This window comes from Podarcis raffonei, chromosome 8 (assembly GCF_027172205.1).
Source record: "Podarcis raffonei isolate rPodRaf1 chromosome 8, rPodRaf1.pri, whole genome shotgun sequence".
NCBI classification, from domain to species: Eukaryota; Metazoa; Chordata; class Lepidosauria; order Squamata; family Lacertidae; genus Podarcis; species Podarcis raffonei.
Window position 1 is genome coordinate 12,445,525 of NC_070609.1, and position 70,588 is coordinate 12,516,112.

A 70,588-nucleotide genomic window follows, 5' to 3' on the forward strand; every position below is an offset into this window, starting at 1 on the left:
CCATTTTACCTCTAGTGGCGAAATGGGATAGACCACTCTTGACAGCAAGGCAGCCCAAATTCTGCCATTCTTCTCTTGTAGGGACTTTATCTTCCTTCCATTTCTTTTTTCTCCCCATTTTACCTTAAGTGGAGAAATGGGATGCACCACCCAAAGTCGACTAATTATTGATTCAAATTGGACCTGAAAGTCATCCCTGCCCGCTGCCAAAGCTATCTGCCATCTCCAAGCACTATTATTTTCCCCAACAAATGTTCCTTTTGGTAAAATGATACAACATACATGATTTGCCATATATATTTATTTTGGGCATGATTCAATGACCTCATTTGTGCATGAAAGTCAAATACAGCCTGTCTTTGAGGAGGAGCTTCTAGAAAGAAAGCCTGGGAGTCCTCAGGCTGAGACCACCCCTTCTTCAACCCCTAGGCGAAACGGTGGTGTCTTCTGTGGCATCATTACCCATTGCGTCAGTGCACTCTAATTGAGTGATCTCAAGTCCTAATGATTCAAGATCAGTGTCCATCAACCCCTGAGTGTAGTCACACAAACTAGCTGTTCCACAGCCTCGGATAGCACCCGGGATGCTGGCTCCCCCTGTTGGGAAAAACATACACATATATTTTTGGAATCCAAAATCCACTCCCTCAAACAGAAGGGTGGGCAACTTTTCTCAGACCAAGAGCCTTTTTCCAGTCTGGGTGACCTTCTGGGAGGTCCACAGGCCAATGGAAACATATGTAAAATTAACCTTTACACGGCAGGCTATTTTCTAGATACATTCAACCCCCCCTCTATGTTCTCCCTCCAGGTAACCAAGAGTTCAGGGGCAACAATCCAGCCAGGCCAAAGCATACAGGTAGGGTATGAAGTGGGGCTTGTGAGGGGTGTGGCCTAGGGAAAGGAGGTGTGGCTAAGGTGGATCCCAAAGGCCAGAGAGAGAGAGTCTTAGAGGAATGCCTTTGGCCCCTGGGTCTGTGGGTCTCCATCCTCCCCCTCCCCCTCCAATTTAAAGTGCAAATTTAAAGATGTATTTTTATTTAACAAAATCTATGCTTTAAATGTTTAGTACAGATGGGGCACTAGCTGCACTCCATCATGCAAGACTCACCGAAGTTCATGCTAGCCCCAATGTGGAAGCATTGGTCCTCCTCATTTCTGCAGCTGACGTTCTTCCTGCCCTCACACTTGTCTGAAAAGATGGCGATACAACTCGGGCACTCCAGCCCATTGGGCTCCCTTGTGTCAGTCTCAGGCACTGGAAAACAATCACCACACCACACCAACATTGCAATTAGTCAATGTATTTCTTTTGCAGATGCAAACCACAACTTGCTGTACATGAGGGGTGGGAATTGTGCTTCCCCTTCCAAGATGGATGCGTACCACCTTCTAGCACTTCTGCAAGTGGAGTGCTTCAGCCATGCTCCATTCATCCACGGCTACATCAAGGCATGGTGCAAGAGATTTCTGACAGGGGCCACATTCACAGCACACATTTCAAGCACAGGGATATCACTTTAAGCAATTGGGCTTAGCACTGAGCAGCATTGGGGGGCATTCTGAGAGACAAAATGGTAGCCACAGATGCACACAAACGATGATAAAAATCTACAAAATGGCCCTCTTCCTTAGAGCGGTAAAGAGAAAGAAAGCTCTTAGTAGTTTTATCCTTAAAAATCACTTCTGGGAAAACATGTGCTTAGTTTTGGTAAAATAATGATTTCACCTAAGAAAAAATGCCAGCTAATAAGAGCTATTGTGTGGGGTTTGTTTGCTAATCCATAGCTCTGTGAGGGAAATAGGGGTTTTCCAATTAACCCTCAGCACCCTTAAGAAACTACCACTCCCAGAATTCTTTGTCCTAGTGTTGTTATAGCGTTTACAATAAAAAACTTACACTAGAGTGTTGGGAATGCTAAGGTGAACCACAAAATGGTGCCTCCTCCCACCAAGGAAGGAGGGGTGAGTGAAGATCTACATCAGGAACAAGGGAATGTGAACATCTACATCAGGAACAAGGGTGGGAGGAGACTAGAGGTCAAATCTGCACTTGAGCCACAACACTTGCTGGGTGACCTGGGGCCAGACACTGCCCCTTAGCCTGACTTATTTTACATGGGTGTTTGAGGCTAAAATGGAGAGCATGAGGGGTCTTTGAAGGAAAGAGTAGGGTTGTAAATATCAGAAGCTGCTGGAGAGGGACTGTGAGTAACATCATGTGAGGAATGTTTCTAGGACTAAGGTAGAACTGTGAAGCTTCCTTGTAATATTTGTTCATGAATGCTGCATGCTGTTCAAGTAATCTTGTTACTGATGCATGGTTTTTGGTTTTGTTCTATCTGCAGTTTGTCTTTTACTATTCTATGTTGTTAAATAATGCAGATATCCTCTTAGAAAGCCCTGTTCTGTTGGCGAAGGCAGGAGCCCATGTTGCGAATGTTTGTAGAAGGCCTGGCCAATCCAGAGGTAACATACTGCCTTCTCACTCACTGCATCATCACCTTGTCGTGGTGAGTGGGTTTGCACGCTATCAAAAACAATCTTGTGAAGCTCCTGTCAGAAGTCTCTAACAGTAATAATGAGTGACTCTCAACCCCCCAAATAAAGCTCACCAAAAACCAATAGGCTGCTATTATAAGTGCTTATGCACCAACACTGGATGCCAATGAAGGCATTAAAGAAAAATTTTACTCTCAGCTGGATACAGTCCTATCAGAAATGCCTAAGGAAAATAAACTCATCCTCCTGGGTGATTTTAAATTTGACAATATGTGCAGCGCACAATCTTATTATTACCAACACACTATTTTGACAGAAAAATAAATTTAAAACTTCATGGTGGCATCCTTGATCAAGCCACTGGCACCTCTTAGACTATGTCATTGTCTGTGGTAAAGATCGCCATGATGTGCTCCTTACCAGAGCAATGACGAGTGCCAACAACTGCTGGACAGATCACCGACTAATACGCTCCACGATGGCTATCAAATTTTACCTCAACGCCGGCTTCAGGGAAGGAAACCAAGGCGCAAAATGAGCACTCAAGCCCTTCATGATCCCATTAAGTGGGATTGCTTCCAAACGACCAAGCAAAGAGCAGGACTGGTGTGCTGTTATTCCTATCTTCCTCTGCACCTGAGGGTCTCAGTTTGCAATTCATGGTAGCTCACTAAGCCAGGCTCCAGCTCAGCGCAACTTCCAGCTTTGGGGTTCTTGGTTCAAATCCCAACTCTAGCTTCTGTCTCTAGTTTGAAAAAGATGGTGATACAGGCCTGCGTCAGCAGCTGGTGTATGCCAGGTGCCTAGCCGGGGCTTACAGACTGAACCTTCATATTAACTGTTTTCATTGAGGGCCACATTTCCTTCTAGGCAAGCTTCTCAAGGCCACATGCCAGTGGCAGGGCCTGTTGTGAAAGTGAGTGGAGCAACAAATGTAATTTTTTAAACTTTTTATTCTTTGCACCACCTGGTTCTCCCCTTTGTGTAGATAGTGTTCCTCTATAGCTTAGTAATTAGGTGGCACTGGAGCCCATTGCATCTAATACATCTTTCTTAGCATTTGCTTTAACCTGAACATATCAATTCCCTGAATGCAAACCTAAAAGAAATCAGTTCCTTCCCATACAAGAAGGACAGGGGCCTGTCCCACTAAAAATATCTCTACAAATGCAAATGCATCAAAGAAAATGGGTCGCTCTATGTTTGGGGGCTAGAACTGCGGGAAACCAATCTAGGAGACCAGGGTTCAAATTCCACTGTAGCCATGACACTTGCTGAGTGGCCTGGGGCCAGGAACCATCTCTTAGCTTGACCTATTTCACTGGATATTTTGAGGCTAAAAAGGTGAGCAGGAGCTCAAGCTTTTTGGAGGAAAGCATAGGATGTAAACACCAGAAGCTGCTGCAGGAGAGGAACTGTGAGTAACATTATGGGAGGGGTGTTTCTAGCACTAAGGTAAAACTGTTATGCTCCCTTGTAATTTTTGCTAATAGATGCTGTATGTTGTTCAGGTAATCTTTTTATTGGGATTTTGGGTTTTGTTCTATTAGTTCCCGCCACCCCCATACTATGGCTCCAATGCTTCCCTTCTGGTTCCCTCTGTCAGTGGCTCCTCCCTGTCCCACCAGTCTGAATCAGGTTTGAAATCTTCTTTCCTAGTGTCACCCTCAGGCACCTCCTGGAGCGACTGGCTGTCACCACTCCTCCTTGTCTAGCCAGTCCCTGACATCAGGATACTGCCAAAAACTTGTTTGTCTTTCTTTGACCTCTCTCATTACTTGAGTTTTGTGAGACCAGCTTTCCTGATGATGATACTTACTTTCGGGAGGTCCGCTGTTGCACATATCTGTCTTGCAGCAGGAGACCTTGATCAGGGTGTACAGTGATGAGGTTATGGAGACACTGGCATAGTCTGCATCACACAACTCTGTATCGATGCAGGACTTGATAACCACTCTTGACCCCAAAAGTGCTATAAAAGAAAGAATTGGAATAGGAAACAACTAGACCTAGAGATAGGGCTGGTCCACCCATGAGGCAAGGATTGATGATCACCTTATGTGGCAGGATCCAGAGGGGCAGGGGATCTGACCACCAAGAAAAGCATTGCCTGATGCTGCTGCCTTTGAAGCTGTGGTGTGATCCTTGGAGGCAAGATCTGCCACCTCCTCGTCAGTTCCTCTCCCCCATTTGAGCCACCCCATGTCCCTGTTGTTCGTGACAGGGACCTTGGAGCTCCTTCCTTTTTCTTTTTTAATATAATGTTTATTAAAATTTCTTTTTCCCTTTATAACAGCCAAAAAAATTTTCTTCATCACATATATGTTTGCTCAAATTGAGCATTGACTTCCTCCCATCCCCCTCCCTGACTTCCATATGCAATCACTTTTATTTCGCATTTCTAAATCACCCTATTTACTTTATCTCCATACTTAAAAGACTTACTTCTAATATTTATAAACAGGTAACAAATCATAACCTAACAAAATATTTTAAATTAATCCTGCAAATGTTTTAAAATGTTTGCAATGTCTATTCATATATTGTACAAATTTACTCCAGTCCTTTTCAAACAGTTCATCTCGCTGGTTTCAGATTTCCCCCATCGTAAGTTTAAAAGGTAAAGGGACACCTGACCATTAGGTCCAGTCGTGACCGACTCTGGGGTTGCGGTGCTAATCTCGCTTTATTGGCTGCTTTATTGGCCGAGGGTGCTGGCGTACAGCTTCCGGGTCATGTGCCACCATGACTAAGCCACTTCTGGTGAACTAGAGTAGTGCACGGAAACACCGTTTACCTTAACGCCGGAGCGGTACCTATTTATCTACTTGCACTTTGATGTGCTTTCGAACTGCCAGGTTGGCAGGAGAAGGGACCGAGCAACGGGAGCTCACCCTGTCGCGGGGATTCGAACCACTGACATTCTGATCAGCAAGTCCTAGGCTCTGTGGTTTAACCCACAGTGCCACCTACATCAAATACCACCTCGGAGCTTCTTTCTGAGGCTCCCTCCGCCTCGCTGGTGCCCGTGCAGGCACACTGCCTCTTTCCTTGTGGGGTGGTCATTAGCAAAGCGAAGGCTGCAAAGCCACCCTACCTGTGCCTTGCAGGGCTGCCTGCACTGCCTGGCTGCCTTCGACTGGCAGAGTGGCTTCCGTCTTTCCTCCTGTGCTGAAAAAGCAGGCAGGTGGCAGCCAAGGCTGTCTCTGGCCGGAGCCTGCACTCCACCCAGGCTCTGGCAGCTGGGGAGGAGGAGCACTTTAACTGAGCCCCTGCCCCACTACTGGCTCATTTGGGGTTTCCGCAAAATTGCTTGGCTGAGGCGAGGGCAGCGGTGTGCTCTTAACCCAAGCAGTTTAAGGAGGGAGGGAGGGAGGAATAACCTTTATAAGCCTCGTCATGCAGCTTGTTTCTCCCACTGCCGGTTTGAAGGACAGAACACGATGGTGATTTCACTCAGCGATATATCTTTCATGAAACTGCCACCCCTCCTGAGTCCCTCTGCCTCCAGCTCCAGGTTGCTGCTTGTTTAGTTTTCCCTCAGTGTGCTGGGTGCTGGAGGCAGAGGGACTCAGGATAGGCGAGGTTTCCCCACCGATTTACTGCTGAGTGAAGCTGTCATCACGGTCTGCCCCTCATACCGGTCCTGGGGTGATATATCAATAAATCGCCCAGGCCTAATCTTCAGTCACCCTTTCTTCTGGGTCTGCGGGGTGGGGAACATTTCATGGTTTGCCTCAGGTATCCAGTTGTGTTGAGCAGGCCCTGCTTGGAGCAGAAAGAGATTTCTCCAGTTTTATCTATTTGTTGAATGTGAGTCAGGAATGGAGAACCTTTGGCTGTTTGGAGAACCTATTTAAGTTACATTATAGTCCAAAGGCTATCCTCATCAGGAAATAAGGATTTGTTTTAAGTTTTTCTTGTTTGCTATAACTCCCTCCAAGGTAATTCTTAAAAAATCATTTAACCACATCAGTTAAGAAACATGGATACATATGCTATAATGTTATTGTTTTAGTTAAATAAATTGTTTAAATTGTTTTTAATGAAATGATTATTTTTTCCTTCCAATAAAGTACAGCAGAAAAGTTGTCCAAATATAAACAGTTAATTTATTAAACCTCACTAAAATTTCATAATTATCTGTCAATGTATTTCTAATAGTATAACCAAATTTTTGATATAACTGTAAAAACTACTCTGAAACTTTATTATTCCAAAAACAAAACCTTCATCTCGTAAATATTAAGATTATACCAGTAAGAATGAGTCTTTCTTTAAAATAAATAAATAAATCAAGTCTTACTGACTTGTGATTTAAATCGTGATTGAAACCAAATCCACCCTGTAACTGGACCAATGAGAATCGATTCTGGAGCTCATAAAGGGAGCATGTACTACAGGCAATTAGGAAGGGGCAACATGTCAGTGTCAGTTTCTCTTGGTTTCTTATTTTAAGTTCATTTCTCCACATTTTCATATCAGTTTCCAACTCCCCCCACCCCCCATCAACATTTAGTGTGAATGTAATTTTTACTCTTAGGCCCTATCTGCAGGGTCATACTGATTTAAGTAGTCATGGTTTCCCCCTTGGGGGGGGGGCAGGATGTTTGTTGGCTATATTGGCTGTGAATCCTGGCAGACACTTGCAGGTCATTTTTCACTTGGCCTGGGAGATGGGAACCTGACAAACTGTCTCCAACTACAAAAGCTGTTGTAGGTTATTGTATGCACACTTTACCCTAGTGTGTGCATTTGTCTATTGATTACATGGCTGGACAAGTGAATTGCAAAAATGGGAGAAGGGCAGATTCTGAAGGATGGCTTTGTTTTGCTCTGCCAATTGAGTAAACGCACCTTTAAGTATGAACTGACTTGAATTTCTTCCCTGCTCCTACAGGCAATGCAGAACCTAGAACACCACTTTATGAAAAGTCATGTTCCGTGGCTTGTGGCTAAGATATGGCCTTAGACAGTGAGTCAGGGGGTTTACGTTTTGGTGATCAAAGAGGTTGAAAGTTCTTCTCACTTACACAGTTTGCCTTCTCCACTGGCAGACAAGCAGGACTGGTCACTGGAATCGTCACACTCCTCAGTGGTGGCATTTCTGCAATCTTTTCCTTGACCGAAACAAGACTCACATATCAGAGATGCCACTGCAGACAGGGGAAAAATGGGTTCAGAAAACTTTAGTAACTGTGTAGGAAGAATAGGTCTGTGTCAAGGTACATGAACACTTTCTGCTACAAACTTCATCTTACGAGAGGCAGCCAAAGCCACTGACTTGGATAGCTTCAACAGCAGACTAGATACATACATGGTTACCATCCTCAATTGATATTTTTTCCCCTGCAATATTGTAGGCACTATTTGTCTGAATATTAGTTACTGGAAACCACAGAAAGTGAGCTGTTGCACTCAGATCTTTCTTAGGGGCTTCCCATAGGACCCATGGCAAGAACAAGAGGGTAGACTAGATGGATCATTGTTCAGCTACATAATGCTTTCTATATATGTTCCTTCTGTAGTTCTTAAACTCTGAATGGGGGTGGGCCTTGCATAGACCAGAGAATGATTGTCCAAGATGGCTCATGCAGTCTGAGGGAGAGGACCAGTAGAGAAGGTGTGGGGAAACCTTTAACCCTCCCGAAGTTGTTGTACTACAACTCCCATCAGCACCAGCAAACATGACAGACTCTTGTAAGCACATCTGGTACCCCTGGAACCTGACTCCACTGAGAGATTGGGGTGGTGTGTAACACCAGCAAACTAAAAGATTTCATGGGGGGGCAGGATAATTCCCCTCCAAAATATGAGAAGAATAGTGCCTATACATTGTCTCCTATCATAAATTTCTACAAATGCAAGAAACTTACTCTTTGCTTTAAATATGAGCTAGGATTCTGGTTCATCGAAGAGAGAATTACTGCCTTTCTCGCTCCCTCAATGTACTTGGGGATGCCACAGCTCTCTGTACGCATTTGGTTAAATAAAAATTGAATATTGGGAACAAAACAATATATCATTGAGGATCCTTTGTAATCTGGCCTTGTGCTTTATTCCTCTCCCTTTCAAAGGAACCACAAGTCCTGGTTCCTTCCTCATCCTGCTTTAATGGCTGACCGCCCCCCCCCGCTTCGTTCCTTCCTGGAAACATGACGAACAGCACAGCGGATGTGGTTCTGCTCACCTGGAGGAAGCAGGGCCAAGAGGAGGCAGGAGATCAGGAGTGTCTTCATCATTCTAGAGAGCAGAAAAGGCAGGAAAGAGTTCGAGAACAGCACTGGGCCAAGCAAGGAACTGATGCATGAAGAGGCTTAGTTGGAGGAATTTATAGAGGATTGCAAGGAGCACTTTGCCAGCACCAGGAACAATGGATTCAGGACAGTGTCATAAATTGCTAGAATTCTAATTATGCTATACCATAATGTAAAGCACAGTGTTGAAAAGCAATTAAATCTCTTCCCCCTTCCAATAACTCCAAGGACACGTCCCTCCTAATCTGTGCCAGCCTCAATTTCTCAACCCTGGATGTGGGGAAACGGGTCCCATCAGGTTACAGCACTGAAATTGGATTAGGCTTCTGGAAGCCAAGGCAGTTTCCCTGACAGCATAAACTTTTTTGAAAAGGGGACAAATGTCTGTCCACAGTTTCCCTTGTGGTACAGTAATAAAATGCACAGTGACCTGGATCCCCTCCATCCCATTAAATGCACTTGTTTGGGGTAAAGAATTGGTCCACTTGCTCTTTAAAATAAGTTGATTAGAGTTAAGAGAGTCCCATGGACTGCAAAAAGATCAAACCTATCCATTCTGAAGAAATCAGCCCTGAGTGCTCACTGGAAGGACAGATCCTGAAGTTGAGGCTCCGATACTTTTGCCACCTTATGAGAAGAGAAGACTCCCTGGAACAGACCCTGATGCTGGGAAAGATTGAGGGCAGGAGAAGGGTACGACAGAAGACAAGATTGTTGGACAGTGTTCTCAAAGCCATTAACATGAATTTGACCAAACTGTGGGAGGCAGTGGGTGACAGGAGTGCCTGGGGTGCTCTGGTCCAGGGGGTCATGAAGAGTCGGACATGACTAAACAACTAAACAACAACAAAGTTAACAGCAGGTGGGGGGGTTGCAGGTCTGTGTCCAGAGGAGATTGCAGATTTAAGGGACTATCTTTTACTGGATATACACAAGCACAGCTCCACGTCCTTTGCTTTGGTTTCTCTTGTGATGCTGATGAAACTCAAAGACATCGTGAATGATGTGGATTTGGCATTTGGACAATGAGAGATGGAGAGTGGCAGCACCACAGATGTCCTGGGAGAGTTTTCTTGGTGCAATGTTAGTACAGTGGTATCTCGGGTTACAGATGCTTCAGGTTACAGGCTCTGTTAACTCAGAAATAGTACCTCGGGTTAAGAACTTTGCTTCAGGATGAGAACAGAAATCAGGCGGCGGCAGCCCAGTGGCAGCGGGAGGCCCCATTAGCTAACGTGGTACCTCAGGTTAAGAACAGTTTCAGGTTAAAAACAGACCTCCGGAACGAATTAAGTTCTTAACCAGAGGTACTACTGTATACTATATCCAATTGCTGACACAGCTTAATTAACACAACTTAACAGCATCTGCTATACTGTTTCACTGCTGTAAAACTAGGTCATGATATTTGCTCTGGCCTTTAAAGAGATACACATCTTGTAAAACAATAAGGAACCTTAATATTTAAATAAACCATTCAACACAAAGAGGTTAGCTCAAATGTATAAGAATGCACCTAATAAGTGTTGGAAATGTAAATATTGCAAGGGGTCATTCTGTCACATGGGGTGGACCTGCAAGGAGGGTAAGGTCTTTTTGGACATGTTATATAATGATTTTTAAAAAATAAAAAATCAGACTGATTTTTCCAAGAGTTGAGAACCCTTCTGGCTGGGGATATTGATCAGCAAAATTCCAAATCAAGGGATCTTTATGCTCATAGCTGGAAAATTGTGAGAATACCCTGAAGTAAGTTCTTAACCTGAGGTACCACTGTATTATGCATATATTTGTGTAATATATAATGCTGCTACATAATTTACTGTCAGCTTAGATTCTTCACATTGTTTCTTCTAAGAAGAATGCGACTCCCAGATGTTGGTAATCACAATGGAGGGGGTGGGGAGAGTGACATTGGGCTCCAAAAAAATGTTGGAAATGTAAGAATTGCATGGGGCCATTCTGTCTCATGTGGTAGACCTGTAGGAAGGCTAAGCTTTTGGGAGGTATGATATATAATATAGGGACGGGGGGGGGGGGAATCAAACTGACTTTTCCAAGAGTCCCGAACCCTTCTGGCAGGCGATATTGGTCAGCAAATTTCCAAACTCTGTTTATGTATGCAGCTAGAGTGGCAAGGGATCTTTATGCTCAGAGGTGTAAAGTTGTGAGAATACCCTGAAGGGAAGAATGGATGGTGAAAGCCTTAGAATATGCAGAGATGGCAAAGGTAAAGCAGGAGAGGCTGCTAAAACTGAGGCTCTTCCCCACATAATGCATTGCATCTGAGGGGCAAGCAGAGGGCAAGGCCTCCCTGGGCGGCATGGAGGGGGGGTGCAAAGAGTCTAGATTTCCCTTCTACCCCAAAGATCTTTTATGTTTGTGTCCAATGTTGCCACTTTCTAAAATTTATTTATTGGTGCATGCTTTTCTTTCGTAAATGTATCAAACATGAAATAAAATAAAACTGGGATAATGGGGTATTCTCAGGTCAGTGGAGGATGTACGTGCTGTGTCCTGTTCGTGATGTGGTTGTGGAACTTGCCATTCTTCTGATAGAAAATGCTGTGTGGGGGCATGGGGTGGGGGACAAAAATGGGAGGAGTGTCAGTTGTGGGGAGTGAGAAATGTCCATTTTTCATCTGAGGAATGTTGGAGGGTATGCAGTGGCTCTTGAACATCAATATGAAGCTGTTGGGAAGAGTCAATTGGAGTTTTGGAGTGAAACTCTGGATTGGTGCTTGGATGCCATGGTGCATGACAGCCAACAAACTGAGCTTGAACCGTGAAAAACTGGAGGCCTTATGAATGAGTGATTTCTGGGTCAATTGCTTGGCAGCCTGGACACAGTGGTTCATGCACTGGTAACTTCAAGACTTGATTATGCCAGCATGCCTTGGCACTGTCTTTGTATCAGGTCCAGAAGCTGCAGCTATTGCAGAACACAGCAGCCAGAGTGCTCATGGCAGCAGGCTACTGCCTACGTGTCACTCTGTTGCTGAGACAGTGGCACTGGTTGCCAATTTGCTGCCACGTCACATTCAAGGTGCTTATGTTTATTTCCACTGATTCCTGAGCAATGTGAGCCAAAAGTGCCTTGAGGAATGCACAAACCCTTATGCTACACCTCAAGCACTGAGATCCTTTGACTGGGGCAGTTCTTGTAGCTCCCTATACACCTGAGGTTTAGTCAGTTTTCAATTCACAGGAAGGCTTTAGTGCAACAGGAGAGAAAAAACCTTTTATTCCTTTCTCACAGTACTAGAATTTGTGGGCAGCCAACGACAGTGAATGTTGGAGGATTTGAGAAAGATGGAAGAAAGAACAGTGGTACCTCTAGTTACGAATGGGATCTGTTCCGGAGGCCTGGCCGTATCCCAAAATCTTCGTAACCTGAGGCGCCTGTTCTCCTCATGTGTACAGCGCCGTGGAGCACTTCTGGGCATTCGTGAGGTGCGCAGAGCGCTTCCGTGTATGCTCGAGTGGCAAACTCACTTCCTGGTCTGCTACGTCCTCAACCCGAAAGTTATGTTACCCAAAGGTAACGTAACCCGAGGGTCCACTGTAGTGTTTGAAATAGCATATGGTTAAACTCTGGAATTTGCTCTCAGGAAGTAAAGATGGGCAGCAACGTGGATGTGTTTGATTGAGGATTAGAAGAAAATAATGGAGGATAAGGCTAACAATGGCTACTAACAAAGTTGGCCATGTTCTTCCTCAATTGTTGGAGACAGTATTCCTGTGAATGTCAGTTGGTGGGAATCACAAGCGGGGGGACGGGATGGGGACACCTGGTGTTGCTGTCCAGTCCTGCTTTGAGGCTTCGCACAGGCATCTTGCTGGCCATTGCGACAACAGGGTTCTGGAACAGCTGGACTGGTTCAGCAGGCTGATGGAAGCTGTGCCAGTTGAAGCTTGTGGGAAATCTAATATTAGCCCAAATTTTGATTGCCTCAAAGTGGTGCTCACCCAATGTACATGCTGAAGACGAGGGGATTCACATTGTACCTGCTGAAGGAACATGGTTTCACAATTTCTTTCTAAAATCACCAAGCTGTTCATTTGGCTGCGTAAGGGAAGCCAAAGGAGAATGAAAATTGGGAAACTATGGAGGCCTTGAGTAATCTATACCAGGAGTGGGGAACCGCTGACCTGGGGGCCAAATGCAGCCACTGCATGCCCCTCCACAGGGCCTATGTGGGGGGGGGGGAGGTAGTACAGTGGTACCTCGGGTTAAGAACTTAATTCGTTCTGGAGGTCTGTTCTTAACCTGAAACTGTTCTTAACCTGAAGCACCACTTTAACTAATGGGGCCTCCAGCTGCTGCTGCGCCACGCTGCACGATTTCTGTTCTCATCCTGAAGCAAAGTTCTTAAACCAAGGTACTATTTCTGGGTTAGGTTAAAATTGGACATGGAAGTCTGACCTTGGATTTAATCCCTGCAAAACATATCTCCCATCCCCAAGCACTATTATTTTCCCCAGTAATTGTTGCATTTGGTAAAATAATGCAAAACACATTATTTGCCATATATATTTATTTTGAACATGAAAGTCAAATACAGCCTGTCCTTGAGGAGAAGCTTCTAGACTTCTGGAAAGAAAGCCTGGGAGTCCTCAGGCTGAGACCACCCCTGCTTCAACCACTAGGCCGCCAATTTCCATAAATGGTGGGTTTTTCAGGGTGGTGGTGGTTTGCCTTCCCTCAGCTACAGCTCATTGGCATTGTCGTCCATTGCTTTGGTGCACTCTGCTTCAGTGATCATAATCCCTACATAATCTAAACCAGCCTCCCTTAACCCCTTAATGTAGTCACACGTATTACTTGTTGCACAGGCTCGGATAGCCGCCATCAGGTGGGTTTCCCCCGTTGGAAAACAACATGTTTTTTTAATCCAAAACCTCTCCCTCAGACAGAAGGGTGGGCAACCTTTTTCTGAAAAAGAGCCGTTTTCTTGCTGGCCATTGGGACAACAGGGTTCTGGAACAGCTGGACTGGTTCAGCAGGCTGATGCAAGCTGTGCCAGTTGAAGCTTGTGGGAAATCTAACATTAGCCCAAATTTTGATTGCCTCAAAGTGGTGCTCACCCAATGTACCTGCTGAAGACGAGGGGATTCACAGTGAACCTGCTGAAGAAACACGGTTTTACAATTTCTTTCTAAAATCACCAAGCTGTTCATTTGGCTGCGTAAGGGAAGCCAAAGGAGAATGAAAATTGGGAAACTATGGAGGCCTTTAGTAATCTATACCAGGAGTGGGGAACCGCTGACCTGGGGGACAAATGCAGCCACTGCGTGCCCCTCCACAGGGCCTATGGGGGGGGTGAAGGTAGTACATCATTCTTCTGTTTGGGATCACAAGGGGGACATCAGAAAATGTTTGCCTATATTGTGTGAAGACTAGCATTTACATTTTTGTAAGACTACATAGAATGCCACGAGGCCTCTTCCTCCGTCTGCTTCCTCATCTGCCAACATGCCCCTGCCTACTACTCCCCATGGATCTAGAGACGTGGCGCTGAAGTCCTGGTGAAAAATAGTGTGAGTTCTCAGGGTCCTCAGGGTGAGAGGTGAATGAGAAGGCGGACTTTCCTTGCCTCTCCTGTGGACGATGTGCTCTGCTCTGTGAGGGGACTGCCACCCGCCTGTGAAGTGTGGGATATTTACCATGCAACCAAATCAACAATGCATGTTTGCTAGATAGGCAAATGACAGGAGCTGAAGCCCTCTGAGTTTCTTCCTGTAAGTTTTCAAAAATGAACTCTCACTGTTATGTACTGAGTTGAGTATGATCCAAAATAAAGCAGTCTAATTGATTCTAGAACAATAGGAACCAGAATTCAGCAGTCTGTTTGGTCCACAGGAGCCACCCAATCCAGCTCCAGGTGGAAGTGAATCCGCAACCTGATTGCCCTACAGGAGAATCCCGGATTCACCCAATCACGTGGGGCCCATTTTGTAAATAATGTATATAAAGCAGACAGTTGGGGGGAACTTCCAGTCCTCGCTACTATGCGCTCAGGATGAGGTAGTGGTGGGGGAAGGCAGGAACTCCCGGACCTTCGTGGCCCAGGACCCAGTGTATGCAAAGAATTTGCGGGGATGCCCGGCATGGGTACCCGCCACAGTCACCAGGGTCATTGGCCCCGTGTCGTACGAGGTGCTAACAGAGGGGGGGGGCAATGCTAGCACTGCCACTGCGACCAGCTATGGCGACGATTCCCAGGAGAAACGATTCCCAGGACGAGGACAGGTCAGAGGGGTCCCAAGGGAACAGTGGGACAGTGAGGCCCATAGAGCAGGAGGGGCTGCAGGGGAGGCAGAATCAGTAAATACAGAGAGAACCCGCAAGGTTGAAAGGACACCGGAATCAGAGCCATGACTGAATGAGCCGGTTGCGCCAGACCAAACGGCCCCATCACAGCCAGCATCCTTGGAACACGAGCCAGAACCCAAATCCCTGACCAGGGAACACCCTAGGCTGCAACGCATACATAGGTGGCTAGCATACATTGAGGACTATGAATGCAACCTCCCGGGCAGGACTGGAACTTAGAGGGGAGGGGTGTTATGTACTGAGTTGAATAGGACCCAAAGCAGTCTGATTGGTCCTAGAACAATAGGATTCAGAATGCAGCAGTCTGATTGGTCCACAGGAGCCACCCAATCCAGCTCCAGGTGGTAGTGAATCCACAACCTGATAGGCCTACAGGTGAATCCCTGAATTAGCCAATCATGTAGGGCCCATTGTGTAAATAAAGCTGAATAAAGAGCATGAAATCCACATTCCGAGTATATTTCACCCACTGTGCCCCATTTTGTTGAGGGTTTGGGCACTTTGCTCTCTCATCATCATTCTTCCAGCAATGTAGAAATATGTGCTTGTCTGAGGTCCAAAGCTCAGACTCCACCATCATCTTGACTTTGTAACTGGATCACTGTTTTAAGCCCCTCTGGACAAAGCTGCTGTATCTGTTACTCTTCAACAAGTATTCTGAATGAGTATATGTAATCTTTACCTTTTGCAAGCAAGAATCTGTGTGATTATTGTTTTAAGGGGGGGGGGGAGGAAAGACTTTTTAAGCAGCAAGGGGATATACTCTGCTGAACTTACAAACATGAGGAAGGGAGGATAATATCTAATAAATACAACTTTTCCGAGCATCAATACACATCTCTACTTGAAGGGCAGCAGGTGATGGCCTGACGTGATGTCATACCATCATGTTGTGCTTGTGTGTGGTGGGCACCCACATTCTGGGGCTCAGGTTGGTGCCTCTGGTCACAGGTGTCTCCTCCTCCTCCTGCAAGAGGCTACTCCCCTTCTCCCCCCTCCCCCCCAAAAAAAAATCCCAGGAGGGGCATGAAAAGGGCAGAGGAGAGATCAGCTGCACACAGTCTCAGTCATGGAAAAAGCCCTGGAGAGGAGACTTAGGCAGATGTGAGGTGTTTGGGGATCTTTCGTCTTGGCAACTGATTTCATGGAGTAAGACCCACAGGAAATGAGCTGTTGTGCTCATGAGGCCTGACACTCTGTGAAAATTGTGTTTTTACTAAGAAAGAGTTAACTCAATCTTTCGTGGAACCAGAAGAAACCCCCGAGTCCCCCTAAAAAATGGACGCAAAGCTTCCTGGCTCTCTTTAACTGTGAGGCCAAACTGTCTGCCTCAACATTCAGTCTGAGCTGTTACATGACTGAAATGTGTCCCAGTATAGGACTGTGATTGATTAATCTCCCCCAGGAATTTCAAAACGACACTTTAAGAAGTATCTGAATTTGTACAAGAGGGCAGGCCACAACAAACTTTAAAGTAAATACCTTAGATTATTTACATGGTTTTGCAGAAGAAAATATGCTGTACTCATTGATTGATTCTTAAAGAAATTCCTGAAGTATTAGCTTTGTTGGGGGCTGCGCAGCACATCTGCTGTGGCACTCCCCATTTTACCTCTAGTGGCGAAATGGGATAGACCACTCTTGACAGCAAGGCAGCCCAAAGTCTGCCATTCTTCTCAGGTAGGGACTTTATCTTCCTTCCATTTCTTTTTTCTCCCCATTTTACCTTAAGTGGAGAAATGGGATGCACCACCCAAAGTCAGCTAATTATTGATTCAAATTGGACCTGAAAGTCATCCCTGCCCGCTGCCAAAGCTATCTGCCATCTCCAAGCACTATTATTTTCCCCAACAAATGTTCCTTTTGGTAAAATGATAAAACACACATGATTTGCCATATATATTTATTTTGGACATGATTCAATGACCTCATTTGCGCATGGAAGTCAAATACAGCCTGTCTTTGAGGAGGAGCTTCTAGACTTCTAGAAAGAAAGCCTGGGAGCCCTCAGGCTGAGACCACCCCTTCTTCAACCCCTAGGCGAAACGGTGGTGTCTTCTGTGGCATCATCACCCATTGCGTCAGTGCACTCTAATTGAGTGATCTCAAGTCCTAATGATTCAAAATCAGTCTCCATCAACCCCTGAGTGTAGTCACACAAACTAGCTGTTCCACAGCCTCGGAGAGCGCCCGGGAACGTGCTTCCCCCTGTTGGGAAAAACACACACATATATTTTTGGAATGCAAAACCCACTCCCTCAAACAGAAGGGTGGGCAACTTTTCTCAGACCAAGAGCCTTTTTCCAGTCTGGGTGACCTTCTGGGAGGTCCACATGCCAATGGAAACATATGTAAAATTAACCTTTACACGGCAGGCTATTTTCTAGATACATTCAAACCCCCCTCTCTGTCCTCCTCCAGGTAACCAAGATTCAGGGGCAACAATCAAGCCAGGCCAAAGCATACAGGTAGGCTATGAAGTGGGGCTTGTGAGGGGTGTGGCCTAGGGAGAGGAGGTGTGGCTAAGGTGGATCCCAAAGGCCAGATAGAGAGAGAGAGTCCTAGAGGAATGCCTTTGGCCCCTGGGCCTGTGGGTCTCCATCCTACCCCTCCCCCTCCAATTTAAAGTGCAAATTTAAAGATGTTTTGAAGAAGAAGAAGAAGAAGAAGAAGAAGAAGAAGAAGAAGAAGAAGAAGAAGAAGAAAAAGAAGAGTTGTTGTTTGGATTTGATATCCCGCCTTTCACTCCCTTTAAGGAGTCTCAAAGCGGCTAACATTCTCCTTTCCCTTCCTCCCCCACAACAAACACTCTGTGAGGTGAGTGGGGCTGAGAGACTTCAGAGAAGTGTGACTAGCCCAAGGTCACCCAGCAGCTGCATGTGGAGGAGCGGAGACGCGAACCCGGTTCCCCAGATTACGAGACTACCGCTCTTAACCACTACACCACACTGTAGTGTATTTTTATTTAACAAAATCTATGCTTTAAATGTGTAGTACAGATGGGACACTAGCTACACTCCATCATGCAAGACTCACCAAAGTTCACGCGAGCCCCAATGTGGAAACATTGGTCCTCCTCATTTATGCAGCTGACGTTCTTCTTGGCCTGACACTTGTCTGAAAAGATGGCGATGCAACTCGGGCACTGCAGCCCATTGGGCTCCCTTGTCTCAGTCTCAGGCACTGGAAAACAATCACCACACCACACCAACATTGCAATTAGTCAATGTATTTGTTTTGCAGATGCAAACCACAACTTGCTGTACGTGATGGGTGGGAATTGTGCTTCCCCTTCCAAGATGGATGCGTACCACCTTCTAGCACTTCTGCAAGTGGAGTGCTTCAGCCATGCTCCATTCATCCGTGGGTACATTAAGGCATGGTGCAAGAGATTTCTGACAGGGGCCACTTTCACAGCACACATTTCAAGCACAGGGATACCACTTTAAGCAATTGGGCTTAGCACTGAGCAGCATTGGGGGGCATTCTGAGAGACAAAATGGTAGCCACAGATGCACACAAACGATGATAAAATTCTACAAAATGGCCCTCTTCCTTAGAGCGGGAAAGAGAAAGAAAGCTGTTAGTAGTTTTATCCTTAAAAAACACTTCTGGGAAAACAGGTGCTTAGTTTTGGTAAAATCATGATTTCACCTAAGAAAAAATGCCAGCTAATAAGAGCTATTGTGTAGGGTTTGTTTGCTAATCCATAGCTCTGTGAGGGGAATAGGGGTTTTCCAATTAACCCTCAGCACCCTTAAGAAACTACCACTCCCAGAATTCTTTGTCCTAGTGTTGTTATAGAGTTTACAATAAAAGCTTACACTAGGGTGTTGGGAATGCTAAGGCGAACCATAAAATGGTGCCTCCTCCCACCAAGGAAGGAGGGTGAGTGAAGATCTACATCAGGAACAAGGGAATGTGAACATCTACATCAGGAACAAGGGTGGGAGGACACCAGAGGTCAAATCTGTACTTGAGCCACAACACTTGCTGGGTGACCTGGGGCCAGATACTGCCCCTTAGCCTGACTTATTTTACATGGGTGTTTGAGGCTAAAATGGAGAGCATGAGGGCTCTTTGAAGGAAAGAGTAGGGTTGTAAATATCAGAAGCTGCTGCTGGAGAGGGACTGTGAGTAACATCATGTGAGGAATGTTTCCAGGACTAAGGTAGAACTGTGAAGCTTCCTTGTAATATTTGCTCATGAATGCTGCATGCTATTCAAGTAATCTTGTTATTGATACATGGTTTTTGGTTTTGTTCTATCTGCAGTTTCTCTTTTACTATTCTATGTTGTTAAATAATGCAAATATCCTCTTAGAAAGCCCTGTTCTGTTGGCGAAGACAGGAGCCCATTTTGCAGATGTTTGTAGAAGGCCTGGCCAATCCCGCGGTATCATACTGCCTTCTCACTCACTGGAACATCACCTTGTCGTGGTGAGTGGGTTTGCAAGCTATCAAAAATGATCTTGTGAAGCTCCTGTCAGAAGTCTCTAACAGTAATAATGAGTGACTCTCAACCCCCCAAATAAAGCTCACCAAAAACCAACAGGCTGCTATTATAAGTGCTTATGCACCAACACTGGATGCCAATGAAGGCATTAAAGAAAAATTTTACTCTCAGTGGATACAGTCCTATCAGAAACGCCTAAGGAAAATAAACTCTTCCTCCTGGGTGATTTTAAATTTGACAATATGTGCAGCGCACAACCTTGTTATTACCAACACACTCCTTTGACAGAAAAATAAATTTAAAACTTCATGGTGGCATCCTTGATCAAGCCACTGGCACCTCTTGGACTATGTCATTGTCTGTGCTAAAGATCGCCGTGATGTGCTCCTTACCAGAGCGATGACGAGTGCCAACAACTGCTGGACAGATCACCGACTAATACGCTCCACGATGGCTGTAATGGTTCTAGGGGTTGCTCGTGCATAAGCCGGTGCCAACACCTGGCTGGGTTGCCTGAGTGAACCTTTTCTGTCTGGACAGCCACTCACCTGTGGCTGTCTCAATCGCTGGCAGAATCCGTCAGTGGGCGTTTCTTAAACTTCTTCCAGCAAAGAAGCTCTTTGACGCCTAGTCTCCTCCTACTCTCCCTGCGCGGAAGCCTTCTGCGCAAGGAGGGCGTAGGCAACGGAGGACCCTTACTCTCCCCGCTGGTCCCTGGCAAGGAGTCATGGGACCGCCTCGCCATTCCCCCATCTGCCCCCCTTCTCCACTGGTGCTACGCTGATTCTCTTCCCCAGAAGCTGGGCTACCTCTCCCCATCCCGGGACGCTCTCTGGAATCCCTCTGGAGCTTGCTCTCTCCCTCCGGCACTGATGGCAGTTCCCTGACAATGGCTATCAAATTTTACCTCAACGCCGGCTTCAAGGAAGGAAACCAAGGCGCAAAATGAGCGCTCAAGCCCTTCAAGATCCCATTAAGTGGGATTGCTTCCAAATGACTCTTAAGGACCATCTGCTTTCAGAATTCCCTGATAAGATCGAGGAACACTGGATCAAGCTAAAAACATTCATTATTGTAGCCTGTGAACAAACTATTGGATACCAAGCAAAGAGCAGGACTGGTGTGCTGTTATTCCTATCTTCCTCTGCACCTGAGGGTCTCAGGATGCAATTCATGGTAGCTCACTAAGCCAGGCTCCAGCTCAGCGCAGCTTCCAGCTTTGGGGTTCTTGGTTCAAATCCCAACTCTAGCTTCTGTCTCTAGTTTGAAAAGGATGGTGATACAGGCCTGCGTCAGCAGCTGGTGTATGCCAGTTGCCTAGCCGGGGCTTACAGACTGAACCTTCATATTAACTGTTTTCATTGAGGGCCACATTTCCTTCTAGGCAAGCTTCTCAAGGCCGCATGCCAGTGGCAGGGCCTGTTGTGAAAGTGAGTGGAGCAACAAATGTAATTTTTTAAACTTTTTATTCTTTGCACCACCTGGATCTCCCCTTTGTGTAGATAGTGTTCCTCTATAACTTAGTAATTAGGTGGCACTGGAGCCCATTGCATCGACTATATCTTACTTAGCATTTGCTTTAACCTGAAGATATTAATTCCCTGAATGCAAACCTAAAAGAAATCAGTTCCTTCCCATACAAGAAGGAAAGAGGCCTGTCCCACTAAAAATATCTCTACAAATGCAAATGCATCAAAGACAATGGGTCACTCTAGGTTTGGGGGCTAGAACTCTGGGAAACCAAGGAACCAGTGAAGTGTAGTGGTTAGAGGGTTGGACTAGAATCTAGGAGACCAGGGTTCAAATTCCACTGTAGCCATGACACTTGCTGAGTGGCCTGGGGCCAGGAACCATCTCTCAGCTTAACCTATTTCACTGGATATTTTGAGGCTAAAAAGGTGAGCAGGAGCTCAAGCGTTTTGGAGGAAAGCATAGGATGTAAATACCAGAAGCCGCTGCAGGAGAGGAACTGTGAGTAACATTATGGGAGGGGTGTTTCTAGCACTAAGGTAAAACTGTGATGCTCCCTTGTAATTTTTGCTAATAGATGCTGTATGTTGTTCAGGTAATCTTCTTATTGGGATTTTGGGTTTTGTTCTATTAGTTCCCGCCACCCCCATACTATGGCTCCAATGCTTCCCTTCTGGTTCCCTCTGTCAGTGGCTCCTCCCTGTCCCACCAGTCTGAATCAGGTTTGAAATCATCTTTCCTAGTGTCACCCTCAGGCACCTCCTGGAGCGACTGGCTGCCACCACTCCTCCTTGTCTAGCCAGTCCCTGACATCAGGATACTGCCAAAAACTTGTTTGTCATTCTTTGACCTCTCTCATTACTTGAGTTTTGTGAGACCAGCTTTCCTGATGATGATACTTACTTTCGGGAGGTCCGCTGTTGCACATATCTGTCTTGCAGCAGGAGACCTTGATCAGGGTGCCCAGTGATGAGCTTATGGAGACACTGGCATAGTCTGCATCACACAACTCTGTATCGATGCAGGACTTGACAACCACTCTTGTCCCCAAAAGTGCTATAAAAGAAAGAATTGGAATACGAAATAACTAGACCTGGAGATAGGGCTGGTCCAACCATGAGGCAAGGATTGATGGTCACCTTATGTGGCAGGATCCAGAGGGGCAGGGGATCTGACCACCAAGAAAAGCATTGCCTGATGCTGCTGCCTTTGAAGCTGTGGTGTGATCCTTGGAGGCAATATCTGCCACCTCCTCGTCAGTTCCTCTCCCCCATTTGAGCCACCCCATGTCCCTGTTGTTCATGACAGGGACCTTGGAGCTCTTTCCTTTTTCTTTTTTAATATAATGTTTATTAAAATTTCTTTTTCTCTTTATAACAGCCAAATAAAAATTCTTCATCACATATATGTTTGCTCAAATTGAGCATTGACTTCCTCCCATCCCCCTCCCTGACTTCCATATGCAATCACTTTTATGTCGCATTTCTAAATCACCCTATTTACTTTATCTCCATACTTAAAAGACTTACTTCTAATATTTATAAACAGGTATCAAATCATAACCTAACAAAATATTTTAAATCAATCCTGCAAATGTTTTAAAATGTTTGCAATGTCTATTCATATATTGTACAAATCTACTCCAGTCCTTTTCAAACAGTTCGTCTCGCTGGTTTCAGATTTCCCCCATCACAAGTTGAAAAGGTAAAGGGACCCCTAACCATTAGGTCCAGTTGTGACCGACTCTGGGGTTGCGACGCTCATCTCGCTTTATTGGCCGAGGGCGGCGGCGTACAGCTTCCGGGTCATGTGCCACCATGACTAAGCCACTTCTGGCGAACTACAGTAGCGCACAGAAACGCCGTTTACCTTAACGCCAGAGCGGTACCTATTTATCTACTTGCACTTTGACGTGCTTTCGAACTGCCAGGTTGGCAGGAGAAGGGACTGAGCAACGGGAGCTCACCCCGTTACGGGGATTCGAACCACTGACATTCTGATCGGCAAGTCCTAGGCTCTGTGGCTTAACCCACAGCGCCACCCGCATCAAATATCACCTCGGAGCTCCTTTCTGAGGCTCCCTCCGCCTCGCTGGTGCCCATTCAGGCACACTGCCTCTTTCCTTGTGGGGTAGGCATTCGCAAAGCGCAGGCTGCAAAGCCACCCTACCTGTGCCTTGCAGGGCTGCCTGCACTGCCTGGCTGCCTTCGACTGGCAGAGTGGCTTCCGTCTTTCCTCCTGTGCTGAAAAAGCAGGCAGGTGGCAGCCAAGGCTGTCTCTGGCCGGAGCCTGCACTCCACCCAGGCTCTGGCAGCTGGGGAGGAGGAGCACTTTAACTGAGCCCCTGCCCCACTACTGGCTCATTTGGGGTTTCCGCAAAATTGCTTGGCTGAGGTGAGGGCAGCGGTGTGCTCTTAACCCAAGCAGTTTAAGGAGAGAGGGAGGAATAATCTTTATAAGCTTCGTCATGCAGCTTGTTTCTCCCACTGCCGGTATGAGAGACAGACCACGATGGTGATTTCACTCAGCGATATATCTTTCATGAAACTGCCACCCCTCCTGAGTCCCTCTGCCTCCAGCTCCAGGCTGCAGCTTGTTTAGTTTTCCCTCAGTGTGCTGGTTGCTGGAGGCAGAGGGACTCAGGATAGGCGAGGTTTCCCCACCGATTTACTGCTGAGTGAAGCTGTCATCACGGTCTGCCCCTCATACCGGTCCTAGGATGATATATCAATAAATCACCCAATTGTGTTGAGCAGGCCCTGCTTGGAGCAGAAAGAGATTTCTCCAGTTTTATCTATTTGTTGAATGTGAGTCAGGAATGGAGAACCTTTGGCTGTTTGGAGAACCTATTTAAGTTACATTATAGTCCAAAGGCTATCCTCATCAGGAAATAAGGATTTGTTTTAAGTTTTTCTTGTGTGCTATAACTCCATCCAGGGACGCGGATGGCGCTGTGGGTAAAACCTCAGTGCCTAGGACTTGCCGATCGTATGGTCGGCGGTTCGAATCCCCGCGGCGGGGTGAGCTCCCGTCGTTCGGTCCCAGCTCCTGCCCACCTAGCAGTTCGAAAGCACTCTTAAGTGCAAGTAGATAAATAGGTACCGCTTTATAGCGGGAAGGTAAATGGCATTTCCATGTGCTGTACTGGTGCTGGCTCGCCAGCTGCAGCTTCGTCACGCTGGTCACGTGACCTGGAGGTGTCTGCGGATGGCGCCGGCTCAAATCCACCCTGTAACTGGACCAATGAGAGTCGATGCTGGAGCTCATAAAGGGAGCATGTACCACAGGCAATTAGGAAGGGGCAATATGTCAGTGTCAGTTTCTCTTGGTTTCTTATTTTAAATTCATTTCTCCACATTTTCATATCAGTTTCAAACTCCTCATCCCCATCAACATTTAGTGTGAATGTAATTTTTACTCTTAGGCCCTATCTGCAGGGTCATACTGATTTAAGTAGTCATGGTTTCCCCCTTGGGGGGGGCAGGATGTTTGTTGACTATATTGGCTGTGAATCCTGGCAGACACTTGCAGGTCATTTTTCACTTGGCCTGGGAGATGGGAACCTGACAGACTGACTCCAACTACAAAAGCTGTTGTAGGTTATTGTATGCAACTTTACCCTAGTATGTGCATTTGTCTATTGATTACATGGCTGGACAACTGAATTGCAAAAATGGGAGAAGGACAGATTCTGAAGGATGACTTTGTTTTGCTCTGCCAATTGAGTAAATGCACCTTTAAATATGAACTGACTTGAATTTCTTCTCTGCTCCTACAGGCAATGCAGAACCTACGTTTTGGTGATCAAAGAGGTTGAAAGCTCTTCTCACTTACACAGTTTGCCTTTTCCACTGGCAGACAAGCAGGACTGGTCACTGGAACCGTCACACTCCACAGTGGTGGCATTTCTGCAATCTTTTCCTTGACCGAAACAAGACTCACATATCAGAGATGCCACTGCAGACAGGGGAAAAATGGGTTTAGAAAACTTTAGTAACTGTGTAGGAAGAATAGGTCTGCGTCAAGGTACATGAAGACAACACTTTCTGCTACAAACTTCATCTTACGAGAGGCAGCCAAGGCCACTGACTTGGATAGCTTTAACAGCAGACTAGATACATACATGGTTACCATCCTCAATTGATATTTTTTCCCCTGCAATATTGTAGGCACTATTTGTCTGAATACTAGTTACTGGAAACCACAGAAAGTGAGCTGTTGCACTCAGATCTTTCTTACAGGCTTCCCATAGGACCCATGGCAAGAACAAGAGGGTAGACTAGATGGATCATTGTTCAGCTACATAATGCTTTCTATATATGTTCCTTCTGTAGTTCTTAAACTCTGAATGGGGGTGGGCCTTGCATAGACCAGAGAATGATTGTCCCAGATGGCTCATGCAGGCTGAGGGAGAGGACCAGTAGAGAAGGTGTGGGGAAACCTTTAACCCTCCCGAAGTTGTTGTACTACAACTCCCATCAGCACCAGCAAACATGACAGACTCTGGTAAGCACATCTGGTACTCCTGTGACCTGACTCCCCTGAGAGATTGGGATGGCATTTAACACCAGGAAACTTAAAGTTTGCATGGGGGGGCAGGGTAATTCCGCTCCAAAATATGAGAAGAATAGTGCCTATACATTGTCTCCTATCATAAATTTCTACAAATGCAAGAAACTTACTCTTTGCTTTAAATATGAGCTAGAATTCTGGTTCATCGAAGAGAGAATTACTGCCTTTCTCGCTCCCTCAATGTACTTGGGGATGCCACAGCTCTCTGTTCGCATTTGGTTAAATAAAAATTGAATATTGGGAACAAAACAATATATCATTGAGGATCCTTTGTAATCTGGCCTTGTGCTTTATTCCTCTCCCTTTCAAAGGAACCACAAGTCCTGGTTCCTTCCTCATCCTGCTTTAATGGCTGACCACCCCCCCCCGCTTCGTTCCTTCCTGGAAACATGACGAACAGCACAGCGGATGTGGTTCTGCTCACCTGGAGGAAGCAGGGCCAAGAGGAGGCAGGAGATCAGGAGTGTCTTCATCATTCTAGAGAGCAGAAAAGGCAGGAAAGAGTTCGAGAACAGCACTGGGCCAAGCAAGGAACTGATGCATGAAGAGGCTTAGTTGGAGGAATTTATAGAGGATTGCAAGGAGCACTTTGACAGCACCAGGAACAATGGATTCAGGACAGTGTCATAAATTGCTAGAATTCTAATTATGCTATACCATAATGTAAAGCACAGTGTTGAAAAGCAATTAAATCTCTTCCCCCTTCCAATAACTCCAAGGACACGTCCCTCCTAATCTGTGCCAGCCTCAATTTCTCAACCCTGGATGTGGGGAAACGGGTCCCATCAGGTTACAGCACCGAAATTGGATTAGGCTTCTGGAAGCCAAGGCAGTTTCCCTGATAGCATGAACTTTTTTGAAAAGGGGACAAATGTCTGTCCACAGTTTCCCTTGTGGTACAGTAATAAAATGCACAGTGACCTGGATCCCCTCCATCCCATTAAATGCACTTGTTTGGGGTAAAGAATTGGTCCACTTGCTCTTTAAAATAAGTTGATTAGAGTTAAGAGAGTCCCATGGACTGCAAAAAGATCAAACCTATCCATTCTGAAGAAATCAGCCCTGAGTGCTCACTGGAAGGACAGATCCTGAAGTTGAGGCTCCGATACTTTCGCCACTGTAATGGGAATTGGTGTTGCTCATGCGTAAAACTCCAAACTGCTCCAAGCAGGTTATGTAGCTCAAACTTTCCCTGGTTTGACAGCGCCTTGCAACGCGACTGTCTTAATCACTGGCAGAATCCGTCAGTGGGCGTTTCCTGAACTTCTTCGAACATAAAAATTCCTTGACAGCCAGTCTCCGCCTAGCTTCTCTGCGCGGAAGCCTTCTGCGCAGAGTAGGCGTGCCAAGCGGAGGTCCTGCGCTCTCCCCACTGATCTCACTGGAAGAGTCTCGGAGCCTTCCCTCCGAAGTACTCTCAGCCTCCCCTTTCTTCCTGGTGTCACCTTGGTTTCCTTCCCCAGCGGAAGCTCTCCCTCTCTCCTTGCTGGTTCCCTCCCCTGCATCCTCGGAGCGACTTCCCTCTCCGTTGATCTCTGATGTCAGTTCCCTGACATCCACCTCCCTCCCAGGCCCCTCCCCTCCCCCTCCCGTCCCGGGGACGGTGAAGCGGGGAAGCCCCGGAAAGAGCTATCCTCCTCCTCAGATGATTCCAACACCGCTCTCCACCTGCTGTTCTCTCTTTCCTCAGCCCAATCTCCCCAGTCAGATTCCTCTTCCTCGGATCTCTCCCCTTCCTCCTCTTCTGAGGTGGGAAATCCCACAAACTCTTCTTCATCCTCCATGTCACCAAATTGCTCCTCCCAGAACCTCCCTAAGGGCTTAGGCTTCCTTGGAAACCTGCGGTGAAATTCCTCCTGCAGATACTCATCCCTGATCTCTTCTGCCGGAACCCACGTGTTCTCTGATTCGGGTTCCCCCTCCCACGCCACCAAATATTCCACCCTCCTCCCTCTCCACCTGGAATCGAGAATTTCAGCTGCATGACCACTGAGTTCCCTTTCCTCTACCTGGGGATGCCTGGGTGCTTCTCTTTCTTGTCCCATAGATCCTTCCCTGTACGGTGAGAGTAAGGACCGGTGGAACACCGGGTGCAGTTTCATGTTGGTGGGCAATTTGAGTCTAAAGGTCACAGGATTAACCTGTTGTGTGACCTCGAAAGGTCCCAATCGCCTTGGCCGTAGTTTCTTACACCCCCCTTTGAACGGTAACCCTTGGGTAGACAACCACACCTGGTCCCCCACTCTTATAGTTTCCCCTTCTCTGCGGTGCTTGTCTGCCTGCCTCTTGTACGCTTCCTTCGCCCTCTCCAGGTTAACCTTAAGTTGTTGGTGTAAAGCCTGCATTTCTTCCACAAATTGTTCGGCTGCCGGTACACTCCACCTTCCCCCCTCCTCCCCTGGGAAGGCCCTGGGATGACACCCGTAATTGGCCATGAATGGACTCATCCCCGTGGACACATGTTCCACGTTATTGTATGCAAATTCAGCCAGCGCTAGTTTGTCCACCCAATCGTTCTCCCTTTCGTTGACGTAGCAGCGTAGATACTGTTGAAGTATGCTATTAGCTCTTTCTGCTTGTCCGTTGGTCTCTGGGTGTCTGGCCGTCGAGAAACTAACTTCAACTTCCAGCAGACTCATGAGCTTCCTCCAGAATCTGGAAGTAAATTGCCGGCCTCTGTCAGATAAAATCCTCAAGGGGGCGCCATGCAACCTGAAGACGTGATCTACAAACAGCCTAGCTGTTTCCTCTGCAGTCACTGCATGCGAGCAAGCAATAAAATGGCACATTTTGGTCATCAAGTCAACTACCACCATGACTGCTGTTTTCCCCCTGGACTTGGGTAAATCAGTCATAAAATCAATTGATACCCCTTCCCATGGTCTTTCTGGTGTGGGCAAGGGTTCCAGTAACCCCGCGGGTGCTGCCCTCTCCCCTTTAGCTCGCTGGCAGCACTCGCACCCCCGTACGTATTCCCGCACATCCTCCCTTACCCTTGGCCACCAGAATTGCCTGGTGACAAGCAACATGGTTTTGTGTTGACCGAAATGTCCCGCCGTGGGGTTGTCATGCAGTTGTTTGAGTATTCTTCTCCTCAAGTCTCCTTCCGGTATGTACAACGCACCCTTATAGTACAAAGCCCCCTCCTTAACCTCAAACCCCCCCTGATTTTCGGCATCTCGAATCTCCCTGATTTTGGTTTGGGCGTACTGGTCATCCCTCGTTAAACCGGCTAGTTCTTGTTTCCCTACCAACACTCCCCCCCACACCCACCGGTCCTCGGGTATGACATGACGTACCTCCGGTACTTCCTCTCCTTCCAAGTACTCCGGTTTCCGAGAGAGAGCGTCTGCTCTGACGTTTTCCCTCCCCGGCACGTACCTAATTTCAAAACAAAACTTGGAAAACTCCTGTGCCCACCGCACCTGTCTTTGGTTCAGGACTCGCGCAGTCCTCCAATATTCCAGGTTCTTATGATCCGTGCACACCTGGATTTTGTGCTGTGCACCTATTAGAAAATGTCTCCAGCGGCGAAAAGTCTCATGAATGGCCAGCAGTTCCCTGTCGTACACCGTGTAGTTTTGTTCTGACTTGTTCAGCTTCCTTGAGAAAAAGGCGCACGGCTTCCACTCTCCCCGATTTCCCTGCTGGAGCAATACCGCTCCCACCGCTCTGTCTGACGCATCTGTCTCCAGCCTCATCGGTTTCTGCAGATCCACGTGTAAGAGTTGCTCTTCCGAAGCGAACGCCCTCTTTAGCTTTTCAAAGGACTGCTGAGCCTCTTCCGTCCACTCAAACTTCTTCTTGCTGCTGAGACAATCGGTTATGGGTGCTGTTAAGTGGGCGAAGTTCTTGATGAACTTCCTATAGAAGTTGCCAAACCCCAGGAACCTCTGCACGTCCTTCCGGTTCTTGGGGGTCCTCCATTCTAGCACCGCTTGCACCTTGCCTGGGTCCATGGCTAAGCCTTTGTCAGACAACCTGTAACCCAGGAACTCCACCTCTCGGGCATGGAATTGGCATTTCTCCAGTTTGACCCACAACTGGTGCTCCTGCAGCCTTTTCAGGACTTCCCTGACGTCCTTTATATGCTGCTCTTCGTTCTCCGAGTAGATTAGCACGTCGTCCAAGAAAGCTACGCAATTCTTGTACAGTAGGGACCCCAGCACGTGGTGCATGAAGGCTTGAAATGTGCTTGAGCCTGATTGTAATCCGAAGGGCATAACTAAGTACTCAAAGGCCCCCAGAGGGGTGAACATGGTGGTTTTCCATTCATCCCCCTCCCTCATCCTTATCAAATTGTACGCCCCCCGAAGGTCCAACTTGGTAAAGACCTTCCCTTTCCTTACTCTGGCCAAAATGTCGTCAATTCTGGGCATTGGAAATGTCACTGGTTCCGACACCAGGTTCAACCTCCGATAGTCTACGACCAACCTGGGCTCTTTAGAGTCCTTCTTGTCCACAAAGAACACTGGACTGCCCCCCCACCGCCCTTGATTCTCGTATGAAACCCCTCTTCAGGTTCTTGTCAATAAAGTTCCGCAACTCCTGCATCTCCCTGTCCGACATGGCATACAGCTTACCCACAGGCAGCTGAGCCCCTGGGAGTAGGTTGATCTGACAGTCAAAGGGCCTGTGAGGGGGTAGTTTATCAGCCTCCTTCTCACTGAAGACTTCTTCCAGGTCTGCGTACTGAACTGGTATTCTCCCCTTTTCTCCTACCGCCATCCCTGCCACCCTTGCTACTGCCATCCTTTGGGTCTCCCCTCCATGGCAGTGCTCCACGCAGTAAGCAGATCCAAAGGTGACTGTCCGCTGGTGCCATCCCACCACTGGATCATGCAATGCCAGCCAACTCATTCCCAGTATGATTGGTGGTCCTGCTAGTGTGGCTACATGAAAGGCAATTGTCTCAGTGTGCCTGGCAACCCTCATTTTCATGGGGGGGATCTGGTGGGTCACTTCCCCCCCCCCAGAAGTTCTCTACCATCAATGGTCGTTACTTGCAGGGGGTGTTCTAGAGGCACTACTTGGAGCTGGTGCTCTAGTGCAAAATCCCTGCTTAAAAAGTTACAAGAGCTGCCTGAATCCAGCAACGCTTTCACCTTATTTGGGTGTCCGTTAGGGAGTTCTAGTATCACCTCTATGGCTATGGCCGCTCGGGGAGGGTCTGGTTTGGGCACCTTTACTGGTTGCTCGCTTGGCTGCTGTGCCCACTCTCGGGCAGCCAGGCATTACCGTTTCCCTGCTCTTTATTTCTTTCCTCCTCCCCCTCAACTGCCCCCACCATTCCTTGCAACGCCTTCTTCTGAGGGCAGACTCTGGCAAAATGTCCCGGCTGCTGGCAGAGAAAGCATTTCTTAGTCGTTTCCCCCTCCTTCTTGCGAACCTCGCTGGAGTTTGAAACCCCGCGCGCGCGCGCTCCTCCAATCTCCATTGGTTCCGCGGGCGGCGCGGGTTGCTCAGGCACGTCCGGAATGCAGTTGTCATACCAACGCTCTGCTCTCCCTTCCCGCCTTTCTAGAGCGCGCACCTCTTGGCGTACTCCCACCGCCAACGCCATCTTGGTCAGCTGGTCCATCGATTCTGGACGGGGCGCGCGGGAGAGTTCATCTTTTACCCAAGGGGATAAGCCTTCCTCAAATAGCATTTGCACTGGCGCAGAACCAAGTTCCCACCCAAGTCTATGAATCAGCATCGCAAATCGTGACCAGTACTCTCTCACTGATTGGTTCCCTTGTTTGCACCCCATCAGTTCTTTGCGGGTCACGCTCTGCTCCACATCACTCGAGAACATATGGTCCATGGCGCTAAAAATTTTTCTCAAATCCTTCAAGGCAGCATTCTCCGACGCCATCAAGGGTCGGATCCAATCTCTGGCGTGCCCTTCCAGATGCCCCACCACGAAGGCTACCCTCCCTGCATCGTCTACAAAGTCTTCGTATTGCAGGTCCAGCGCATACTGCACTTCTGTCTTAAATGCATTATAGTCTCTGGGATTGCCCCCAAACTTCTGCACTAGTCCTGGTACCTTCCTTGCGTTGGGTGTGGGCTTCCCCTGGGCATCCTGAGTGCGCCTTTCATCCAGCCGCGCCGCTAGTAGGGCGAGTTGCTGCTCCAACTCTCTGTTTCTCTCCTGGAGAGTAGGTCCTCCTCTGCCCCCCTGTTCTCCGGCGCCGGCTCCTCCAGTTTGACTCATGATGCTGCCCCTGTTTCTCTGCGCACAAGCAACTCAGATGACTGACGGACTGCTGTAATGGGAATTGGTGTTGCTCATGCGTAAAACTCCAAACTGCTCCAAGCAGGTTATATAGCTCAAACTTTCCCTGGTTTGACAGCGCCTTGCAACGCGACTGTCTTAATCACTGGCAGAATCCGTCAGAGGGCGTTTCCTGAACTTCTTCCAACATAAAAATTCCTTGACAGCCAGTCTCCGCCTAGCTTCTCTGCGCGGAAGCCTTCTGCGCAGAGTAGGCGTGCCAAGCGGAGGTCCTGCGCTCTCCCCACTGATCTCACTGGAAGAGTCTCGGAGCCTTCCCTCCGAAGTACTCTCAGCCCCCCCTTTCTTCCTGGTGTCACCTTGGTTTCCTTCCCCAGCGGAAGCTCTCCCTCTCTCCTTGCTGGTTCCCTCCCCTGCATCCTTGGAGCGACTTCCCTCTCCGTTGATCTCTGATGTCAGTTCCCTGACAGCCACCTCATGAGAAGAGAAGACTCCCTGGAAAAGACCCTGATGCTGGGAAAGATTGAGGGCAGGAGAAGGGTACGACAGAAGACGAGATTGTTGGACAGTGTTCTCGAAGCCATTAACATGAATTTGACCAAACTGTGGGAGGCAGTGGGTGACAGGAGTGCCTGGGGTGCTCTGATCCAGGGGGTCATGAAGAGTCGGACATGACTAAACAACTAAACAACAACAGAGTTAAGAGCAGGTGGGGGGGTTGCAGGTCTGTGTCCAGAGGAGATTGCAGATTTAAGGGACTATCTTTTACTGGATATACACAAGCACAGCTCCACGTCCTTTGCTTTGGTTTCTCTTGTGATGCTGATGAAACTCAAAGACATCGTGAATGATGTGGATTTGGCATTTGGACAATGAGAGATGGAGAGTGGCAGCACCACAGATGTCCTGGGAGAGTTTTCTTGGTGCAATGTTAGTACAGTGGTATCTCGGGTTACAGATGCTTCAGGTTACAGGCTCTGTTAACTCAGAAATAGTACCTCGGGTTAAGAACTTTGCTTCAGGATGAGAACAGAAATCAGGCGGCGGCAGCCCAGTGGCAGCGGGAGGCCCCATTAGCTAACGTGGTACCTCAGGTTAAGAACAGTTTCAGGTTAAAAACAGACCTCCGGAACGAATTAAGTTCTTAACCAGAGGTACTACTGTATACTATATCCAATTGCTGACACAGCTTAATTAACACAACTTAACAGCATCTGCTATACTGTTTCACTGCTGTAAAACTAGGTCATGATATTTGCTCTGGCCTTTAAAGAGATACACATCTTGTAAAACAATAAGGAACCTTAATATTTAAATAAACCATTCAACACAAAGAGGTTAGCTCAAATGTATAAGAATGCACCTAATAAGTGCTGGAAATGTAAATATTGCAAGGGGTCATTCTGTCACATGGGGTGGACCTGCAAGGAGGGTAAGGTCTTTTTGGACATGTTATATAATGATTTTTAAAAAATAAAAAATCAGGCTGATTTTTCCAAGAGTCGAGAACCCTTCTGGCTGGGGATATTGATCAGCAAAATTCCAAATCAAGGGATCTTTATGCTCATAGCTGGAAAATTGTGAGAATACCCTGAAGTATGTTCCTAACCTGAGGTACCACTGTATTATGCATATATTTGTGTAATATATAATGCTGCTACATAATTTACTGTAAGCTTAGATTCTTCACATTGTTTCTTCTAAGAAGAATGGGACTCCCAGATGTTGGTAATCACAATGGAGGGGGTGGGGAGAGTGACATTGGGCTCATGTCATCTTCTTTCACCATCTTCTTCTTCATATTATAAGAGGGAATTATTATAAGATGATGTACTGATGTTATTTCACTCTGAAGAGCTTAGATCGAATATAGAAGAATGTACCAAAAAAATATTGGAAATGTAAGAATTGCATGGGGCCATTCTGTCTCATGTGGTAGACCTGTAGGAAGGCTAAGGTTTTGGGAGGTATGATATATAATATAGGGACGGGGGGGGGGGGAATCAAACTGACTTTTCCAAGAGTCCCGAACCCTTCTGGCAGGCGATATTGGTCAGCAAATTTCCAAACTCTGTTTATGTATGCAGCTACAGTGGCAAGGGATCTTTATGCTCAGAGGTGTAAAGTTGTGAGAATACCCTGAAGGGAAGAATGGATGGTGAAAGCCTTAGAATATGCAGAGATGGCAAAGGTAAAGCAGGAGAGGCTGCTAAAACTGAGGCTCTTCCCCACATAATGCATTGCATCTGAGGGGCAAGCAGAGGGCAAGGCCTCCCTGGGCGGCATGGAGGGGGGAGTGCAAAGAGTCTAGATTTCCCTTCTACCCCAAAGATCTTTTATGTTTGTGTCCAATGTTGCCACTTTCTAAAATTTATTTATTGGTACATGCTTTTCTCTCGTAAATGAAATAATATAAATAAAATAAAACTGGGATAATGGGGTATTCTCAGGTCAGTGGAGGATGTACGTGCTGTGTCCTGTTCGTGATGTGGTTGTGGAACTTGCCATTCTTCTGAGAGAAAATGCTGTGTGGGGGCATGGGGTGGGGGACAAAAATGGGAGGAGTGTCAGTTGTGGGGAGTGAGAAATGTCCATTTTTCATCTGAGGAATGTTGGAGGGTATGCAGTGGCTCTTGAACATCAATATGAAGCTGTTGGGAAGAGTCAATTGGAGTTTTGGAGTGAAACTCTGGATTGGTGCTTGGATGCCATGATGCATAACAGCCAACAAACTGAGCTTGAACCGTGAAAAACTGGAGGCCTTATGAATGAGTGATTTCTGGGTCAATTGCTTGGCAGCCTGGACACAGTGGTTCATGCAGTGGTAACTTCAAGACTTGATCATGCCAGCATGCAGTGGGACAGTGGGACTGTCTTTGTATCAGGTCCAGAAGCTGCAGCTATTGCAGAACACAACAGCCAGAGTGCTCATAGTAGCTGACTATTGCCTACGTGTGTTGGGTTGAAATAACGACGCAAAACTTCCCATCATACGTGTCACTCTGTTGCTGAGACAGTGGCACTGGTTGCCAATTTGCTGCCACGTCACATCCAAGGTGCTTATGCTTATTTCCACTGATTCCTGAGCAATGTGAGCCAAAAGTGCCTTGAGGAATGCACAAACCCTTATGCTACACCTCAAGCACTGAGATCCTTTGACTGGGGCAGTTCTTGTAGCTCCCTACACACCTGAGGTTTAGTCAGCTTTCAATTCACAGGAAGCCTTTAGTGCAACAGGAGAGAGAAAAGCTTTTATTCCTTTCTCACAGTACTAGAATTTGTGGGCAGCCAAGGACAGTGAATGTTGGAAGCTTTGAGAAAGATGGAAGAAAGTACAGTGGTACCTCTAGTTATGAATGGGATCTGTTCCGGAGGCCTGGCCGTATCCCGAAATCTTCGTAACCTGAGGCGCCTGTTCTCCTTATGTGTGCAGCACTGTGGAGCACTTCTGCGCATTCGTGAGGTGCGCGGAGTGCTTCTGCGTGTGCTCGAGTGGCAAACCCACTTCCTGGTTTGCTACGTCCTCAACCCAAAAGTTATGTTACCCAAAGGTAACGTAACCCGAGGGTCCACTGTACTGTTTGAAATGTTGTTGTTGTTGTTGTTTAGTCGTTTAGTCGTGTCCGACTCTTCGTGACCCCATGGACCAGAGCACGCTAGGCACCTCTGTCCTCCACTACCTCCCGCAGTTTGGTCAGACTCATGTTTGTGGCTTCGAGAACACTATCCAGCCATCTCATCCTCTGTCGCCCCCTTCTCCTTGTGCCCTCCATCTTTCCCAGCATCAGTGTCTTCTCCAGGGAGTCTTCTCTTCTCATGAGGTGGCCAAAGTACTGGAGCCTCAGCTTCACGATCTGTCCTTCCAGTGAGAACTCAGGGCTGATTTCATTAAGAATGGATGCGTTTGATCTTCTTGCAGTCCATGGGACTCTCAAGAGTCTTCTCCAGCACCATAATTCAAAAGCATCAATTCTTCGGCGATCAGCCTTCTTTATGGTCCAGCTCTCACTTCCATACATCACTACTGGGAAAACCATGGCTTTAACTATACGGACCTTTGTTGGCAAGGTGACGTCTCTACTTCTCAAGATGCTGTCTAGGCCTGTCATTGCCCTTCTCCCAAGAAGCAGGCGTCTTTTAATTTCGTGGCTGCTGTCACCATCTGCAGTGATCATGGAGCCCAAGAAAGTAAAATCTCTCACTGCCTCCATTTCTTCCCCTTCTATTTGCCAGGAGGTGATGGGACCAGTGGCCATGATCTTCGTTTTTTTGATGTTGAGCCTCAGACCATATTTTGCGCTCTCCTCTTTCACCCTCATTAAAAGGTTCTTTAATTCCTCCTCACTTTCTGCCATCAAGGTTGTGTCATCTGCATATCTGAGGTTGTTGATATTTCTTCCGGCAATCTTAATTCCAGTTTGGGATTCATCCAGCCCAGCCTTTCGCATGATGTATTCTGCGTATAAATTAAAAGGAAGTAAAGATGGGCAGCAACGTGGATGTGTTTGATTGAGGATTAGAAGAAACTGAAGGAGGATAAGGCTATCAATGGCTACTAACCAAGTTGGCCATGTTCTTCCTCAATTGTTGGAGACAGTATTCCTGTGAATGTCAGTTGGTGGGAATCACAAGCGGGGGGACGGGATGGGGACAACTGGTGTTGCTGTCCAGTCCTGCTTTGAGGCTTTGTACAGGCATCTTGCTGGCCATTGGGACAACAGGGTTCTGGAACAGCTGGACTGGTTCAGCAGGCTGATGCAAGCTGTGCCAGTTGAAGCTTGTGGGAAATCTAACATTAGTCCAAATTTTGATTGCCTCAAAGTGGTGCTCACCCAATGTACCTGCTGAAGACGAGGGGATTCACAGTGAACCTGCTGAAGAAACACGGTTTCACAATTTCTTTCTAAAATCACCAAGCTGTTCATTTGGCTGCGTAAGGGAAGCCAAAGGAGAATGAAAATTGGGAAACTATGGAGGCCTTGAGTAATCTATACCAGGAGTGGGGAACCGCTGACCTGGGGGCCAAATGCAGCCACTGCATGCCCCTCCACAGGGCCTATGTGTGTGGGGGGGGAAGGTAGTACATCGTTCTTCTGTTTGGGATCACAAGGGGGACATTAGGAAATGTTTGCCTATATTGTGTGAAGACTAGCATTTATATTTTTGTAAGACTACATAGAATGCCACGAGGCCTCTTCCTCCGTCTGCTTCCTCATCTGCCAACATGCCCCTGCCTACCACTCCCCATGGATCTAGAGACATGGTGCTGAAGTCCTGGTGAAAAATAGCGTGAGTTCTCAGGGTCCTCAGGGTGAGAGGTGAATGAGAAGGCGGACTTTCCTTGCCTCTCCTGTGGACGATGTGCTCTGCTCTGTGAGGGGACTGCCACCCGCCTGTGAAGTGTGGGATATTTACCATGCAACCAAATCAACAATGCATGTTTGCTAGATAGGCAAATGACAGGAGCTGAAGCCCTCTGAGTTTCTTCCTGTAAGTTTCCATGAATGAACTCTCACTGTTATGTACTGAGTTGAGTATGATCCAAAATAAAGCAGTCTGATTGGTACTAGAACAATAGGATTCAGAATGCAGCAGTCTGATTGGTCCTAGAACAATAGGAACCAGAATTCAGCAGTCTGTTTGGTCCGCAGGAGCCACCCAATCCAGCTCCAGGTGGAAGTGAATCCGTAACCTGATTGGCCTACAAGATAATCCCGGAATCAGCCAATCATGTGGGGCCCATTTTGTAAATAATGTATATAAAGCAGACAGTTGGGGGAAACTTCCAGTCCTCGCTACTATGAGCTCAGGATGAGGTAGTGGTGGGAGAAGGCAGGAACCACCAGACCTGTTAGGATATTTCCGTTCCACCTTAAAAGGGAGCAGGATGTTTGTATAACAGCCTGTGCGTTTCCTGTCTCACAGGATGTTTATGTTGTAAGTTCCTTTCGTTTTCTGGCTGTTTTGCCTGAGCAGTCGGAGCAGACGGTCATGTTTTCTTTGTTCTGACCAACGCTGAATAAAACTGTAAATATGCATGTTCTGCTCTCATGCTGTGCAACTTTTTGCTGCGTGAATTCTGCTGTTAGAGTGTGCACTAAGCCTGAGGCTTGAGGCTTAGTGTCGCTGATTTGCTGAACACCCTAGGCCGCAACGCATACATAGGTGGCTAGCATACGTTGAGGACTATGAATGCAACCTCCCGGGCAGGACTGGAACTTAGAGGGGAGGGGTGTTATGTACTGAGTTGAATAGGATCCAAAATAAAGCAGTCTGATTGGTCCTAGAACAATAGGATTCAGAATGCAGCAGTCTGATTGGTCCACAGGAGCCACCCAATCCAGCTCCTCTGGACAAAGCTGCTGTATCTGTTGCTCTTCAACAAGTATTCTGAATGAGTATATGTTATCTTTACCTTTTTCAAGCAAGAATCTGTGTGATTATTGTTTTAAGGGGGGGGGGAGGAAAGACTTTTTAAGCAGCCAGGGGATACACTCTGCTGAACTTACAAAAATGAGGAAGGGAGGATAATATCTAATAAATACAACTTTTCCAAGCATCAATATACATCTCTACTTGAAGGGCAGCAGGTGATGGCATGACGTGATGTCATACCATCATGTTGTGCTTGTGGGGGGGGGAACCCACATACTGGGGCTCAGGTTGGTGCCTCTGGTCACAGGTGTCTCCTCCTCCTCCTGCAACAGGCTACTCCCCCCCCCAGAAAAAACCCAGGAGGGGCATGAAAAGAGTAGAGGTGAGATCAGCTGCACACAGTCTCAGACATGGAAAAAGCCCTGGAGAGGAGACTTAGGCAGATGTGAGGTGTTTGGGGATCGTCTTGGTAACTGATTTCATGGACTAAAACCCACTGGAAATGAGCTGTTGTATTCATCAGGCCTGACACTCTGTGAAAATAGTGTTTTTACTAAGAAAGAGTTAACTCAAACTTTTGTGGAACCAGGAGAAACCCCCGAGTCCCCCTAAAAAAAGGAGGCAAAGCTTGCTGGCTCTCTTTAACAGTGAGGCCGAATTGTCTGCCTCAACATTCAGTCTGAGCTGTTACATGACTGAAATGTGTCCCAGTATAGGACTGTGATTGATTGATTAATCTCCCCCAGGAATTTCAAAACGGCACTTTAAGAAGTATCTGAATTTGTACAAGAGGGACAGGCCATAACAAACTTTAAAGTAAATACCTTAGAATATTTACATGGTTTTGCAGAAGAAAATATGCTGCACTCATTGACTGAGTCTTAAAGAATTCCTGAAGTATTAGCTTTGGTGGGGGTTGCGCAGCACATCTGCTGTGGCACTCCCCATTTTACCTCTAGTGGCGAAATGGGATAGACCACTCTGGACAGCAAGGCAGCCCAAAGTCTGCCATTCTTCTCTGGTAGGGACTTTATCTTCCTTCCATTTCTTTTTTCTCCCCATTTTACCTTAAGTGGAGAAATGGGATGCACCAATCAAAGTCGGCTAATATTAATTGATTAAAATTGGACCTGAAAGTCTGGCCAGGGATTTCACCCCTGCCCGCTGCCAAAGCTATCTCCCACCTCCAAGCACTATTATTTTGCCCAAGAAATGTTCCTTTTGGTAAAATGATATAACATACATGATTTGCCATATATATTTATTTTGGACATGATTCAATGACCTCATTTGCGCATGAAAGTCAAATACAGCCTGTCTTTGAGGAGGAGCTTCTAGACTTCTAGAAAGAAAGCCTGGGAGCCCTCAGGCTGAGACCTCCCCTTCTTCAACCCCTAGGTGAAACGGTGTCTTCTGTGGCATCCTCGTCGATTGCGTCAGTGCACTCTGTTTGAATGATCTCAAATCCCAATGATCCAAGATCAGTCTCTTGCAACCCAATACACACACCAGCTGTTGCACAGCCTCGGATAGCGCCCAGGATCCTGGTTCCCCCTGTTGGGAAAAACAGACACACATATTTTTGGAATCCAAATCCCACTCCCTCAAACAGAAGGGTGGGCAACTTTTCTCAGACCAAGAGCCTTTTTCCAGTCCGGGTGACCTTCTGGGAGGTCCACATGCCAATGGAAACATATGTAAAATTCACCTTTACACGGCAGGCTATTTTCTAGATACATTCAAACCCCCCTCTCTGTTCTCCCTCCAGGTAACCAAGATTCAGGGGCAACAATCCAGCCAGGCCAAAGCATACAGGTAGGGTATGAAGTGGGGCTTGTGAGGGGTGTGGCCTAAGGAGAGGAGGTGTGGCTAAGGTGGATCCCAAAGGCCAGAGAGAGAGAGTCCTAGAGGAATGGCTTTGGCCCCTGGGCCTGTGGGTCTCCATCCTAACCCCCCCCCCCAATTTAAAGTGCAAATTTAAAGATGTATTTTTATTTAACAAAATCTATGCTTTAAATGTGTAGTACAGATGGGGCACTAGCTGCACTCCATCATGCAAGACTCACCGAAGTCCATGCTACCCGCAAGATAGAAGCATTGATCCTCATCATTTCTGCAGCTGACCGTCTTATTGCTCTCACACTCATCTGAAAAGATGTTGATGCAACTCGGGCACTTCAGCCCATTGGGCTCCCTTGTCTCAGTGTCAGGCACTGGAAAACAATCACCACACCAACATTGCAATTAGTCAATGTATTTCTTTTGCAGATGCAAACCACAACTTGCTGTATGTGAGGGGTGGGAATTGTACTCCTTCCAAGATGGATGCCTACTACCTTCCAGCACTTCAGCCATGCTCCATTCATCCAGGGCTACATTAAGGCATGGTGCAAGAGATTTCTGACTGGGGCCACATTCACAGCAAACATTTCAAGCACAGGGATATCACTTTAAGCAATTGGGCTTAGCACTGAGCACCACTGGGGGGGCATTCTGAGAGACAAAAGGCAGCCACAGATGCACACAAATGATGATAAAATTCTACAAAATAGCCCTCTTCCCAAGAGCAGGAAAGAGAAGGAAAGCTCTTAGTAGTTTTGTCCTTAAAAAACACTTCTGGGAAAACATGTGCTTAGTTTTGGTAAAATCATGATTTCACCTAAGAAAAAATGCCAGCTAATAAGAGCTATTGTGTGGGGTTTGTTTGCTAATCCATAGCTCTGTGAGGGGAATAGGGGTTTTCCAATTAACCCTCAGCACCCTTAAGAAACTACCACTCCCAGAATTCTTTGTTCTAGTGTTATAGCGTTTACAAGAAAAGCTTACACTAGGGTGTTGGGAATGCTAAGGTGAACCACAAAATGGTGCCTCCTCCCACCAAGGAAGGAGGGTGAGTGAAGATCTACATCAGGAACAAGGGAATGTGAACATCTAAATCAGGAACCAGGGTGGGAGGAGACCAGAGGTCAAATCTGTACTTGAGCCACAACACTTGCTGGGTGACCTGGGGCCAGATACTTCCCCTTAGCCTGACTTATTTTATACGGGTGTTTGAGGCTAAAATGGTGAGCAGGGGAGCCAGACACGACACCTTAAGCTCTTTGAAGGAATTGTAGGGTTGTAAATATCAGAAGCTGCTGCAGGAGAGGGACTGTGAGTAACATCATGTGAGCAATGTTTCTAGGACTAAGGTAGAACTGTGAAGCTTCCTTGTAATATTTGCTCATGAATGCTGCATGCTGTTCAATTAATCTTGTTACTGATACATGGTTTTTGGTTTTGTTCTATCTGCAGTTTGTCTTTTACTATTCTATGTTGTTAAATAATGCAAATATCCTCTTAGAAAGCACTGTTCTGTTGGCGAAGACAGGAGCCCATGTTGCGGATGTTTGTAGAAGGCCTGGCCAATCCAAGAGGCATCATACTGCCTTCTCACTCGCTGGATCATCACCTTGTCGTGGTGAGTGGGTTTGCACGCTATCAAAAATGATCTTGTGAAGCTCCTGTCAGAAGTCTCTAATGGTAATAATGAATGACTTTCAACCCCCCAAATAAAGCTCAAATCGTCTTTCCTAGTGTCACCCTCAGGCACCTCCTGGAGTGACTGGCTGCCACCACTCCTTGTCTAGCCAGTCCCTGACATCAGGACACTGCCAAAAACTTGTTTGTCTTTCTTTGACATCTCTCATTACTTGAGTTTTATGGGACCAGCTTTCCTGATGATGATACTTACTTTCAATAGGTCCGCTGTTGCACATATCTGTATTGCAGCAGGTTGACTTGCTGTGGAGGTACAGTGCTGAGCTTATGGAGACACTGGAATGGTCTTCCTCACACAACTCTGTATCGATGCAGGACTTGACAACCACTCTTGACCCCAAAAGTGCTATAAAAGAAAGAATTGGAATAGGAAACAACTAGACCTAGAGATAGGGCTGGTCCACCCATGAGGCAAGGATTGATGATCACCTTATGTGGCAGGATCCAGAGCGGCAGGTGATCTCACCACCAAGAAAAGCATCGCCTGATGCTGCTGCCTTTGAAGCTGTGGTGTGATCCTTGGAGGCAAGATCTGCCACCTCCTCATCAGTTCCTCTCCCCCATTTGAGCCACCCCATGTCCCTGTTGTTCATGACAGGGACCTTGGAGCTCCTTCCTTTTTCTTTTTTAATATAATGTTTATTAAAATTTCTTTTTTCCTTTATAACTACCAAATAAAATTTCTACATCACATATATGTTTGCTCAAATTGAGCATTGACTTCCTCCCGCCCCCCTCCCTGACTTCCATATGCAATCACTTTTATTTTGCATTTCTAAATCACCCTATTTACTTTATCTCCATACTTAAAAGACTTACTTCTAATATATATAAAGAGGTATCAAATCATAACCTAACAAAATATTTTAAATCAATCCTGCAAATGTTTTAAAATGTTTGCAATGTCTATTCATATATGCTACAAATTTACTCCAGTCCTTTTCAAACAGTTCGTCTCGCTGGTTTCAGATTTCCCTCATCGTAATTTAAAAGGTAAAGGGACCCCTGACCATTAGGTCCAGTCGTGACCGACTCTGGGGTTGCGATGCTCATTTTGGGTCATGTTCCAGCAGGACTAAGCCACTTCTGGTGAACCAGAGCAGTGCACAGAAATGCCATTTACGTTGACGCCAGACCTATTTACCTTGACCTATTTACCTACTTGTACTTTGACGTGCTTTCGAACTGCTAGGTTGGCAGGAGTAGGGACTGAGCAATGGGAGCTCACCCCGTCGCGGGGATTTGAACCACTGACATTCTGATCAGCAAGTCCTAGGCTCTGTGGTTTAACCCACAGTGCCACCCACATCAAATACCACCTCGGAGCTCCTTTCTGAGGCTCCCTCCTTCTCTCTGGTGCCCGTGCAGGCACACTGCCTCTTTCCTCGTGGGGTGGTCATTTGCAAAGCGCAGGCTGCAAAGCCACCCTACCTGTGCCTTGCAGGGCTGCCTGCACTGCCTGGCTGCCTTCGACTGTCAGAGTGGCTTCCGTCTTTCCTCCTGTGCTGAAAAAGGCAGGCAGGTGGCAGCCAAGGCTGTCTCTGGCCGGAGCCTGCACTCCACCCAGGCTCTTGAAGCTGGGGAGGAGGAGCACTTTAACTGAGCCCCCGCCCCACTACTGGCTCATTTGGGGTTTCCGCAAAATTGCTGGGCTGAGGCGAGGGCAGCGGTGTGCTCTTAACCCAAGCAGTTTAAGGAGGGAGGGAGGGAGGAATAACCTTTATAAGCCTCATCATGCAGCTTGTTTCTCCCACTGCCGGTTTGAAGGACAGAACACGATGGTGATTTCACTCAGCGATATATCTTTCATGAAACTGCCACCCCTCCTGAGTCCCTCTGCCTCCAGCTCCAGGCTGCAGCTTGTTTTGTTTTTCCTCAGTGTGCTGGTTGCTGGAGGCAGAGGGACTCAGGATAGGTGGGGTTTCCCCCACTGATTTACTGCTGAGTGAAGCTGTCATCACGGTCTGCCCCTCATACCAGTCCTGAGGCGATATATCAATAAATCGCCCAGGTCTAATCTTCAGTCACCCTTTCTTCCGGGTCTGCGGGGTGGTGAACATTTCATGGTTTGCCTCAGGTATCCAATTGTCTTGAGCAGGACCTGCTTGGAGCAGAAAGAGATTTCTCCAGTTTTATTTATTTGTTGAATGTGAGTCAGGAATGGAGAACCTTTGGCTGTCCAGAGGTTTCTACCACCCTTCTCCTTATCGAATGGGACCAGTTCAGGAGGTTTCATGGGAAGGAATTCATCAATGAAATAAGTTTTGTGGCTGCCCAGGTAACTGGACAGGGTGGATTAAAATCAATTATTATTTTTTGAAAAATCAAAATAATCAGATTTTAAAATTTAAATCAGAATTTTTAAAATTTAAATTGGACTTTTAAAATTTAAATTGTATTTTTTTAAAAAAAAATGCTTTTGGTGGAAAATTCTTTCTAAAGATAGTTTTCTATTTAAGTTACATTATAGTCCAAAGGCTATCCTCATCAGGAAATAAGGAGTTGTTTTAAGTTTTTCATGTGTGCTATAACTCCCTCCAATGTATTTCTTAAAAAAACATTTAACCACATCAGTTAACAAACATATACATATGCTATAATGTTATTGTTTTAGTTAAATAAATTGTTTAAATTGTTATTAATTAAATGATTATTTTTCCCTTCCAATAAAGTACAGCAGAAAATTGTCCAAATATAAACAGTTAATTTATTAAAACTCACAAAAATTTCATAATTATCTGTCAATGTATTTCTAATAGTATAACCGAATCACTAATTTTTGATATAACTGTAAAAACTACTCTGAAAATTTATTATTCAAAAAAGGAAACCTTCATCTCATTGTAAATATTAAGATTATACCAGCAAGAATGAGTTTTTCTGTAAAAATAAATAAATTAAATCAAGTCTTACTGACTAGTAATTGAAATCCACCCTGTAACTGGACCAATGAGAGTCGATGGTGGAGCTCATAAAGGGAGCATGTACCATAGGCAATTAGGAAGGGGCAATATGTCAGTATCAGTTTCTCTTGGTTTCTTATTTTAAATTCATTTCTCCACATTTTCATATCAGTTTCAAACTCCCCCATCCCCCCATCAACATTTACTCTGAATGTTATTTTTACTCTTAGGCCCTATCTGCAGGGTTATACTGATTTAAGTAGTCATGGTTTCCCCCATGGGGGTGGGGGGATGTTTGTTGACCATATTGGCTGTGAATCCTGGCAAACTAGCTCTCTCCCTTGCAGGTCATTTTTCACTTGGCCTGGGAGATAGGAACCACACAGACTGACTCCAACTACAAAAGCTGTTGTACGTTATTGTATGCACACTTTACCCTAGTGTGTGCATTTGTCTATTGATTAGATGGCTGGACAACTGAATTGCAAAAATGGGAGAAGGGCAGATTCTGAAGGATGGCTTTGTTTTGCTCTGCCAATTGAGTAAATGCACCTTTAAATATGAACTGACTTGAATTTCTTCCCTGCTCCTACAGGCAATGCAGAACCTAGAACACCACATTATGAAAAGTCATGTTCCGTGGCTTGTGGCTAAGATATGGCCTTAGAAAGTGAGTCAGGGGGTTTACGTTTTGGTGATCAAAGAGGATGAAAGTTCTTCTCACTTACACAGTTTGCCTACTCCAATGACAGACAAGCAGGACTGGTCACTGGAATCGTCACACTCCTCAGTGGTGGCATTTCTGCAATACTTTCCTTGACTGAAACAAGACTCACATATCAGAGATGCCACTGCAGACAGGGGAAAAATGGGTTTGGAAAACATTAGTAACTGTGTAGGAGGAATAGGTCTGCGTCAAGGTACATGAACACAACACTTTCTGCTCCAAACTTCATCTTACAAGAGGTAACAAAGGCCATCGACTTGGATAGCTTCAAAAGCGGACTAGATAAATACATGGTTACAATCCTCAATTGATATATTTTTTCTGCAACATTGGAGGCACTATTTGTCTGAAAACTAGTTACTGGAAACCGCAGAAAGGGAGCTGTTGCACTCAGATCTTTCTTACGGGCTTCCCATAGGACCCATGGCAAGAACAAGAGGTTAGACTAGATGGACCATTGTTCAGCTACATAATGCTTTCTATATATGTTCCTTCTGTAGTTCTTAAACTCTGAATGGGGGTGGGCCTTGCATAGACGAGAGAATGACTGTCCAAGATGGCTCCTGCAGGCTGAGGGAGAGGACCAGTAGAGAAGGTGTGGGGAAACCTTTAACCCTCCTTAAGTTGTTGTACTACAACTCCCATCAGCACCTGCAAACATGACAGACTCCGGTAAGCACATCTGGTACTCCTGTGACCTGACTCCCCTGAGAGATTGGGATGGCATTTAACACCAGGAAACTTAAAGTTTGCATGGGGGGGGCAGGGTAATTCCGCTCCAAAATATGAGAAGAATAGTGCCTATACATTGTCTCCTATCATAAATTTCTACAAATGCAAGAAACTTACTCTTTGCTTTAAATATGAGCTAGAATTCTGGTTCATCGAAGAGAGAATTACGGCCTTTCTCGCTCCCTCAATGTACTTGAGGATGCCACAGCTCTCTGTTCGCATTTGGTTAAATAAAAATTGAATATTGGGAACAAAACAATATATCATTGAGGATCCTTTGTAATCTGGCCTTGTGCTTTATTCCTCTCCCTTTCAAAGGAACCACAAGTCCTGGTTCCTTCCTCATCCTGCTTTAATGGCTGACCGCCCCCCCCCCCGCTTCGTTCCTTCCTGGAAACATGACGAACAGCACAGCGGATGTGGTTCTGCTCACCTGGAGGAAGCAGGGCCAAGAGGAGGCAGGAGATCAGGAGTGTCTTCATCATTCTAGAGAGCAGAAAAGGCAGGAAAGAGTTCGAGAACAGCACTGGGCCAAGCAAGGAACTGATGCATGAAGAGGCTTAGTTGGAGGAATTTATAGAGGATTGCAAGGAGCACTTTGACAGCACCAGGATCAATGGATTCAGGACAGTGTCATAAATTGCTAGAATTCTAATTATGCTATATCATAATGTAAAGCACAGTGTTGAAAAGCAATTAAATCTCTTCCCCCTTCCAATAACTCCAAGGACACGTCCCTCCTAATCTGTGCCAGCCTCAATTTCTCAACCCTGGATGTGGGGAAACGGGTCCCATCAGGTTACAGCACTGAAATTGGATTAGGCTTCTGGAAGCCAAGGCAGTTTCCCTGACAGCATGAACTTTTTTGAAAAGGGGACAAATGTCTGTCCACAGTTTCCTTTGTGGTACAGTAATAAAATGCACAGTGACCTGGATCCCCTCCATCCCATTAAATGCACTTGTTTGGGGTAAAGAATTGGTCCACTTGCTCTTTAAAATAAGTTGATTAGAGTTAAGAGAGTCCCATGGACTGCAAAAAGATCAAACCTATCCATTCTGAAGAAATCAGCCCTGAGTGCTCACTGGAAGGACAGATCCTGAAGTTGAGGCTCCGATACTTTGGCCACCTCATGAGAAGAGAAGACTCCCTGGAATAGACCCTGATGCTGGGAAAGATTGAGGGCAGGAGAAGGGTACGACAGAAGACGAGCTTGTTGGACAGTGTGCTCGAAGCCATTAACATGAATTTGACCAAACTGTGGGAGGCAGTGGGTGACAGGAGTGCCTGGGGAGCTCTGGTCCAGGGGGTCATGAAGAGTCGGACATGACTAAACAACTAAACAACAACAGAGTTAAGAGCAGGTGGGGGGGTTGCAGGTCTGTGTCCAGAGGAGATTGCAGATTTAAGGGACTATCTTTTACTGGATATACACAAGCACAGCTCCACGTCCTTTGCTTTGGTTTCTCTTATGATGCTGATGAAACTCAAAGACATCGTGAATGTTGTGGATTTGGCATTTGGACAATGAGAGATGGAGAGTGGCAGCACCACAGATGTCCTGGGAGAGTTTTCTTGGTGCAATGTTAGTACAGTGGTATCTCGGGTTACAGATGCTTCAGGTTACAGGCTCTGTTAACTCAGAAATAGTACCTCGGGTTAAGAACTTTGCTTCAGGATGAGAACAGAAATCAGGCGGCGGCAGCCCAGTGGCAGCGGGAGGCCCCATTAGCTAAAGTGGTACCTCAGGTTAAGAACAGTTTCAGGTTAAGAACGGACCTCCGGAACGAATTAAGTTTTTAACCAGAGGTACTACTGTATACTATATCCAATTGCTGACACAGTTTAATTAACACAACTTAACAGCATCTGCTATACTGTTTCACTGCTGTAAAACTAGGTCATGATATTTGCTCTGGCCTTTAAAGAGATACACATCTTGTAAAACAATAAGGAACCTTAATATTTAAATAAACCATTCAACACAAAGAGGTTAGCTCAAATGTATAAGAATGCACCTAATAAGTGTTGGAAATGTAAATATTGCAAGGGGTCATTCTGTCACATGGGGTGGACCTGCAAGGAGGGTAAGGTCTTTTTGGACATGTTATATAATGATTTTAAAAAAATCAAAAATCAGACTGATTTTTCCAAGAGTCGAGAACCCTTCTGGCTGGGGATATTGATCAGCAAAATTCCAAATCAAGGGATCTTTATGCTCATAGCTGGAAAATTGTGAGAATACCCTGAAGTATGTTCCTAACCTGAGGTACCACTGTATTATGCATATATTTGTGTAATATATAATGCTGCTACATAATTTACTGTCAGCTTAGATTCTTCACATTGTTTCTTCTAAGAAGAATGCGACTCCCAGATGTTGGTAATCACAATGGAGGGGGTGGGGAGAGTGACATTGGGCTCATGTCATCTTCTTTCACCATCTTCTTCATATTATAAGAGGGAATTATTATAAGATGATGTACCGATGTTATTTCACTCTGAAGAGCTTAGATCGAATATATAAGAATGTACCCAAAAAATGTTGGAAATGTAAGAATTGCATGGGGCCATTCTGTCACATGTGGTAGACCTGTAGGAAGGCTAAGCTTTTGGGAGGTATGATATATAATATAGGGACGGGGGGGGGGGGCGGGGATCAAACTGACTTTTCCAAGAGTCCCGAACCCTTCTGGCAGGCGATATTGGTCAGCAAATTTCCAAACTCTGTTTATGTATGCAGCTACAGTGGCAAGGGATCTTTATGCTCAGAGGTGTAAAGTTGTGAGAATACCCTGAAGGGAAGAATGGATGGTGAAAGCCTTAGAATATGCAGAGATGGCAAAGGTAAAGCAGGAGAGGCTGCTAAAACTGAGGCTCTTCCCCACATAATGCATTGCATCTGAGGGGCAAGCAGAGGGCAAGGCCTCCCTGGGCGGCATGGAGGGGAAGTGCAAAGAGTCTAGATTTCCCTTCTACCCCAAAGATCTTTTATGTTTGTGTCCAATGTTGCCACTTTCTAAAATTTATTTATTGGTGCATGCTTTTCTCTCACAAATGAAATAAAATAAATAAAATAAAACTGGGATTATGGGGTATTCTCAGGTCAGTGGAGGATGTACGTGCTGTGTCCTGTTCGTGATGTGGTTGTGGAACTTGCCATTCTTCTGATAGAAAATGCTGTGGGGGGGCATGGGGTGGGGGACAAAAATGGGGGGAGTGTCAGTTGTGGGGAGTGAGAAATGTCCATTTTTCATCTGGGGAATGTTGGAGGGTGTGCAGTGGCTCTTGAACATCAATATGAAGCTGTTGGGAAGAGTCAATTGGAGTTTTGGAGTGAAACACTGGATTGGTGCTTGGATGCCATGGTGCATGACAGCCAACAAACTGTGCTTGAACCGTGAAAAACTGGAGGCCTTATGAATGAGTGATTTCTGGGTCAATTGCTTGGCAGCCTGGACACAGTGGTTCATGCAGTGGTAACTTCAAGACTTGATCATGCCAGCATGCAGTGGGACAGTGGGACTGTCTTTGTATCAGGTCCAGAAGCTGCAGCTATTGCAGAACACAACAGCCAGAGTGCTCATAGTAGCTGACTATTGCCTACGTGTGTTGGGTTGAAATAACGACGCAAAACTTCCCATCATACGTGTCACTCTGTTGCTGAGACAGTGGCACTGGTTGCCAATTTGCTGCCACGTCACATTCAAGGTGCTTATGCTTATTTCCACTGATCCCTGAGCAATGTGAGCCAAAAGTGCCTTGAGGAATGCACAAACCCTTATGCTACACCTCAAGCACTGAGATCCTTTGACTGGGGCAATTCTTGTAGCTCCCTACACACCTGAGGTTTAGTCAGCTTTCAATTCACAGGAAGCCTTTAGTGCAACAGGAGAGAGAAAAGCTTTTATTCCTTTCTCACAGTACTAGAATTTGTGGGCAGCCAAGGACAGTGAATGTTGGAAGCTTTGAGAAAGATGGAAGAAAGTACAGTGGTACCTCTAGTTATGAATGGGATCTGTTCCGGAAGCCTGGCCGTATCCCGAAATCTTCGTAACCTGAGGCGCCTGTTCTCCTTATGTGTGCAGCGCTGTGGAGCACTTCTGCGCATTCGTGAGGTGCGCAGAGCGCTTCTGCGTGTGCTCGAGTGGCAAACCCACTTCCTGGTTTGCTACGTCCTCAACCCAAAAGTTATGTTACCCAAAGGTAACGTAACCCGAGGGTCCACTGTACTGTTTGAAATAGCATATGGTTAAACTCTGGAATTTGCTCTCAGGAAGTAAAGATAGGCAGCAACGTGGATGTGTTTGATTGAGGATTAGAAGAAAATAATGGAGGATAAGGCTAACAATGGCTACTAACCAAGTTGGCCATGTTCTTCCTCAATTGTTGGAGACAGTATTCCTGTGAATGTCAGTTGGTGGGAATCACAAGCGGGGGGACGGGATGGGGACAACTGGTGTTGCTGTCCAGTCCTGCTTTGAGGCTTTGCACAGGCATCTTGCTGGTCATTGCGACAACAGGGTTCTGGAACAGCTGGACTGGTTCAGCAGGCTGATGGAAGCTGTGCCAGTTGAAGCTTGTGGGAAATCTAATATTAGCCCAAATTTTGATTGCCTCAAAGTGGTGCTCACCCAATGTACCTGCTGAAGACGAGGGGATTCACAATGTACCTGCTGAAGGAACATGGTTTCACAATTTCTTTCTAAAATCACCAAGCTGTTCATTTGGCTGCGTAAGGGAAGCCAAAGGAGAATGAAAATTGGGAAACTATGGAGGCCTTGAGTAATCTATACCAGGAGTGGGGAACCGCTGACCTGGGGGCCAAATGCAGCCACTGCATGCCCCTCCACAGGGCCTATGTGGGGGGGGGGGAAGGTAGTACATCGTTCTTCTGTTTGGGATCACAAGGGGGACATTAGGAAATGTTTGCCTATATTGTGTGAAGACTAGCATTTATATTTTTGTAAGACTACATAGAATGCCACGAGGCTTCTTCCTCCGTCTGCTTCCTCATCTGCCAACATGCCCCTGCCTACTACTCCCCATGGATCTAGAGACGTGGCGCTGAAGTCCTGGTGAAAAATAGCGTGAGTTCTCAGGGTCCTCAGGGTGAGAGGTGAATGAGAAGGCGGACTTTCCTTGCCTCTCCTGTGGACGATGTGCTCTGCTCTGTGAGGGGACTGCCACCCGCCTGTGAAGTGTGGGATATTTACCATGCAACCAAATCAACAATGCATGTTTGCTAGATAGGCAAATGACAGGAGCTGAAGCCCTCTGAGTTTCTTCCTGTAAGTTTTCAAGAATGAACTCTCACTGTTATGTACTGAGTTGAGTATGATCCAAAATAAAGCAGTCTGATTGGTACTAGAACAATAGGATTCAGAATGCAGCAGTCTGAATGGTCCTAGAACAACAACAACAACAAACCTTTATTGCATTAGCATACAGAGGAAAAATGGCGGCGGAGGTAGCAGCCTAGTCAGAGCCTCCCGCCTTCCATTAAGCTTTTAAGTTGTTTTTAGTCACCTTTTGATCCTAAGTTCACATTTTAATTGTTTTATTAGCTGCCTTATAGTTGTCTATCTTTTTGTCCTCCTTTGTTTTTAGTTTATTGGCACTGTTTTATTGTTTTATGGCTCTATTCGACTTATCGTAACAATGAACGCCCAGTGAAGATTGATTGTAGTCCTTGTGACCAACTTGCAGTTTCGTCCATTGCTTCGTCTACTGGCTAAGAAGAATAGAAAATAATAAAGAGGGGAGAGGTTGTATTGTGCCGGAGCTGCCTAAGAGGCGATGAGTTATGAGGACTGAGAATTGTAAGTAAGCAACGAACTCTACCAACTTTTTCTTACTTACCACTCCCCTGCCTCCTACAATACTCTCTAAGGTGCATTAAGATATTGCCAATTACTGCGGATATTTCTCCTTATCTCTACTATGGGTCATGGCAAGCGGCCAAGGGACCTGGACGAGGCAATGCCTCCCCCGAGGCCCAAACAGTCCAAGATTGATTCTTTCTTTTTTAACTGTAGCAGAAATAACGAGGAAGATAGCTACACGGTTGAAACTCACAATCGTTTTAATCCTTTAATTGACCTCACAGCCGACATAGAAGTGGAGGGGGTGAACTCGAAGGCAACGAATAATGCTAAGGATAATGACAAAGAAGTGAGAGCCACCTCGAAGGGGGAGTCCGAGTTGGCCCTGGGCGACGGCATGGGATTCGATCATTTCCAATTAATAACCAGGACCCTGCACTGCATCTTTAAGAGCATAAATGGGATCTCCATGCAGGTGAATAACCTTCACCAAAAGCTTGAGGCCCATTTGTTGGAGTTGCAGCACAACCTCACTCTGCCTCCGAGGGATTTAAAGGGACAGAGGTGTACCTCCCCTGTTAGACATGAAAGTGGTTCTGGTGGTCACTTATTAAAAGCTCAATTGGACTCTCAATCTCTGATCCTACAAGCAAACAAAATATGTCTAACTATACGCAGCAGTGACCCCTGGTCCCCAAGGTGGAATAATTCAAGAGATATCAAAGATCATCTAAGGCAACTCCTTCAGATTTGGCCTCCGCTAATAGATCTTAGTTCAGTGAAACTTTTGAACTACTACCATCGGTTCCAAAAAGTACTGCTCTCCTTCCAGTCACCAAAAATTCCTTCCTTACTGGTTAGGCGTAAAGCGTTTTTGGCCACCTGGGGCATCTTTCCAACGAGAGTCTTTCACGACACCAGGATTAAACCTCTTTTCCGTAATATCGTACAAAAAGGTACCCGCTCACCAGACTGGCGCGACATAGTCTTGAAATTCAAGCTGCCCACCCGGGAACCTCACCCTCCCTCTCAGCCCAAGCTACCTGGTTTATCTACTCCAGCAACAGAGAAGCATGACCAAAGCGGGCCCAGCCATCTGGCTGCTTTAGAGGAGAGGGACCTTATCTCATCCTATGGTGAGTTGCCATTAGAAGAACAGCAGGAAGTTATAAATAGGCTTGATATACTCAAGCAGCATCTTACACATGTACTTCAAGAGAAAAAAATCTCCTCAAAATCTGGTCATAGTAACCTACTAAATCAAAGGAACGCAGTCACGAAGGGGCTAACACCCCAGAAATCCCTGCCAAATATTGGGACTCCATTAACGGATGATATGGCAGCCTGCCTGGCGGAAGCTCCTCATACTCCGTTGCAACGCAGTCTCCCTTCACCTCTACTAATAGATCTGCAATCAACTACTTCGCCCTTCGTCTTAAAGAGCAAGGCGCCAAACACCCCCCCATCTTGGAAATCTGTCAATGTCCTATTCTTCTATGCCTGACCTGGAGTCTTCAATCAGTGCGGCCCACTCAGATGACTGTACATCCTCGTCCTTTGCCAGTCAACCTCTTTTGGCAGAACCTCATTTACCCACAACCTCTTCAAGCCAATACATAAACGTTAAGGAAGCCACTGTGCAAAGAGACAGCTCAGGTCTTATTGATGACCCTGTTGGACATATCAATCAAATTACCACCCCTTCGTTACCTCCGGCAACTTCACGCCTGGTGCTGTCTCAGACCCTTGGCAATGCCTCTCCCACCAGTAACCAGAGTAACTGACTAGCACATAGTCCCTCTTCAAACTGCTTTAATGTGCTATCCTGGAATGTGGCGGGATGGACGTCCAAACAGGATGGCGGGGATATGAAAGAGTTTTTAGCGAAATTCCAGATTATGGGTATACAAGAGACCTGGTGCCTAGAATCGTCACCCCCCCATCCCTACCGGGCTATGACGCCTTTGTGATTCCTGCGACCAAAACACATTTGTATGGGCGCCCTAGTGGTGGTCTGGTAACATTTGTTTCGCAGGAGCTTCAACTTAATATTTCTCCTCTCTTTTGGTTAGAGAGTAATTCCATTCAAACTTTACATATCACTAACAGCTCGGTTGGGGACTTCATATGTGTAAACTTGTACAATCCATCTACCTCCTCCCCTTCTCATTCAAATCAGTTTTGGGAGGATTTAAGATTGATCCTCGATAAATCGGTGGCTGAATTTCCAAAGTCAGAGATCCTTATAATGGGGGACTTTAACGCCAGAATCGGAGCAGATATAAGCTCATTCACCCATAAGTCGCAATTATTCATAGAAGAAGAGTGGTTTCCTACGTGGAACTCACATGATAAGACCATCAATAGGGCTGGCATCATACTACTGGAGCTTACCATAAACTGCGGGCTGCACAGCTTGCATGGCACACCCAAAGACTGGTCCGGGGGATTCTATACCTTTCTAGGTTCGAGAGGGGCAAGCGTTATAGACTACATCTGGTCCTCCTCGGCATTTAATGATAAGGCATATTGTTTCAATGTGTTCAACAGAACCGAAAGTGACCACCTTCCAATAGCCATCTCCTTCCCCCCCACACAGCTGGGGCTTCCCAGCTCATTCCACCTCCAGGACCCACTGACCTTAGCCCCCGGACGTAAGAAGTGGGATATCTATCTGGAGCAAGACATAAAAGTCCTCCTAAATTCCCCTGAGATCCTAGCCTTGAAAGCTCAGCTGTTAACAACGAATGTGAATCATTTCTCAACCTTCCAGCAAATTCTAGCCTACTTGCTTCCTTCACTCACGAAACCTCCCCGTGCGACTCTAACCTGGAAGAATCAAACTTGGTTCGACCAAGAATGCAAACAGTGCAGAAGTTGGCTTAGATTTCTTCAGTCTGATATGAAATCAGACAGCTCCCAGAGCAAAATCAGGGAGTTAGCCCAATTCCGTTCATACTACAAGAAGTTGCTTCAACATAAGAAATTGCTCTTTGCGAAAGAACGCTGGACGGCCCTGTCAGTGGCCATTAAAACCCGTGACGACAAGAAATTCTGGAATTTAATTAATGCAGGTTTAAGACCCCACTCATTCATCGTTAATAATATCACAGCAGCCAGTTGGCACTCTCACTTTGCTCAGCTGTATTCCGCCCCAGATCCTGAAGTAAACTTAGTCTCTTCTCTTCCAGCATCTGCCTTGCCCACCTGGGAACCAGTTTCCCCAGAGAGATGTTTACAACTAATTAGCATGCTATCAGGGGATAAATCCCCGGGGGAGGATATGATACCACCTGAGGTATTTTTATCGAACCAGAAGTGGTGGGCCCCTATTTTAGCATCTCTCTTTACCACTATTAATGCTACTCTTAAGATTCCACCTAACTGGAAACAGAGCATAGTCATCCCAATACATAAAAAGGGGGACCCACAAGATCCGCGTAACTATCGACCTATTAGCCTGCTGGACATATCATACAAGGTTTACTCTAGATTCTTGTTAGAGAAATTAATCGAGTGGGCAGAAGAAACAAAGCTATTCCATCCGGAACAGGCTGGCTTCCGTAAAGGTCATAGTACATCTGGCCAATGTCTTGTTCTATTTACATTGATTGATAAATACCTAAACAGGTTCAACTGTAAACTACACGCGGCTTTTGTGGACCTGACCTCCGCTTTTGACTCCATCCCTAGAGATAGGCTATGGCAGAAGCTTAGTTACACCAACATAGATAAGAAACTCCTCCACCTTCTTATGGAAATTCATAATGATATATCGGCCAGAGTAAAATTTGGCCCCCTGGGAGCTCTTTCTGATTCTTTCCCTCTGAATAAAGGGGTCAAACAGGGCTGCCTCTTGGCCCCTTTTCTATTTAATTTCTACATTAATGACATCGTTACAACCATGAAGGCCCTAAACCAATCTGCCCCCTCTTTACAACAGCACAAGATCCCCATATTACTCTATGCGGACGACATGGTGATACTGTCTTTAACCAAGCAGGGCTTAAACGACATGCTCAGAGGACTCATGACATATTGTGATACCAACTCCCTCAAAATCAATTTCGCCAAAACCAAAATTCTTACTTTTGGCACGAAAACTCGGAAGCCATTCTGGAATTTTGAGGGCCACTCTATTGAATATTGTTCAGCATTCAAGTATTTGGGCATCACTTTTCAGCATGGGCTTAGTTGGTCAGCTCACCTAAATATGACCATCCTGGCTGCCCGTAGAACCATCAAAGCCTTGGAGAAATTCTTCTATGCAAAAGGCGGCCAGTTGGTTCCTCCAATCAGAAAAGCATTTATCAACAAAGTCCTCCCGATGTTACTGTATGGGGTTGAAATCTGGGGGTGGAATTTAAAAACACTACAACGGCTCGAGATTCTACAAAACTCTTTTGCACAAAAGTTATTGGGCCTCCCCAGGGGCTCGGTTGCTGCACAGTTAAGAACAGAACTGGGCCTCCCCTCTATTGTTGCGAGAGCCCACATTAGAATAATTAGTTTTTATTGTAAATTAATCAAAACCCCAGGCTCCCTACTAGCCAGGCAAGCCTTTTTAACTTGTGCTTATAACAACAAATGGTCCAAGGCCATGGAGATTATCACGGCACGCTACTCCCTCCCAGATCTTGACACGCTGTCATCTTGGGACCATCATAATATCCGGGCCTGGATTCTTACAAGAGACGAGGCCATGGACCGGGCACAGTCCGCCACAGCTCGCCTCTCCAAGTGGCTCCCTAAAGTGAAAGTGGTAAGATCACTTGCCAACTACTTGATAGACCTGACGGAGCCCAATTTGAGAAGAGCGTTTACCATGGCCCGTTTCCATTCTATACCCACGGCCTTCTTGCAGGGGGTTTACTTTAAGACCCCCATTACTCAGCGTCTATGTCCATGCACAATGAATGAAGTAGAGGACTTCATACACTTCTTTTTCTACTGCCCTATTTATGAGCTAATAAGAACTAAGCTCCTCCTCTTGATCCCGCCCACCATCACATCTAAGGAAGACTGTTTGAAATTCCTTCTTGTGGACGCAAATCCCCAAATTTCACGTGGGGTGGCAATCTTTATAGTGCAGGCTTTGAAACTTAGGGCTACACTGACTGGGTAGTGTGTCCCAGACCTGGACCTGTTTTAATTCATTGTATTACCTTTTTAACCTAACGTGCCGAGCCTATTTTGGGGCCATTATATGTTTTATATAAATCTGCATTTTAGATTGCCGGCGCTGGCAACTAAATTTTTATATTATTGTTTTAGGGTCACAATGCCAGTAATATCGTTTGAATTCTGTTTTATCAGGTTGCTTCTCTCTAGCATTTTTGTCTTATCTTGCTATGGGTCCTAGAACAATAGGAACCAGAATTCAGCAGTCTGTTTTGGTCCGCAGGAGCCACCCAATCCAGCTCCAGGTGGAAGTGAATCCGTAACCTGATTGGCCTACACGAGAATCCCGGAATCAGCCAATCATGTGGGGCCCATTTTGTAAATAATGTATATAAAGCAGACAGTTGGGGGAAACTTCCAGTCCTCGCTACTATGAGCTCAGGATGAGGTAGTGGTGGGAGAAGGCAGGAACCCCCGGACCTTCGTGGCCCAGGACCCAGTGTATGCAAAGAATTTGCGGGCAGGCCCGGCATGGGTACCCTGGGTACCCGCCACAGTCACCAGGGTCATTGGCCCCGTGTCGTACGAGGTGCTAACGGAGGGGGAGCAATGTTGGCACTGCCACTGCAACCAGCTACAGCGACGATTGCCAGGAGAAACGATTCCCAGGACGAGGACAGGTCAGAGGGGTGCCAAGGGAACAGTGGGACAGTGAGGCCCGTAGAGCAGGAGGGGCTGCAGGGGAGGCAGAATCAGTAAATACAGAGAGGACCCGCGAGGTCGAAAGGACACCGGAACCAGAGCCATGACTGAGCGAGCTGGTTGCGCCAGACCAAACGGCCCCATCACAGCCAGCATCCTCGGAACACGAGCCAGAACCCAAATCCCTGACCAGGGAACACCCTAGGCCACAGCGCATACATAGGTGGCTAGCATACGTTGAGGACTATGAATGCAACCTCCCGGGCAGGACTGGAACTTAGAGGGGAGGGGTGTTATGTACTGAGTTGAATAGGATCCAAAATAAAGCAGTCTGATTGGTCCTAGAACAATAGGATTCAGAATGCAGCAGTCTGATTGGTCCACAGGAGCCACCCAATCCAGCTCCTCTGGACAAAGCTGCTGTATCTGTTGCTCTTCAACAAGTATTCTGCATGAGTATATGTTATCTTTACCTTTTTCAAGCAAGAATCTGTGTGATTATTGTTTTAAGGGGGGGGGGGAGGAAAGACTTTTTAAGCAGCCAGGGGATACACTCTGCTGAACTTACAAACATGAGGAAGGGAGGATAATATCTAATAAATACAACTTTTCCGAGCATCAATATACATCTCTACTTGAAGGGCAGCAGGTGATGGCCTGACGTGATGTCATACCATCATGTTGTGCTTGTGTGGGGGGGCACCCACATACTGGGGCTCAGGTTGGTTCCTCTGGTCACAGGTGTCTCCTCCTCCTCCTGCAACAGGCTACTCCCCCCCAAAAAAAAGCCCAGGAGGGGAATGAAAATAGTAGAAGTGAGATCAGCTGTACACAGTCTCAGTCATGGAAAAAGCCCTGGAGAGGAGACTTAGGCAGATGTGAGGTGTTTGGGGATCTTTCGTCTTGGTAATTGATTTCATGGAGTAAGACCCACAGGAAATGATGTTGTGTTCATTAGGCCTGACACTCTGTGAAAATTGTGTTTTTACTAAGAAAGAGTTAACTCAAACTTTCGTGGAACCAGAAGAAACCCCCGAGTCCCCCTAAAAAATGGAGGCAAAGCTTGCTGGCTCTCTTTAACAGTGAGACCGAATTGTCTGCCTCAACATTCAGTCTGAGCTGTTACATGACTGAAATGTGTCCCAGTATAGGACTGTGATTGATTGATTAATCTCCCCCAGGAATTTCAAAATGACACTTTAAGAAGTATCTGAATTTGTACAAGAGGGACAGGCCACAACAAACTTTAAAGTAAATACCTTAGAATATTTACATGGTTTTGCAGAATAAAATATGCTGCACTCATTGACTGAGTCTTAAAGAATTCCTGAAGTATTAGCTTTGGTGGGGGTTGCGCAGCACATCTGCTGCGGCACTCCCCATTTTACCTCTAGTGGCGAAATGGGATAGACCACTCTTGTCAGCAAGGCAGCCGAAATTCTGCCATTCTTCTCTGGTAGGGACTTTATCTTCCTTCCATTTCTTTTTGCTCCCCATTTTACCTTAAGTGGAGAAATGGGATGCACCACCCAAAGTCGGCTAATATTAATTGATTAAAATTGGACCTGAAAGTCTGGCCAGGGATTTCACCCCTGCCCGCTGCCAAAGCTATCTCCCACCTCCAAGCACTATTATTTTGCCCAAGAAATGTTGCTTTTGGTAAAATGATACAACACACATGATAAACCATATATATTTATTTTGGACATGATTCAATGACTTCATTTGCACCTGAAAGTCAAGTACAGTCTTTCTTTAAGGAGGAGCTTCTAGACTTCTGGAAAGAAAGCCTGGTTGTCCTCAGGCTGAGACCTCCCCTGCTTCAACCACTAGGCTTCCAATTTCCATAAATGGTGGGTTCTTCTGGGCGGTGGTGGTTTGCCTTCTCTCAGCTACAGCTCATTGGAATCCTCATCCATTGCTTCAGTGCAAAAATTGTAGAAAAATTGTAGATTGTAGAAAATGACTCCTGCAGTCTGAGGGAGAGGACCAGTAGAGAAGCTGTGGGAAAACCTTTAACCCTCCCCAAGTTGTTGCACTACAACTCCCATCAGCACCAGCAAACATGACAGACTCTGGTAAGCACATCTGGTACCCCTGGAACCTGAGTCCACTCAGAGATTGGGGTGGTGTGTAACACCAGCAAATGAAAAGATTGCATGGGGTGGGGGCAGGATAATTCCGCTCTGAAATAAAAGGTTAACAACTTTGGTTTTTCTCTTCATCAAATCTGGCCCTCTTTGAAAAATTTTGGACACCACTTCTTTAAATTTAAGCTAGGATTCTGGTTTATTGAAGAGTGAACTACTGCCTCTTTTGCTCCCCCAATGTACTTGGGGATGCCACACCTCTGTATGCATTTGGTAAAATTTAATATTGAGAACAAAGTTTCAGGAGGAAGGGGTAGAATTTGAGTGGACGATGAGGTAAGCAAACAGGAAAAAAGTTCAAGAAACATACTCTTTGTTGTTGATGAAACCTAGGATTCTGGTTTATCCAAGAGTGAGCAACTGCCCCCATTGCTCCCCCAATGGACTCCGGGATACTGCACCTCTCAGTATGTATTTGGTTAAATAAAAACAAATATTGAGAACAAACTATCCTGATTGAAGATCCCTTGTAGCTTGACCATATGCTTTATTCCTCTCCCTTTCAAAGGAAGCACAAGTCCTTGTTCCTTTCTTCTCCTGCTTTAATGGCTGACCACCCCCCCCCCGCTTCGTTCCTTCCTGGAAACATGACGAACAGCACAGCGGATGTGGTTCTGCTCCCCTGGATTCAGAAGGGTCAAGAGGAGGCAGGAGATCAGGAGTATCTTCATCATTCTAGAGAGCTGAAGAGCCAAGAAGGAGTTCGAGAACAGCACGGAACTGAGTTTGAGAACAAGCAAGGAACTGAGGCTTAGTTGGAGGAATTTGTAGAGGATTGCAAGAAGCACTTTGTCAGCACCCAGGAACAATGGATTCAGGGCAGTGCAACAAATTGCTAGAATTCTAATTGTGCTATACCATAATATAAAGCACAGTGTTGAAAAGCAATTAAATCTCTTCCCCCTTCCAATAACTCCAAGGACACGTTACTCCTAATCTGTGCCAGCCTCAATTTCTCAATCCTGCATGTGGGGAAATGAGTCCCATCAGGTTACAGCACTGAAATTGGATTAGGTTTCTGGAAGCCAAGGCAGTTTCCCTGGCAGCATGAACTTTTTTGAAAAGGGGACAAATGTCTGTCCACAGTTTCCCTTGTGGTACAGTAATAAAATGCAGACTGACCCGGATCCCCTCACTCCCATTAAATTCAGTTGCATTTGGGGTAAATCAATCTCTTCCCCCTTCCAAGAGCTCGAAGGACATGTCCCCCCTTTAACCTGTGGCACCCACAATTTCACCACCCAGGAAGTGAAGCCCCATCAGGTTACACCATAATCCATACCTCAGCAGTGAAATTGGATTAGATTTCCAGAAGTCCAGGCAATTTTGCCAGATTTCTCTGATAGTCAGAATCACGAATTTATTTATTTTTGGTAAGTGTCTTTCCAGTTTCCTTTGTTGTACAGTAATAAAATGCACAGTGACTCACAATCTAGATTTCCTCTGTCCCATTAAATGCACTTGTTTTTGGGCTAAAGAATTGGTCCACTTGCTCTTTAAAATAAGTTGGTTACATTTAATAGCAGGTGGGATGGGGGAATGCAGGGCTTTGTCCAGAGTAGCTTGCGTATTTAAGGGACTATCTTTTACTGGGGCTGGATATACACAAGCTCAGCTCCATGTCATTTGCCTTATATATGCAGCTGTATTTAGATATGCAGCGACAGTGGCAAGGGGTCTTTATGCTAGGAAGTGGAAAGTTGTGAGAATACCCTGAAAGGAAGAATGGATGGTGAAAGCCTTAGAATTGTGTTTTAATATTCTGCTGGAAGCCACCCAGAGTGGCTGGGGAAACCCAGCCAAATGGGTGGGGTATAAATAATAAATGATTATTAAATTATTATTATTGTTGTTGTTGTTGTTGTTGTTGTTGTTGTTGTTGTTGTTATATGCAGAGATGGCAAAGGTAAAGGAGGAGAGGCTACTACAACTGAGGCCCTTCCCCACGTAATGCATTGGATCTGAGGGGTAGGCAGAGGGCAATGCCTCCCTGGACGGCATGGAGGGGGGAGTGAAAGGAGTCTAGATTCCCCCCTCCCCATACACACACACACACACACACACACACACACACACACACACAGAGTGGTACCTCTGGTTACGTACTTAATTCGTTCCGGAGGTCCGTTCTTAACTTGGAACTGTTCTTAACCTGAAGCATCACTTTAGCTAATGGAGCATTCTGCTGCTGCTGTTCTCATCCTGAAGCAAAGTTCTTAAACCGAGGTAATATTTCTGGGTTAGCAGATTCTGTAACCTGAAGCGTATGTAACCTGAAGCATATGTAACCCGAGGTACCACTGTGTGTGTGTATATGTGTGTGTGTGTGTTTGTCTAATGTTGCCACCTTCTAAAATTTATTTATTAATGCATGCTTTTCTTTTTGTAAATGTACCAAAGCATGAAATAAAATAAAATTGGGATTATGAGGTTTTCTCTGGTCAGTGGAGGCTGTACGTGCTGTGTCCTGTTTGTGATGTGGTTGTGGAACTTGCCATTCTTCTGACAGAAGATGCTGTATGTGGGCATGGGGGGACAAAAATGGTGGGAGTGTCAGTTGTGTGGAGTGAGAAATGTCCCTATTTTCATCTGAGGAATGCTGGAGGGTATGCAGTGGCTATTAAACATCAATATGAAGGTGTTGGGAACAGTCATTTGGAGTTCTGGAGTGAAGTGTCTTCCATATGTTGAAGATACCCAACTCTAGAAACTCCATAGCACAAACTCTGGATTGGTGCCTGGAAGCCATGGTGCATAACAGCCTATAAACTGAGATTGACCCATGAAAAACTAGAGGCTTATGACTAAGTGATTTCTGGGTCTTGGAGATAGGTCAATTGTAGCCTGGACACAGGGGTTCATGCACTGGTAACCTAAAGACTTGACATTGGCATTATGCCGTGGGGCTGTCTTTATATCAGGTCCAGAAGCTGCAGCTATTGCAGAACACAACAGCCAGAGTGCTCATAGCAGCAAGCTACTGGCCACATGTCACTCTGTTGCTGAGAAATTGGCACTGGTTGCCAATTTGCTGCCAGGTAACATTCAAGGTGCTTATGTCTATTTCCACAGATTCCTGAGCAATGTGAGCCCAAAGGGCCTTGAGGAGTGTGCAAACCCTTATGCTACACCTCAAGCAGTGAGTTTCTTTGATGGGGCAATTCTTGTAGCTCCCTACATATCTGAGGTTTAGTCAGCCTTCAATTCACAGGAAGCCATTAGTGCAACAGGACAGAGAAAAGCTGTTATTCCTTTCTTATAACACTAGAATTTGTGGGCAGCCAATGGCAGTGAATGCCAGAAGATTTGAGAAAGATGGAAGAAAGTACAGTGGTTACGAATGGGATCTTTTCCGGAGGCCTGGCCATATCCCAAAATCTTCATAACCTGAGGCCCCTTTTCTGCACATGCGTGCGGCGCTGTGGAGCACTTCTGCTGAAGAAACATGGTTTCACAATTTCTTTCTAAAATCACCAAGCTGTTCATTTGGCTGAGTAAGGGAAGCCAAAGGAGAGAGAAAAATGGGAAACTATGGAGGCCTTGAGTAATCTATAACAGGAGTGGGGAATCACTGACCTGGGGGCCAAATGCAGCCACTGCATGCCCCTCCACAGGGCCTATGGGGGGGGAGGTAGTACATCCCTGTTTGGGATCACAAGGGGGACATCAGAAAATGTTTGCATATATTGTGTGAAGACTAGCATTTATATTTTGACTACATAAAATGCCACGGGGCCTCTTCCTCCCTCTGCTTCCTCTTCTGTCAACATGCCGCTGCTTTCTTGACCCCATGGAAATAGAGAGTTGGCGCTGAAGTCCTGGTGAAAGGTAGCGTGACTGGGCATGGTGAGAGGTGAATGAGAAGGCGGACTTCCCTTGCCTCTCCTGTGGACGATGTGCTCTGCTCTGTGAGGGGACTGCCACCCGCCTGTGAAGTGTGGGATATTTACCATGCAGCGAAACCAACACTGCATGTTTGCTAGATAGGCAAATGAGAGGAGCTGAAGCCCTCTGAGTATTTTCCTGTATGGTTCCTAGAAGGAACTCTGAAAGACACTCCCACTGTGCCCCGTTTGTTGAGGGTGTGGGCACTTCCTCTTCCTTTTTGCTCTCTCATCATCATTCTTCCAGCAATGTAGAACCATTTGCTTGTCTGAGGTCCAAAGCTCAGACTCCACCATCAGCTTGACCAAAGTATGTCTTTGTAACTGGATCACCATTTTAAGCCCCTCTGGACAAAGCTGCTGTATCTGTTACTCTTCAACAAGTATTCTGAATGAGTATATGTAATCTTTACCTTTTGCAAGCAAGAATCTGTGATTATTGCTTTAAGGGGGGGAAGGAAAGACTTTTTAAGCAGCAAGGGGATACACTCTGCTGAACTTACAAACATGAGGAAGGGAGGATAATATCTAATAAATACAACTTTTCCAAGCATCAATACACATCTCTACTTGAAGGGCAGCAGGTGATGGCATGACGTGATTGTTACGAAAAAGGAGCAATGCAGCAGCGAGCTCCAGGTGGCTGGAAAGCCAAACAGGATGTTGATGAATGGGACTGTAGCGTGGGAACAAAGGAACAGTCTATTCATTGTACTGAGCACAGGATGTTAGCTCAGAGTGTCACATGATCTGTACTGGAAGTACATGGGAGGAGTTTTCTCTCTCTGCTGTTGGTGTTAAGAGAGTGCAGTCACGTTTTCTCTGTACTGCTGGAAAGACAGGAATAAAGGCATGTAAATACATTTCTGTCTGTCTCTTTCCCCTCCCTGGGGATGAGAGGGGAGGAGTGGTGTGTTCTTCTCACGTTGAGGAGGATCGCTGATTGAGATCTCGCCTGATCTTGCCGGGAGTCGCAGACGGGGAGGTCAACAAGGAATCAAGCCGGGTGCCTGGAGAGTGGCAAATTCCTCTGAGATAAGGCTTGAATCTGACAACTGGTAGCATTAGCCGATGGTTATCTGATCCATGGGAATCAGCATGAGAGGTGAGAGGTTGATGGATCGTTGCCATCCTCTGCACCAAAGAAGATAAGATAACGTCTGCGTGCAGCCAGAAACTGAACAGACGGCTGGACACCAAGAGGGGGTGTTGTCCGAGCAACGGAGCCCCCAAAGGTATGCTGAATTTCGGGCTAAAAAGTGTGAACGCAGATTGATTTATTCTCTGGTTCACGGGAGCTGCGTTTGGAAAACCAGCTCTGAAAGCAAAGACTTGCATACCAGGAATTCTTGTGGTTGATAAGATTTCCTGTCCCAAGAAAGGTATGCACAGTTGCTAGGCAACGACCGTCAGTAGGCTTGGAAAGTTACTGACAGTGAGAGCCTGAGAACTCAAAGTTTGTTTTGGCTATCTACGCAGCTGTGCAAGGACTTTGAGACAGCCCAAAAGTTTGCCTGCCAGAGAAGGCAGTAAACAACCCAAAATAGACTTTTGGATTTTACTGGCTTGAGAGTGAGAGCAGAGACTTGGATTCAGAATGGATGCCAAGAAGGGGGGAGGTTTACCTTATCCCCCTCCCCTGACTAATGACAATTATTCATCTTGGTCTGTAAAGATGAAGGCCCTGCTGCAGAATCAGAGGATCTTTGAGGTGATTGAGAACCCCATCCCTGCAGCACCAACGCGAGGTTGGGAATCACAGAATCTAAAAGCCAGGACGGCTATAATTCTGTGTGTCTCAGATAGCCAATTGGTGCATATTCAGAATTTAGAGTATGCGCGAGAGATTTGAGAGACGCTGCGTAGAACACATCAGAGGGATGCTGGTTCTTCAGCGTTGCTGTATTTTGAGAAGCTGACAAATCTGAGGCTTGCACCTGATGGAGATGTTCAAGCGCACCTGACGGAGATGAAGTATCTGCGCCAACAGATGGTGGAACGCAATTTCCGTCTGCAGGAGGAAGTGTTTTGCTTTATGATGATAAACAGCCTAAATCGGACTTACAAAACCGTTGCCAGTCAGCTTGGTTCCCTCCCGGCTCAAGATTTGACCGCGGAGAGGGTGTGTGCCGTTGTTTTGAATGAACACGACAGGCTTGCTGCACTGGAAGTAAAGGACAGGGGGAGGGAGGAACAGAGTTCTAATTCCCCCGCTGATGTGGCTACTGGAGAGAATGCTGTAGCTTTGAACGTTATCCGATGTTACAATTGTGGACAGGCTGGGCATCTTCAGCGGAACTGTAAGAAGCCACGCCAGCCAAAAGGAGCTAAGGGCCGCTCAGCAAAGCCTGAGGCGTCAGGCAAAGGTCATACCAAGCCTATGGTGAAACCTGCAAAGGCTTTGATGTCGAAAGGAACCACGCCAGATGTTGAGAACGCGTTTGTAATCGACACGGGCTGTACCGTTCATATGTCCCCACACAGAGGACTCTTTTCAACGTTTAAGAAGCAAAGCTTCGCTGTGAAACAGGCCAACGGTCAGGAGCTGGAAGCGACCGGGATAGGGACTGTGTATCTTAAGAGTCTGAACCTGACTATACACAATGTTTACTTGGTTCCTGAATTGAAGTTCAATCTGCTGAGTGTTTCGCAGATTGCAAAGAAAGGACTGAAACTGTCCTATGATGCTGAGAGCTGCAAGATCTTCAAAGATGGAGAGTTGTATCTTTCTGCCAGAGAGAAAGATGGACTGTATTTGTTGACTTATGAACAAAGTGATTACATGGAATGTAATTCATCTGTGTCTAACCTAATTTCTCTCGCAGGTGTGACCAAAAAGGACACCAAGAAGGTGACCGGGGTCGACAGAGCATTTCAGCGAGTGTATGCTGATGTGATTGGTCCTCTAGCACCATCTAGAGGCAATGCAAGATTTTATCTTGTGTGTGTGGATCATTTCTCTAATTTTGTCTGGATTTATATGTTAGAGAAACCACAACAAGCCTTAGAAAGGTTTCAGGAGTTTTGTGACAAGGTTAAAAATATGCATGATGCTAACATTGATTGTCTTTTCACAGATGAGAAGCAAATTTTTCTTTTACAGGATTTTCAGGAGTTCCTGCAGAAGAAAGGGATAAGACACAAGGTTGCTGTTTCAGCGGAAGCGTGGAACAGGGGTGTCTGTGTACGGGTGAACAAAGAATTGCAAAAGGGGATGAATGCGCAATTGCTTAGTTCACATCTGCCACATGAGTACTGGGCGGAGTCTCTAATGTCGTTTTGTTATACGTGGTTGAGAAAGGTTTCAAAAGAGTTGGGAAGTTCTCCTTTTGAGAAACTGTTCCACAGAAAACCTTCTGTTGCCCATTTCAAGGTTTTTGGGTCTCATGTGAGGACAGAAGCTCCAGGTGGAGTAAAGAATGCCAGAGGCATTTTTGTGGGATATGATAAGGGTCTCTACAGAGTAATTTTGTCTGAATCTGGTCAGGTGATTCTCACAAAATTTCTAGAGAGTGCTCCTGAACAGGAGAGAGTGATAGTACACACATTTCCCACAGAGAACAATTCAGATGATGATGATGATTTTACTGACTACAGTGGTACTGAGAGCGACAGTGATAGCTCGAATAGCTCAGTTGTCACAGTCATTGAGAGGAAATATCACACAATGGATAGACCTTCACAGGTGAAGGATGAACCACTGTTTACTATTGGAACTGGTTCTCCAAAGAGTCCTGAGACTGAACCAGTGAGCAGAGAGAATCAGCACCTCATACGTAGGTCTGAAAGAGTTACAAAGGGTGAACCACCCAAGAGGTACACAAAAGAGTTTGCTAACTTAGCTGTTGCATGTGTTGCTGTTGTACACAACCGAGGACAGGTTGGAGCTGTGTCTAAGTCAGAGACAAAGACACAACAGAGAGTTGCTAGCCAAGGTAATGCAGATGCACTCATTCCTTGGAAGCCAGACAACCAGAGAGGTACACTGGGGAAACCAGTGGCGGGTAGTTCCGAGGGTGGAACTGTAACAACAGGGGAGTGTTATGTGTATAACAACTGTTTGTTTTCTTCTCTGGATCACGCTTTGCTTGCCGCAACACGCATTGATTCTTTTGGGGGAGGATGTTACGAAAAAGGAGCAATGCAGCAGCGAGCTCGAGGTGGCTGGAAAGCCAAACAGGATGTTGATGAATGGGACTGTAGCGTGGGAACAAAGGAACAGTCTATTCATTGTACTGAGCACAGGATGTTAGCTCAGAGTGTCACATGATCTGTACTGGAAGTACATGGGAGGAGTTTTCTCTCTCTGCTGTTGGTGTTAAGAGAGTGCAGTCACGTTTTCTCTGTACTGCTGGAAAGACAGGAATAAAGGCATGTAAATACATTTCTGTCTGTCTCTTTCCCCTCCCTGGGGATGAGAGGGGAGGAGTCGTGTGTTCTTCTCACGTTGAGGAGGATCGCCGATTGAGATCTCGCCTGATCTTGCCGGAAGTCGCAGACAGGGAGGTCAACAAGGAATCAAGCCGGGTGCCTGGAGAGTGGCAAATTCCTCTGAGATAAGGCTTGACTCCGACAGTGATGTCATACCATCATGTTGTGCTTGTGTGTGGGGGGCACCCACATTCTGGGGCTCAGGTTGGTGCCTCTGGTCACAGGTGTCTCCTCCTCCTCCTGCAACAGGCTACTCCCCCCAAAAAAAAAACCCCAGGAGGGGCATGAAAAGAGTAGAGGTGAGATCAGCTGCACACAGTCTCAGACATGGAAAAAGCCCTGGATTGCAGACTTAGGCAGATGTGAGGTGTTTGGGGATCGTCTTGGTAACTGATTTCATGGACTAAAACCCACTGGAAATGAGCTGTTGTATTCATCAGGCCTGACACTCTGTGAAAATAGTGTTTTTACTAAGAAAGAGTTAACTCAAACTTTTGTGGAACCAGGAGAAACCCCCGAGTCCCCCTAAAAAAAGGAGGCAAAGCTTGCTGGCTCTCTTTAACAGTGAGGCCGAATTGTCTGCCTCAACATTCAGTCTGAGCTGTTACATGACTGAAATGTGTCCCAGTATAGGACTGTGATTGATTGATTAATCTCCCCCAGGAATTTCAAAACGACACTTTAAGAAGTATCTGAATTTGTACAAGAGGGACAGGCCATAACAAACTTTAAAGTAAATACCTTAGAATATTTACATGGTTTTGCGGAAGAAAATATGCTGTACTCATTGATTGATTCTTAAAGAAATTCCTGAAGTATTAGCTTTGGTGGGGGCTGCGCAGCACATCTGCTGTGGCACTCCCCATTTTACCTCTAGTGGTGAAATGGGATAGACCACTCTTGACAGCAAGGCAGACCAAGGTCTGCCATTCTTCTCAGGTAGGGATTTTATCTTCCTTCCATTTCTTTTTTCTCCCCACCCAAAGTCGACTAATTATTGATTCAAATTGGACTTGAAAGTCATCCCTGCCCGCTGCCAAAGCTATCTGCCATCTCCAAGCACTATTATTTTCCCCAACAAATGTTCCTTTTCGTAAAATGATACAACATACATGATTTGCCATATATTTATTTTGGACATGATTCAATGACCTCATTTGTGCATGAAAATCAAATACAGCCTGTCTTTGAGGAGGAGCTTCTAGACTTCTAGAAAGAAAGCCTGGGAGCCCTCAGGCTGAGACCTCCCCTTCTTCAACCCCTAGGCGAAACGGTGGTGTCTTCTGTGGCATCTTCGCCCCTTGCTCCAGTACACTCTGCTTGAATGATCTCAAATCCCAATGATCCAACATCAGTCTCTTCCAACCCATCAATATAGTCACACAAACTAGCTGTTGCACAGCCTCGGACAGCGCCCAGGATGCTGCTTCCCCCTGTTGGGAAAAACACACACACACATTTTTGGAATCCAAATCCCACTCCCTCAAACAGAAGGGTGGGCAACTTTTCTCAGACCAAGAGCCTTTTTCCAGTCTGGGTGACCTTCTGGGAGGTCCACATGCCAATGGAAACATATGTAAAATTCACCTTTACACGGCAGGCTATTTTCTAGATACATTCAAACCCCCCTCTCTGTTCTCCCTCCAGGTCACCAAGATTCAGGGGCAACAATCCAGCCAGGCCAAAGCATACAGGCAGGGTATGAAGTGGGGCTTGTGAGGGGTGTGGCCTAGGGAAAGGAGGTGTGGCTAAGGAGTATCCCAAAGGCCAGAGAGAGAGAGTCCTAGAGGAATGCCTTTGGCCCCTGGGCCTGTGGGTCTCCATCCTACCCCTCCCCCCCAATTTAAAGTGCAAATTTAAAGATGTATTTTTATTTAACAAAATCTATGCTTTAAATGTGTAGTACAGATGGGGCACTAGCTGCACTCCATCATACAAGACTCACCGAACTCCATGCTAGCCGCAAGGTAGAAGCATTGATCCTCATCATTTCTGCAGCTGACCGTCTTATTGCTCTCACACTCGTCTGAAAAGATGTTGATGCAACTCGGGCACTTCAGCCCATTGGGCTCCCTTGTCTCAGTGTCAGGCACTGGAAAACAATCACCACACCAACATTGCAATTAGTCAATGTATTTCTTTTGCAGATGCAAACCACAACTTGCTGTATGTGAGGGGTGGGAATTGTACTCCTTCCAAGATGGATGCCTACTACCTTCCAGCACTTCAGCCATGCTCCATTCATCCAGGGCTACATTAAGGCATGGTGCAAGAGATTTCTGACTGGGGCCACATTCACAGCAAACATTTCAAGCACAGGGATATCACTTTAAGCAATTGGGCTTAGCACTGAGCACCACTGGGGGGGGCATTCTGAGAGACAAAAG

At 46.2% G+C, this 70,588-nt stretch overlaps 4 protein-coding genes across 4 annotated transcripts in view; all 4 read right to left on the reverse strand.

Moving 5' to 3' along the window:
• Positions 1-418: 418 nt before the first annotated feature.
• LOC128419062 (phospholipase A2 inhibitor NAI-like) lies at positions 419-8,744 on the reverse strand. Its single transcript, XM_053399353.1, has 5 exons — positions 8,693-8,744; positions 7,536-7,658; positions 4,322-4,474; positions 1,112-1,258; positions 419-597 (listed from the first exon to the last, which is right to left on the reverse strand). The coding sequence occupies exons 1-5, from the start codon at positions 8,742-8,744 to the stop codon at positions 419-421; spliced, it is 654 nt and encodes a 217-aa protein (XP_053255328.1).
• An 8,238-nt stretch (positions 8,745-16,982) lies between these two features.
• Positions 16,983-26,069, reverse strand: LOC128420372 (phospholipase A2 inhibitor NAI-like). The gene is made up of 5 exons (XM_053401972.1): positions 26,018-26,069; positions 24,856-24,978; positions 21,925-22,077; positions 18,133-18,279; positions 16,983-17,304 (listed from the first exon to the last, which is right to left on the reverse strand). Exons 1-5 carry the CDS (start codon positions 26,067-26,069, stop codon positions 17,126-17,128), a joined length of 654 nt encoding a protein of 217 aa, XP_053257947.1. The 3' UTR covers positions 16,983-17,125.
• Positions 26,070-39,575: 13,506 nt separating this feature from the next.
• On the reverse strand, positions 39,576-46,575 carry LOC128419069 (phospholipase A2 inhibitor gamma subunit B-like). The gene is made up of 5 exons (XM_053399363.1): positions 46,524-46,575; positions 45,360-45,482; positions 41,922-42,074; positions 40,255-40,401; positions 39,576-39,742 (listed from the first exon to the last, which is right to left on the reverse strand). Exons 1-5 carry the CDS (start codon positions 46,573-46,575, stop codon positions 39,576-39,578), a joined length of 642 nt encoding a protein of 213 aa, XP_053255338.1.
• Positions 46,576-69,455: 22,880 nt separating this feature from the next.
• The window catches only part of LOC128419097 (phospholipase A2 inhibitor NAI-like), a 7,180-nt gene continuing 6,047 nt past the window's right edge, over positions 69,456-70,588 (reverse strand). The window contains exons 4-5 of the mRNA XM_053399437.1: positions 70,147-70,293; positions 69,456-69,634 (exon numbers count right to left, since the gene is read on the reverse strand). Coding sequence (XP_053255412.1) covers positions 69,456-69,634; positions 70,147-70,293 — 326 coding nt within the window. The remainder of the gene's footprint in view (positions 69,635-70,146; positions 70,294-70,588) is intronic.

Excerpts from the sequence above, each read along its gene's own strand:
- LOC128419062 (XM_053399353.1), bottom strand. The coding sequence starts at position 8,744 with ATGATGAAGACACTCCTGATCTCCTGCCTCCTCTTGGCCCTGCTTCCT. Across the intron at positions 4,475-7,535 it reads CAGTGGAGAAGGCAAACTGT|CACTTTTGGGGTCAAGAGTG; the intron begins GTAAGTGAGAAG and ends TTTCTTTTATAG. Across the intron at positions 598-1,111 it reads TGGGGCTAGCATGAACTTCG|GGGGAGCCAGCATCCCGGGT; the intron begins GTGAGTCTTGCA and ends TTTTCCCAACAG.
- LOC128419069 (XM_053399363.1), bottom strand. The coding sequence starts at position 46,575 with ATGATGAAGACACTCCTGATCTCCTGCCTCCTCTTGGCCCTGCTTCCT. Across the intron at positions 45,483-46,523 it reads CTTGGCCCTGCTTCCTCCAG|TGGCATCTCTGATATGTGAG; the intron begins GTGAGCAGAACC and ends CCCTGTCTGCAG. Across the intron at positions 40,402-41,921 it reads CAACAGCGGACCTATTGAAA|TGCCTGACACTGAGACAAGG; the intron begins GTAAGTATCATC and ends ATTGTTTTCCAG.
- LOC128420372 (XM_053401972.1), bottom strand. The coding sequence starts at position 26,069 with ATGATGAAGACACTCCTGATCTCCTGCCTCCTCTTGGCCCTGCTTCCT. Across the intron at positions 24,979-26,017 it reads CTTGGCCCTGCTTCCTCCAG|TGGCATCTCTGATATGTGAG; the intron begins GTGAGCAGAACC and ends CCCTGTCTGCAG. Across the intron at positions 18,280-21,924 it reads CAACAGCGGACCTCCCGAAA|TGCCTGAGACTGAGACAAGG; the intron begins GTAAGTATCATC and ends ATTGTTTTCCAG.